This window comes from Vulpes lagopus, chromosome 1, assembly GCF_018345385.1.
Source record: "Vulpes lagopus strain Blue_001 chromosome 1, ASM1834538v1, whole genome shotgun sequence".
NCBI classification, from domain to species: domain Eukaryota; kingdom Metazoa; phylum Chordata; class Mammalia; order Carnivora; family Canidae; genus Vulpes; species Vulpes lagopus.
In genome coordinates, this window is record NC_054824.1 from 60,297,620 (window position 1) to 60,356,537 (window position 58,918).

Genomic DNA, 58,918 nt, shown 5'->3' on the forward strand with positions numbered 1-58,918 from the left:
GCCAAGCACGCACCCACGAGACTGAGACATGTGCTGAGGGGCACCTGGGTGGCTCAGTGGTTGAGTGTCTATCTTTGGCTCAGGGCATGTTCCCGGTCCCGGGATCGAGTCCCACATCGGGCCCCCTGCATGGAGCCTGCTTCTCCCTCTGCCTGTGTCTCTGCTTCTCTCTCTGTGTGTCTCTCGGTGTGTCTCATGAATAAATAAATAAAATCTTTAAAAAAAGAGAGAGAGAGAGAGAAGTGGGCTGAACCATGAATGCCCTTTAGCCCCTGTCTCTCACCCACGTCAGTACGGTTTAGTAAGCAAGGCTGTACCTAGGATCACACAGTGTCCATGTGATCTCAAATGGGTTTGAAATACACTAAAATACATTATCGAAGACCAACACACAGAGAGTGAATTCTAGACACTGTTTTACTTGTGTCCAAGGAGAACCAATCAACAGTGCTGACTAAACGAGTCAAAGGGAAAAAAGCTTCTTACGGTCAGAGGGAAAACCTGCAAAGACAAAGTGCTTTGGATTTTAGGTAGGAAATGTACAGACACATTTTATATGTGCAAACCTGTACATAAAACGTTGAGCTGTGGAAAATGTCACGTAGAAGAACGTGAGTATCTTTGTGTTTGAAAATACCATTTTGCCGAGCTGCCAGACTGAGGCTGTGTTATATAAAACAGCCCACATCAGGGTTAGTTTCGAACCTGTTAAAATTGAATCTCAAAAGCAACACTAAACTTGTATAACTTCATATTCCAATTCAGTTTAAAGAGTTCACTTCTGGGGGGTGCCCTGGTGGCTCAGCCGGCTAGGGGTCAGACTCTCAATTTAGGCCCAGGTCATGATCTCAGGGTGGTGAGATCAAGCCCCATGTCGGGCTCCACACTCAGTGCTCAGTGTGGGGTCTGCTTGTCCCTCCCCCTCCCCCTGCCCCTGCTTGTACTCTCTCTCAAATAAATACATAAATGGTTCACTTGTGTCATGCTCACCATGCCAGTTTTCTTCTAGAGAGGATACTACTCACATTATTGGAAGTGCAGGGTGACAAGAGTGTTTTTTTTGTTATTGTTGTCATTTGCTTTTGTTGTTGCCATTGCATTTAACTGAATGAGGATGCGTGAGTTTTCATCTTCAAAGCCCCGTGTGCAACTCCAACCCACTCCGTCTCTCTCCCTCTCTCTGGTCCCCAAGCACAGTCAGTGTGACACACACACACTCTCGTTACGGAATGAGACGGCCAGCATTCCCCATTGTTAGGTGTGACACAGGGCAGACAATGAAACCAGATCTTTGGCTTTGGGCTCAGGACATGGCCCACAGCAACTTAGCACTTGAACAAAATGAACACAGATGCTCTTGTTTTGTCTTCAAAGCCTCACAAAGTCTCAGGGCGCTCAGGACTCAGTCGGTTAAGCGTCTGCTTTCAGCTCAGGTCACGATCCCAGGATCCTGGCATGGAGCCCCACGAGTCCCCACGTTGGGCTCCCTGCTCAGCAGGGAGTCTGCTTCTCCCTCTACTCCTCCCCCTGCTCATGTTCTTGCTCTCAAATAAATAAAATCTTTAAAATAATAATAATTTAACTACTACATGCTAGCAGCCAATATGCCAACCTTATATGACTTTCTAGAATAGCATTGCCCAAAAGAACTTTCTTAAAGCTCTTAAAATGTGGCTAGAATGACTGAATATAATTTTATTAAATGTAATTACAATGTTCATTTTAACAGCTATATGTAGCTGAGGTCCGCATATTGGACAGTGTAGTTCTAGAACCAGCACCTTTCTGAACCTTTACTTTTCCTTGAATTTCTCTCTTTGACAAAAAGTACAAAAATGGTAACTTACAGATACAGCAAGAGTCCTTGTTTTCCCCATCCTCACCCTGTAACTCCCCCTGCCCTTTCTATCATTCCTCCCTCAACCCAAGTTCTCTAGAGTTTTCTTGGGCCAAATATTATTTCTAATAACAGAGTTTTCTCACTCCAGTTATAATCACAAATCCCTCTGGGGGAAAAGTCTTATACTGAAACAAATGGCCTATCAAAAGGTTTCAGAAAATTGCTTTTTAAAAACTCTTTGGAGTGGATTGTGCAGGGAAATGAAGTAAGTATCAGGTTGGTTTGAGTAAGTTATCACATAAGCCCCAGGAGCTTCAGGGCATGTTTTGAGAAGGCTTTTTTCACTGCTCCCAAATAACGGACAAATTGTTGATATAATGAGTGATCGAAGGAAGGGCTGGTCAGCAGCCTTCAGAGCAGGAAGGCCTCTGCAGGGAGTAGAATAGTAATCAAGGCTTCCCGAGAGCAGGGAGCAAGCAAGCAGGAGAAAAACAAGCTTCTCCTTCATGGATAAGGCAGCTCCTGGGTATGGTTCCAGCAGTTTCCCAAACTTTAATGTGCATGCACACCATGTGGGGAATCATGTTAAAATGCAGACTCCCATTCAGTGGCACCAGTGATGCTGAAGCCACTGGGACAGAGACCACACTTTGTATAGTGAGGCTTCAGGCCACAATGCTCCGGAAGTTCATGGAGACCATCCCTTGAGAACAGCCAGCAGTGGGTTCCAGTGCCTGGACTCCCAGCCCACTCCTGCCTGCTAGTTTCTCTTGAAATGATCATCCTGAAGCCTATCTTCTAGGAAATCAGTCCGGCTTCATAAATGAACCCACTGCAATCGGCAAGCAACAGAATGTTGTGAAGTTGCCAAAACCCAACCAAACGCAGAGGACCAAAACCCTGAGCAAGCATCTCTCCTAAGTCTAAGTGAATGCATCCGCTCCATAAATTCACCCTGGCTCCTAAGGGGGTTGTGCTAGGTGGGGGAAAGTACTAGGAAGCCTCTCTTAGCACAAATCTAAGCCCCATCTTCCAGTCTTGTTTTATCAGTAATAATGTTGATGTTTTCATTTATTTCTTCTTGTTTCCCGCTAATTCAGTCTTAACTGGGGATGGAATGGGTATAATTTGCCCTCTGAAACCACTTTACCTGCATCTATAAGATTGAGGATATGAGGGACACCTGTGTGGCTCAGTGGTTGAGCCTTTGGGTCAGGTGTCATGATCCTGTCAAAATCTTTAAAAAAAAAAAAAAAAGGAAAAAAAGAAAAACAGAGCTATAAGCTGTTGATCCTTTATACATCTAGTGTGTTGACTTTTGTCAATTTCTGAAAAGCAGTTAAATTCATAGTAAAAGAAGAAATCTTTGCTATTACAGAGAAAAACTTTGGATATTCATGTCCTTCAGACATCCTTAAGGAAGGAGGGATGCCTGAGTGGTTCAGTGGTTGAGCATCTGCCTTTGGCTCAGGTTATGATCCCAGGGTCCTTGGATCGAGTTCCACGTCGGGCTCCCTGCATGGAGCCTGCTTCTCCCTCTGCCTATGTCTCTGCCTCTCTAAGTCTCTCATGAATAAATAAAATCTTTTTTAAAAAATGAGGATATGAGCACTCCTACACTTCTTATTTTTGTGAGGATTAAGTTAATGCACAGGCATTTAGCACTGTCTGCATCTGACAGGTGCTTACTAAAACACAAATTGTTATTACAGACACATTACAATGTTTGTTTCGTAAATAAGTACAGATCGGTCTCCAGTAAGGACAGTCCTCTTGACCTCCAGACCCAATGCCTGCTTGATAGTTCCGCTAGAAGCAAATTTTCATCTTTTCTCCAAAATCAGTTTCTCCGCATCTTCTGTCAGAGACGACCAACCCAGAGCTATTTTTTCTGCCTCCATATCCAGGTACTGACACTTTTCAATTCTGCCTTCACAAAACCTCTTGAATTCTTCTGTCTTCATTGCCCCCACCCTTGTCATCTTGGGGTAACCCCACCTTGGGCTCCAGCAATAACTTCTCACCAGTCTTCCTGCCTCCCTCTCTCTTCTTCCCACCTCCACTATAGAAGTGGCCTCCAAGTTGGTCTTTCCTGAGCACCACTGAAGAAATTTGAAACAATTCCAATAAGCAGTTCCAAAGACTTTTTTTTAAAGCAGTGGCAGCATTGTTGGCAATAAGCGCATGTCTTCCTAAGGGGCTACTCGGGAAAAGTACACACACATGCACCCTGACCCTTACAAAATTGCTCCACGATCAATCATGGTAGTTTTTTTTATTTAAATTTGCCAACATATAGTAGAACACCCAGTGCTCATCACGTCATGTGCCCTCCTTAATGCCTGTAACCCAGTCACCCCATTCTCCCAACCTCCACCCCTTCTGCAAACCCCTTGTTTCCAGAGTTAGAGGAGTCTCTCATGGTTCGTCTGCCTCTCTAATTTTACCCCCACTCAGTTTCTCCTCCTTCCCTTATGGTCTCTTTCACTATTTCTTTCTATTGTCTTTTTCTGACTGACGTATATCACACAGCGTAATACCCTCCCATTCCATCTATGTCGATGTAAATGGTAGGTATCCATCCAATTATGGTACTTTAGAACCACTTCACAGGTACCATGTGAGAGAAATGCAGACAGACCTTCGTGGCCTCATCTGTACTCAGGGAGCCCCTATGAGGGCTAGATGGTGAGGCATTAACAGTTCAGTCTGTTGAGGGAGAGAGTTAAGATTCAGGTCAGATGAACCTGTTTCTCTGACAGCACTGGCTTTGTTTAGGTTTTTCCTTTACATATTTGCTGTTACTGTGTCATCAAGGAAAAACCATTGTTTCTATTTCTTCATTACCTGCTAGGGATTTTAGGGCCTAATATTATTTTGGAATTCATCTAGTTCAAAATAAAGACTACCAAAGAAGCAAGTTTGCTTGAACATAGCAGTGACACTTGAGATTGAACATGTTCTATTTCTGAGATTTGAAGGTCATGAAGTTTGAACCCAGTTGCTAGTTCCCTGGCTTAAAACAATTCCTCCACTCCACTAGGTGGCACTTGAGCCATGGTAATGCTGAGACAGCTGGGTGTTTAGGGTCACACCCCATCGGCCGAAAGAGACTACTGGAATTTGGGAGGTGTGCCATCACATCCCTACCCAATCATAACAAGCATGTCACTCCAGAACCGAGTATTAAAGGCAAGAATAGGGATCCCTGGGTGGCTCAGTGGTTTAGTGCCTGCCTGCCTTTGGCCCAGGGCGTGATCCTGGAGACCTGGGATGGAGTCCCACGTCAGGCTCCCTGCCTGGAGCCTGCTTCTCCCTCTGTCTGTGTCTCTCATGAATAAATAAAATCTTTAAAAAATAAAATAAAGGCAAGGACAAAATACTTGGTTATCATCAAAGCAATAGCAGAAAACCAAAGGTGACTTGGAAGTTAATTCCACCTAAGAATCTATGTCATGATTCTCCGTAGTTCCACTGTTTAGTTCCAGGCCCTCACCCCCTGAAAATGATCGCTCCTGCAGGGTGACTGCCCCCAAGTCCCCCTGGCTTAGCACCTGGTCCCTATCTGCAGGCTCATCACTGCTAAGATCCCCACCTTCCCTCTGAGCCCAATTCTCCAAGGGGCTATCTTGTGAGGATTCAGAAGCCATTCATTCATTCAGGCTCTTAACTCATCAAGCAGAAGTGGCTCACTGCCAAGCCTCAGTTCCCATAGCCAAATACCAAATTAAAACAAGGCTGCCATCCTCTTTCTTCTTCTTCTATCAGCTTATGAACCAATTCTGAACTTTGGAGGGCAGACACTGGACACTTCCACGGATGTTAAAAACTTCTAGATTTCCCAAGCAAACAAATCTTGAATCTGGGCAGGTTTTCTTGACGTCTCCTTCCTCAAATAAGGAATTTTTTTAAATTAATTTTTATTGGTGTTCAATTTACAACATACAGAATAACACCCAGTGCTCATCCCGTCAAGTGTCCGCCTCAGTGCCCGTCACCCATTCACCCCCACCCCCCGCCCTCCTCCCCTTCCACCACCCCTAGTTCGTTTCCCAGAGTTAGGAGTCTTTATGTTCTGTCTCCCTTCCTGATATTTCCCAACATTTCTTTTCCCTTCCTTTATATTCCCTTTTCACTATTACTCAAATGAGGAATTTTAAATAAAACTATAGTTGGCAGACTTGACCTTTTTCGCTGGGAGATTAGGGAGTTCTCCTTGGGAGTAATGAAGTATCCATCACCCACATAGTTTGAATTGTTCTACTCTCCACCAAATAGTAAGTTTCCCTGCAAGGGTTATTCTGGAAGCAGAGAGTAAACTATGTTTGATCTTCCAATTAATCCATAATGTGCCTCCTGGAGGCAAGCCATACAGATCACTTCTAAAACCTGGCCCAACTTCTGTTTTTTGGCCACTTCACTATAGCAGGACAATCTTCAGGTACATTCTGCCAAATGTTCTCTGCAAGGAGGGGCACAGAGGCAGAAGATCAAGTGATGGTGGTGGGAAAGGATCACAATTGCTCTTCCATGAAATCTGTTTTAAGGGCAATCAGTACAAGATACACTCCCAAGGTACAGAAAGAACCTCCATAATTATTTGTGATTATTTATGAAAGGTACATTATTAAAAAAGAGAATTTCTTTAAAACTTCAGTTTATGCCAGTGTTCAGGGTGATGAGCCCCTGAAGTTTATTAGATACAGTAATATAAGGGGTTATTTTATTTAAAAACTAACAAATGTCCTTGGATTCATTGTGTTTGAGATGTCTGATCTCACAGTGGCTGGCTACAGTAGAAACAGAAGGCCTAGAATCTGGACTTGGCTCGAACATCAATTTCACTATTTGGGCAAATCCCTTCCCCTCATGAGATTTTAGTCACCCCATATGCAAAGATTTGCATTGCACTAATTGCTATGGGTTCCCCTGTGACTGTATTTTGCTCACCTCTCTAATATCAAGATAGGAAAAAAAAAACAATAAAAGCAACAAAATCTAACTGGTCACTTCTGCTATTTAAGTTGAAAAGCCTCAGAATCGAAGAATGATAAAGAACAGGACAGTGACACACTGCACACACCGGACACAGCCACCACCAGCCTCTTTCTCAGCACCACACTTCTGATCAAAGACCAGAGAACTGTGGATTCTTAGCAGATGTTCCTTAATCTAAACTGGCAGTTCTCAATTTGTGAGGATCTCAAGATCTCTTTATACTTTTAAAACCTGAGGACCCCAAAAATCTTTTGTGCATCATACCTGTAAATTATTTACTGAAAGCACCATATACTCCCTGACTTCTAACTATACTGCAAAGCTATAGTAAGTAAAACAGTATGGTGTTGGCATAGAAACAAGACCTACAGATCAATGGATGACCTAAAGATCAATGGAACAGAATAAAGAACACAGAAATAAACCCATGAGTATATGGCCGACTGATTTACAACAAAAGAGCCAAGAGTATACACTGTGGAAAGAACAAGTCTCTTCAATAAATGGTGCTGGGAAAACTGGACAGCCACATGCAAAAGAATGAAAGTGGACTCCTATCTTATACCATATACAAAAACTAACTCAAAATGGATTAAATAAAAGCCCTGAAACCATGTAACTCCTAGAAGAAACATGGCCAGTATGCTCCCTGGCATAATAGGTCTTGGTGAGGATTTTTTTTAATCTGACACCAAAAGCAACAAAAGCAAAAAAATAAACAAGTGGGGCTACATCAAACTTAAAATAGCAAATGAAACCATCAACAAAATGAAAAGGGAAGCTACTGGATGGGAGAAAATATTTGCAAATCATCTATCTGGTAAGGGATTCATACCTAAAATATATAAAGAACTCAATACAACTCAATAGCAAAAAAACAAACGATTAAAAATGCGCAAAGGACCTAAATAGACCGATGGCCAAAGGGCACATGAAAAGATGCTCATCATCATTAATTATCAGGGAAATGCAAAACAACACCATAATGAGACATCACCTCACATCTGTCAGAATGGTTAGTAATCTAGAAGACAAGAAATAGTAAGTGCTGGCAAGGATGTGGAGAAAAAGGAACCCCCATGCACGGTTTGCAGGAATGCAAACTGGTGCAGCCACTATAAAAAAACAGTATGGAGTTGCATCAAAAAATTAAAAATAGAACCACCATATGATTCAGCAGTTCCACTTTAGGGTATTTACCCAAAGAAAATGAAAACACTAACCCCAAAAGGTATCTGCACCCCTATGTTCACTACACTATTATTTACAATACCCAAGATGTGGAAGTAAACCCAGATAATCAATGGATGAATAGATAACAATGTGATACACACACATGTCCACATGCACGCACAGAATATTATTTGCCCATAAACAAGAATGTTTCCTTCTTAAGTACTCTCAGTCTACAAGTAGTGGCTCCTCTCTACATCTGTTAGTCCTATATTCTTTAGAGTTGTCTTTGCCCCTCTTAGTAATTAATCTCCTGTTACTAGTTAATAATTCTTCATATTAAATTTCCTTGTTCAAATTACTGGTACAGTTTCTTTCTCTTGATTGGATCCTGAACCCTAAATGATACCATCATCATCTGTAAAACTTAAAAGAGAATGCCTATTTCCTAAATCACTAAGAAAATTAAAGCCCAGGACATTACAGTCCATTTAGGAAATGAGAGGAATCAGTGAGAAAGCATAAAACATGATCACAGAAGACCAAAGTCAGTAATTAACATAAAAGCAAATGGATTAGTCTCCCCTATTAAATTGCAAAAACTCTCCAAATGGGCTGAAATATAAAATCCAGCAAGACATGCTGTTTAGAAACAAACAAACAAAATTATATAAAAGTTAAAAAAAAAAAAACTTATCAAGCAAATATAAACAAAAAAAGAATATTTCAATCTCAAAGAGGTAAATTTCAAAGCAAAAGTATAAAGGAGAAAAAGAATAACTTTATAGACTAGTTAAGTCTTCTTATGACCCTTAAGAGACCTAAGGATTTACATACTAAAAACAGTATCAAAATATAGGAAGCAAAAGCTCTAGACAGACAAGATGAAATTGAGAAAAAGAACTATCTAGGAAACTTTAAGACAACACTATTAGTCTATGTAGTTTACACCCCAAAATAAGAAAATATAATTGAAGTGGTTGAGTGAATGTCCATCTCTGTCCCACACAAACAATAAAGCTTCACTTAAAACATCCAATTTTTTTTTTAATGCTGGGCCCCCAAAACCTCAATTCTAAAAAGCAGAAACTACAGAAGACATATTTCTTTGCTACAATGTAAAAATGCTACAAGTAGCAACAATTAAAAAAAAAAAAGCCAACCACACAGAAATTTTTAAATATTCTTATTTAACCAAAATTTTCAAACAGAATGATAAACTACTTAGAAAACAAGACTCAACAATGTAGCTGGGATGTGAACATATTTGAAATTAGAGATAATCAAAACCCTTCATTAGTATACAAATAAAAACAAAAATTAAACATCAGACTCAAAAAGTTACAAGGCAAAAAACTCTACAGAAAACAAAAGAAATACATATAAATGAGAAATTAATATATTTCAAAACAAATCACAAGTGATAAATCCAAACACCAGATTTTTCTGAAGGGAAAAAGATTACCTTTAACAAGTCAAATCAAGAAAAAAATAAGGAATGGTAAAACTAAGGTCAATTTCTTATAACTTAGAAGTAGCAAACTTAATATAGATTTCTTACTCTCTATTAAAATTCTCTGCAAATAAGTGAGTTAAATTTCAACAAAATTAAGTTTTCAGGAAAAAGTATAAATTAGTTAAATCTAGCAAATAGCACAAAAGGAGAAATACATTTTAAAACAAAATTTTAAAATCAAATTTAAAGATACTTGAATTTAAAAACAGATAACACAGTTGCAGAAGAAATTATCAAGAAATTACTTCCCAAAAGGGGGAGTAACTTTCAATTCAAAAGTTTCATGAAAGCCATCCTTCAATCTTTAATGGAACAAATCACTCCAATGATATAACTGCTCGATGCAAAGAAAAATATACACAGTTATCCTATCGACCTTATACAGCTAGCAAAATCTCTATGTCAAAAATTAGACTGGGACACCTAGGCAGCTCAGTAGGGTGAGCATCCGACTCTTGATCTCAGCTCAGGTCTTGATTTCAGGGTTGCAAGTTCAACCTCTGCATTTGGGCTTGACACTGGGTGCGGAGCCTACTTCAAAAAAAAAAAAAAAAAAAAAGACAACAGCCCAAAAGACTAAATTCACTTACATAAAAATGCAATTTTCCTGAATAACCTATTAGCAAATCAAATTTTATAGGGCCAATAGGCAGTCACATTTTAGGAGACATGCATCGCAGAACATCACATACTTCACAACTAATTTTCCCAGAAAAATAGATATAAAAATAGGGAGGATAAAATGGTTGGACAGCGTAAGTCTACACTTGCTGTTATGCTATTTTTTCTTTGGAGACTGTGTTTTCTTATCTCAGCATTATTTCTAATATTTCAAAGAGGAGATCTCACTCATGCTGGTGTTTTTATTGGCTCTATATCATATTTAATTTCTGTCCCAAAGTTGCTGAGACTTAAACATGCTTTTCAACACTAGTTTTAACATGACCACATAATGAATGCCTGTAGGAGAGTAAGATAAATGTGAATGTGGAAACAGTTACCAAAATCACACTCGAGAGTGCTGCTGGTAAGGAACCCTGCCTGGGTTTTATGGGGTACAAAGATGATGGCAGAGCTATTTACCAGTTATAGCTGCACTAGTATGTGCGTTACTTCAAATTTTGAAAACAAAGTGAATCTACATTATTAGGTCAACAATTCTAAATCCATATGATTCAAGTCTACAAAGATGCAAGTAAAATGTAAATCTTACCAAAAAAAAGTTTTTGTAATTATTCTACCTGACTCCAGGGTTTCAAATACGGTTTAACACTGGAAGATCTATTGATATGTCATCAACAAATTAAATGGGGGGGGGGAGGGGAGGTGACCTGTGATCATCATCTTAAGAGATATCCAAAAAGCATATGCAACAAAATTCCAGAGCCAATCCTGATTCAAATTCTTTAGAAACTAAAAAAGGGGGGATTATTTCCTTTCTAGATAAAGAACTCAAAACAGCCAGCCACAAAGTAAAATACTATGGACATTCCCATTAAAATCAGAAACAAAACATCCACCATCATCACTCTTATTTAACACTGTTCTAAACATTTCTGCCAACAAAACATGCAACAAAAATTAAACTAGAAGAAACACTATCATAATTCACAGATATCAAAATGTTTTCTAGAAAACTCATGCGAAATTACCAAAAAAGTACTAGAATTCAGTCACTAGATACTAGAAAAATATATAGTCTGATGAGACTACAGAATTACCACCACTCAAATCTTTGCACCTGTCCCCACCAGGACTGCCTCTGTCTTGGTTTGAGAGTATTACTGTTTGCCTGAATTCCCATTTCATGTTCCTCAACTAACTGCCTTCCCTGTCTTCAGCCTGATGAGACTTTATACAGTGTTTCTAAACCAACTCTAATCATGTCATTCCTTTGCTCAGAATCTTCTCATAGCTTCCCATAATAGAATAAAATCCCTATTTCTTACCAAGGCCTTATAAATATGCCCCTAATATATACCTAGGCCTTACTCAGATGCCATCCTTGACACTTTAGCTACATTGTCGTCCTTTCTATTCCTCAAATGCTCCAAAGGGGCTTTGTGCTAGTTCTTCTCTCTGCTGGCACTGCTCTTGAGTGGCACCAGAATGGCTCCTCCTAAGATGTTAATCACATCTTATCTTAAATGTTACCTCCTCAAAGAGCTCTTCTGACCATCCAGCCTAAAGTAGCTACCCAGTCGCTATCTCCCATCACCCTATTTTAATTCCCTCTTTAGAATCAAAGTTCATGATCTGATACCATTTTCCCAGTATACTGAGTATCTCCTCCCACTAATGTCACCTCCATGACAGCAAGAAGTTTTTAACTATTTATCTCCAACACTTAAATGCCTAGCACATAAGAAGGGTCACTCAACAAATACCTGAATTTTAATCGCCTAAAATTCCCAATAGACTATAAGCACCACAAAAAAAAGGAGTCCTATCACCACAACTCTGACACTGGGTATATAGTTAATAAATATCTGATGAATGAATGAATGAATGAATGAATCCTTCTTTCCCTCCTTTTAGTCCCTAGGATTCTTAAGATTGGGAAATTTGCCTGGAGAGTCCAACATATTGTTGTAGCCAACTAATAGATGTCCCAAATGATTTTATGTGAATTATAAAGTCAGGTCTTCTCACTCCTACCTATTCCCCAAATTCTACACTAGCCTAATTAAGATAAACACAAACCTTTAATAAAGCCCAACAGCCTTACTGAAATTAATCTTTAACATGCCTTTGTCAAAAAGACATTTACAAGAAAAGAATTGGTCAAAAAAAATTGAACCTTTTGAGTCCTAATCCATAAATTGTGTAAGTAGCTGGGCAGAGAAGAGATATTCCCTAAAGTTATACTGGAAAAAAACAACAACTGAGGTGTTAAAATGTTAAACTATCTTGTCAGTGTAATGAGAATGAGTACTCTATGCTACAACTAACAAAACCACAAAATGACTCCTCTTAAGGAATTAAGATACTGAATCGCCATTTTGATTACCCAAGAGTTACTCATTAAATATGACACAGAGGACATACTTGCTGTTTTGTGGGCACTCTAAGTATGTAATTACTTGAAACAAAAGGCTACACTCTCAATTTTTTATATTTTGTTTTTATTCAAGAGTTTACTCACAGGCAGCACTTTAAAATCAGGCTTTTAAAATTAAAGGCCAAAACTAAAAAAATTTTGCAAATATGACACTGCTAAAAGAATGATCGTCTTAATAATTTAAACCCTAAAATGTCCTGTGGAGTTAAAGTCTTTATACATAGACTGTGTAAGATCAATATCATTTAAAATAAACAACTGAAAAACCACAGATTTGGGCAAATTTGTCAATGAAGATAATCATCAGTTTCAGCCTTCCAGAGTATGAAAACCAGCAATTAATTCATCTTGTGACAGAATATAAACTATGCTTCAGAATTTGGACTTTAAAGTCTCTTTCTCCAGCAGCAAGTCAGCATATCTATGCTGAAGTTCTTTTTCTCTTTCCTGTTGTCGCTGAACATCTTCTTTCAGACACTTGAAGAGACAAAAATATTAAGTAATTAGCTCATATGAAAGCACAGTGAAAATTAAAAATACCTTATCATCTTACAAACAGCTAAGTCATGACTCTTAAGAGTCTAAGTATTCCGTCAGAGAAAGAAGTAACTACTTGTGCTATAAAAACTTGTACTGCAACCATTCTTTGGTCAAACGACTATCATCTTGATTTTAGCAGACTAAAATCTCTGCTGCCATCTCAAACAAACAGCCACTATTGTCCTATCAATACCCACAAGTGCACTTCAGTAAGCCCTGACTGCTCTTTATCTGATCAGTGACTATTATGCACACTTGGGAAATAAAGTTACATTAAATAGGGCCAAAGGAATTCCATGCTTTAGAATGACCAGCTATATTTCTAGCATCCTAAATTATAAAACAGACACTGGTTTAATGTACCTCAGAGAGCTATAAGAATGGGATGCAATTAAGTTTCAGGGGCACAAATCACAAGGGTTATTCTATTCCTCAGTGTATCGATATATAAACCAAAAATAAGTAAAGGAAAAGCCACTGTATCCACCATAGGCCTGGTCTATCCATTTATACACAGACAATTCTAGATAAGAAAGTCAAAAACTTCAGGCTCTCACTGAGAAAAGCCAGACAGTATCAACTTCAGAGGTAGACTGCACAGGAAAAAAAAAAAAAAACAGAAAGCCCTGGTAATTCTTTGCAGTTCTCTTTTTAAGCAATGCTACAAGGCAATAGTGTTACCTCTAGCCTCCGGGGAATAGCAGAATCTTCATGTTTCTTGAGTTCTTCAAAAGTGCGTAACTCCAGGTAAGCCTGCTCAATTTGGTCCCATAAGTCATTCAACTGTTTCATGAGCCCCATAGCACGAGATTGGTAACCCCCAAGCAAAATTTTCATCTTCTTCTCCATCTTTGCAGCTCTCTTGGCTTCCGTTGTCATGTGACCCCTGTTTATCTGGGGGTTGAGATAAGATCACATCAGTAGACGTGAGAAAAGCAGGTTAAATAACAACTTAAAAAGGCACTATTTACCTCCTCAAAGCAAAAGTACATTAGAATTTCGTGTATTTTAGCTACTGTACCACAAAATTTGGCCTAAGAAGTATTTGTCTTGCACTAGAAAGGTTTCATAGTTTAGTCCCACATTATCTGTAATAACTTGATATATCTATAATATATATATAACAGTATCTATAACTTGACCCATGATTCAAGTTCAAAGCAAGCTTGAATTTCATAGTATAAGAAAACTAATCTCTACTCCTGAAAATAACTTCTATCATTTTTTTTTAAGATTTATTTATTTACTCATGAAAGACAGAGAGAGAGAGAGAGAGAGGCAGAGACACAGGCAGAGGGAGAAGCAGGCTCCACACAGGGAGCCCGACATGGGAGGGATTCGATATCAGGTTTCCAGGATCAGGCCCTGGGCTGAAGGTGGCGCTAAACCGCTGAGCCACCGGGGCTGCCCACTTCTGCTATCATTAATCTGCATTGATCTGGGGACTGGCAGAGACTCATCTTCACCATCTTTATCCCAAAAATGCACTTCTATACAACATGATGACTACAACTAACACTACTGTATGATATAAAGAAATTTGTTAAGAGAATAAACCTTAAGATCACAAGAGGAAATTTTTTTCCTTTCTTTTTTTTTTCTTCTTTCTTCTCTTTATATTTTATCTATATGAGATGATGGATATTAACAGAATCTATCATGATAATCATTTATAATACATGTATATCAAACCATCATACTGAACATCCTATACAGTGATGTATATCAATTAATTTCTCAATAAAAGTAGGGAAAATGCACTTCTGTATTATACATCCAAGTACATTTTTAACAACTGAATAATGTCCAACTGATGAGTCATGCATCGTTGTAATCAAAATGTAACCCCCTTAAACAATAAAACTACTGGTTTATTTTGATAATGTTCTAATTCTAAATTTGGCATAAAACTCATAAAAGAAAAGGAATGTCACGTTTGGCAATGGAAAAAAAAAGCTTTTGTTTTTAAAAAGTGAAGACACCATAAAATTGAGAGATGACAGTTTTCCTATTAAATATGTATACTGAGCACAAATGGGCTGCCTACTCAACTCATTCTGAAATTAGGGGAAAAGAATTCAAACTCCACAAAAGAGAAGAAGGACATTAACAAAAGAAAGATATCAACAAAATTCTAGAGCTCATGCAGGGCAGAGAATGCCCCAGTTGAGAGAGTCCAAGGAGAGGGGGCCAAGAAGGGAACAGGTGTGTAATGTAGAATCACAGTCACATAACACCCACTCTAGATGTATATTCTGCATTCCACAATATAATCACTTTGTATTTTAAAGTAATCTGCAAATGCATGTTTTCAACATACAATACTTAAAAAATTACGTGGTCAGAGCCACAAAAAAATTAAATCTGCATTAATTTCTTAGGCGTGTCTGTTCTTTCCTCTCTCCCTCCCACAACTTACTTCCTCTCTCTCTCCATTCTCTCACCAACCCACCCCCATGCAAACTGATTCCATCAAGTGACTCCAACACTAGTTTGAAGATAATGTACACCCAAATGATAATCCATAATTCCTACTAGCATAACTATAAATGAGGAAGACAGCATGACAATACACATACCCTTTTTTTCTAAGATATTAAATGTAGAGGTACCAGAAATGGTACTATGGAAAAATACAGTCAAATGTAAAATAATTGATAGGAAAAACGTTACATAAGATTTTTTTTCTTTAATTTAGGAACGGGGGCACCTGGGTAGCTCAGGCAGTTGGGCATCTGTCTTTAGCTTAGGCCATAACCCTGGAGTCCTGGGATGGAGCCTCACATGGGGCTCCTTGCTCAGCAGGGAGTCTGCTTCACCCTTTCCCTCTGCCCCTCCCCCCTGCTCATTTTCTCTCTCTCTAATGGATACATTTTTAAAAATTTTTAAGATTTTATGTATTTATTCATGAGACACACAGAAAGAGAGGCAGAGACACAGGCAGAGGGAGACGCAGGCTCCATGCAAGGAGCCCGATGTGGTTCTCGAACCCAGTACCCCAGAATCACACCCTGAGCCTAAGGCAGACAGACGCTCAACCACTGAGCCACCTAGGCATCTCTGGCTAAATAAAATCTTTTAAAAAATTAAATTAAATAAAATAATTTAGGAATAATATAATCATGAAAACAAATAATACAGCTTTCCACAATAACAACTTTGAGGGCACATGAGTGGCTCAGATGACTGTCTGCCTTTGGCTCAGGTCATGTTCCTGAAGTCCTGGGATCGAGCCCTGAGTTGGACTCCCTGCTCAGCAGGGAGTCTGCTTCTCTCCCTCTCCTCTGTGACTCCCTCTACCTGTGCTTTCTTGCTCTCTCACATGAATTTTTTAAAAATTTAAAGTTTTTTTTTAATTTTTAAATCTTTCAAATAAGTAAAGAACTTTGAAACATCCACTTCAATGTATAACTTCTGATTTAAAATAAACGTCAATCACAATGCTTTATGGTTAAAATATGTTAAGAACACCAAAAAGGGCAGCCCAGGTGACTCAGTGGTTTAGCGCCACCTTCAGCCCAGGACCTGATCCTGGAGACCCGGGACTGAGTCCCACGTCAGTCTCCCTGCATGGAGCCTGCTTCTCCCTCTGCCTGTGTCTCTGCCTCTCTCTGTGTGTCTCTCATGAATAAATAAATCTAAAAAAAAAAAAAAAAAAAAAAAAAAATTTAATGTTCCTCAAAATATAAAGTATAGTTGACCCCTGACCCCTGTGTTGACCCAACACAGGTCTGAACTGCACAGGTCCACTTACACGGATTTTTTACAGTACAATACTGTAAATGTATTTTCTCTTCCTTATGCTTTAAAGAACATTTCTTTTTTCTAGCTTAATGTAAAAATATAGTATGTAATACATATACAACAGAGAATCTGTGTAAACTGAGTGTTCATGTTGTCAGCAAGGTTTCCCAGTCAATGGCCCAGTAGGCCATTAATAGGTAAGGTTTGGGGGAGCCAAGTCATACGCAAGTTTTTAACTGAATGCAGGGTCAGTGCATCTAACCCCTGTGATGTTCAAGGGTTAACTGCACACATCTACTGGAAAAGTAACACTTCATATATATATATATCCATCTCCAGCTTAGTTCATTAAAAGTCAAAGTCAAATAAGCCTGTGGAGGAGGGAAAGAAGGAACATGTTGCATGTATATGCCTTGCCTTAAAAATGTGAGATGGATCCAAAATTAATTTAAATAAAGCCCCTTTAAAATCATTTTATAAAAGTTAGTAAGCTTGTATTCATCTGAAATTCATTTGAAGAATAAATCCATGAATAAATAATATCGAGCCATTTTCCTCTAATAGATAACAAATCAAAGTAAGTTCTATGGCAATGATATGTCTTTGAAGGAGACACTGTGCGAAGTCCTGCAGCAATTAGAGTGGAGCAGTGAGTCACTCTTGCCACCCAGCACTGCCACCCTGCTGTTCTCAGTTGATACAAGTTATTTAACCTGCCTCCCTTTCCCCAATAGTAAAATGACAATCACTGCTAAAAGTTATTATGGGACTTAAATATGATAATAAATGTAAAAGCCCTTAGCCTCCCAGTGATTAGCACAGAGGAAGCATCTAACAAATGTCAGTTCTGATTACAATTATGTTATACATACTAACAGTTTAACCATTTTGTTCTCCCCTCTCTAATGGACCAAGGGGCTAATGATGTGGCTTTAAAACTTTTAATTCCAACTTTAATAAAAAATTACCCAGAATCTTTCCTGGAAATAAAGCAAGGAAAAACAGCTATTCCTTCTTTTATTTTATTTTATTTTTTTATTCCTTCTTTTAAAAGAGAGTTTTGCCTCTTGAGGACAACCATACCAAGTAATGAGTACTGGAACATGTCTTCTCAAGCCAGTGGTTTTCAACCCCAGCTAAACTTTAGAATTACCTGTAAAGCTTTTAGAATCTACCAGTACCAATAACCTAAACCCAAAGGCCCTTTAAATAGCGGACCTTGGTATTTTTTAAAGCCCCTAGATGATTCTACTAGGCAATCATGATGAAGAATCCAGTTTCAACCACTGTTATTACAGAAGCTAGGTATCAACTGTTTTCTCTGACCTAGACCCACCAAAAAGTCCTCACTCCCAATAATAAGTGAACTGAATCAATGAGCTGCACTCAGTTCCTTATAATCCAGCATGTGCTAAGTAAGACCTCTAATATGTGGATTCAAACAAACATTCCAAAACCCTGAACATTAACAGCACGGAATTTCAAATTAATATACATAGTACACTTTTTTTGAGAGAGAGCAAGCAAGTGTGAGAGGGGAGGGGACATGGAAGAGGGAGAGAATCTCAAGCAGACTCCCTTGCTGAGCACTCCCTCTCACCACCCTGAGATCATGACCTGACCTGAAATCAAGAGTCTGTACTTAACTGAATGAGCCACCTAGGTGCCCCTACACAGAGCACATTTTAAAAAACAGACATACTAATTTTCATTTTCATTGGTTAAGATAATTCAATTAGCTATATGCACTGTACTCCATGGATATTCAATTTCCAATTTGGTACAACAGCATTATACTTATGTTCTGAAAATGTTTATTACTCAGTCATCAAGGCACATTTAGAATGACTGGTACCTTGTAACTGGGGAGTACCTCATCTCATACAGTTGAGTCATTTATGCTTCTCAAACTATCAAAGATTTTAAAACTGCAAAGTTGCTAGCTACCATTTCATGCCAATAATTTTATTTAATTCAGCTCAAGCTTTATGCAAAATCTTCTGGCTCAAATATTATACTAAGATTCCAAGCAAATATGGAAATAAATTATACAAAAATAATTAGGCACAGGCAAAAAAATTAATTTAGTCAAATAACTATGTAAATTTAGTCACTAAAAGTATAAGGAATTTTAATGCAGCTTTTAACATTCAATTTAAGCTCAGTTACCTTACAACTGCCATCTGATCATTAAAAAATAAAAGACGATGATTTGTACACTATGTAAAATGTTCAACCTTCGCCTGCTCAATGCACTTGAGGGGGGAGAAATAAATGCTAATCTTTAAGGTCTGGCTTTTTTCTAGCCAAGAAACCTCAAACATGAAATGCACATGCATTCATGGAACAGAACTGCCTTAAATTAGTCCAACTTCACCACCTCACACTTATATACCACAGAAACATTAAAGTCCAACAGGGTATAAGACCTTATTATTTAAAATACAAAAAAAAAAAAAAAATCAAGAGAAAAGAGACTGTGACTTAACCAAATTCATATTTCTAAGACTTTTTTAAAAAAATTAAGTATTAGCAATTGCCCTTCCTGAAGGACAACTTATTTTGAACAAAACAATACTGGCTTAAGGAGCTTGGTTGGTATGTTAGTGCTGAGTTACAAAAAGTTCTCAAAAGTTTTTTTTTCAAATTCTTATCTGTACTCAGAAATGCACTTCAAATTCTTCTTAAATGCTTTGTTCATTTGTCACCAAACCTACCAAATATGGTTATAATGGAAACTTATGCTTTAAATTTACATCAGCACAAAATTTCTAATAATCTTGAATAAAACTCACTATTAGAAAACTATAAACAAGAGAAAATTCAAGTACAACACTTGATGTAAGGCTGACTACATCCAAAATGAAAGAGTAAAATTCAATTCAAAAGGGGAGATGAGGGGATCCCCTGGGTGGCTCAGTGGTTTGGCGCCTGCCTTCGGCCCAGGACATGATCCTAGAGTCCTGGGATCGAGTCCCGCATTGGGCTCCCTGCATGGAAGCCTGTGCCTGTGTTTCTGCCTATGTCTCTGCCTCTCTCTATCTCTCATGAATGAATGAATGAATAAAATTTAAAAAGGGGGGGTATAAATAAAAATAAAAATTTAAAAAAAAAAAAAGGGGGATCCCTGGGTGGCGCAGCGGTTTGGCGCCTGCCTTTGGCCCAGGGCGCAATCCTGGAGACCCGGGATCGAATCCCACGTCGGGCTCCCGGTGCATGGAGCCTGCTTCTCCCTCTGCCTGTGTCTCTGCCTCTCTCTCTCTCTCTCTGTGACTATCATAAATAAATAAAAATAAAAATTTAAAAAAAATAAAAATAAATAAAAAAATAAAAAGGGGGGGGGGGGAATTAATAAAATTGTATCCACATATAAATGCATAGGGACACCAAACTGACAAATTTCATGTACTGTACCATAACTCAGTCTTATAACACAATGTTTGGAATTTGCTTCAAAATAATGGGAAAGGGAGAATAACATGGGAAACAAAGTGGCTGTGAGCTGATACTCCTAGCTGGATGATAACACTTGAGGACTCATTAACACTAATCCATATTAGGGTATATTTGAAAACTCCCAGAATAAAAGGTTCTATAAAATTCAAATTCAGTATCTACTGGAGACGCTATTTTGTTAAGACTGTATACCACAAACCATGAAACAATACAATGAAATATAAGAGACATCAAAAGTTACAAGTATGTCAACAATTTCAACACACCAAGACGTATATATATCAAATGTTAAATTAAAATCCACAATTACATTAAAATTCTGAGCCGTAGCCACTCAACCTCTCTGCGAAAATCATCCCATGTCTCAAATTTCAGACAATCACCAAAATTTACAGAACAAAATCTCAGGCACCCTGTTGTGCAAGTTAACAGTTACTTCTTGATACCTGAAAGTATCAAACCAAGTTTAATCCAATTTAGGTAACACTAAGGGTGATAACACACCTGAAGAGACATGGGAGAATTTCCATTCACAAAACCTTGCTAATTGCTAGGCACACCATATCTCATTTAATCTTAACAGTATCTCAAACTCTCACTTCCGGGAGATAAAAACAATTACCTGCCCAAATATCACAGGTAAGCAACTTAGAGGCTCAGCGAGGTTAAGTAACTGGCCCTGGGCCACACAGCCACTAAGTGAAGAAGCTCCGGAGTGTGTCCTAATTGAAAGTTCAACACATTAGGCCACACCACTACTAATAAACCACTACTGAACATCTGTCTTGCCTCAGCCCCTGCAATGCAAACATGCCTGAAGAAATTCAAGCTGTGGGTCTAAATGGCTTAATGCCATCAGACAGTTCCCTGAAAAACAAGTTATTCTAGACACCCATAAACAAGATCTTAATTAATGGATCTGCCCATCATTCTTTCCTTGATTGAGACATTAGCCTACAAGAATTTGATACTTGAGAAAAGCTTTGACTTTCCCCAGCTTATACTTTTAAATTCCTAATTCTTTTATTCTTAATAAGCTATAAAATTATAAGAAAACAAACATCTCTCAGAAAAATTTTACAGGGAAGAAAAGGTTATTTAACAACTTTTTAAGAAGCTGAGCAGAATATAACTAGTATATAATTACCTGAGGATTTCACCAAAGCTGTTCTTTGCCACAACTTTATAGAAGAGAGCAAGTGATCAGGCTTTTTTAAAAATGTTATTTGTAATAATATACCATTAAGTTAACAAAGTAGTATACGGTGATTCCAATCCAGTTCTAAATACCTTCCTCCTTTCCTCCACGCGTGGATGCATCTGGTAATTTTTTCTATATGTAGTGATATATATACAAATACACACACACACACATATATATAAATATATACATATATACATACACACCCCTCAAAATGTTTAAGGCAATTATGTCTGGATGGTAGGCTTCTTTTTAAATTGTTTTTTAATATCTTCTTAAATTTTCTACAAAGTACAGGTATTATTTTTAGAAAAACGCCTACAAATGTTATTTCTTAAATGCATAGAAGAGAAACTGTCTAAAAAAGACTGGCCAGAGACCAATGGAAAACTGATGGTCCCCAGGAGATGAATCAGTGGAACCATAAGTGTTTCCTCGGGTCATTACAAAAGGGGGCTGTATGGGACTTATAAAAGTGTAATTGTTACTTTCAAACTCACTAAGTTTGTTAAGGTTACTAAGCTTAAGTAATTCCAAAATAAACACATTATCCTGGGTCTCCAATACTGTCTTCAGTTAAAGCCTGTTACAGTGAGGTTCAGAAACATTAAGAGCATCCCTCAGTGAAACTCTTGCTTGGGGGCCCAGAATATAACTTTATACTACTGGAAAAACAGGTTTAAGGATACCCAAAATAAATACAGAGTTGATGGCAGCTCCACTTCCTAGTCCATCATTTAGCAATATGATCCTATAGTAGTAACGATGTGGTTCAACCACCGAAATGTTTGCAAACAACAAGAGTCCATGAGTGCCCTTCCTTTAATCTCTATGCTACTCACTGGTATTAAGTTCTATCAGTGAACCTTCTCCATACTGATGAGCTGCAGGTCCAAGTAAGTGATTATTGCTACCAGCATCAACCCAAGTTAGCAACTACCAAGCTGCATCCCGATAAAGAAAGCTAAGCAGTGAAGCAAAACCTCACCAAAATCCTTTTCAAGAACAGTAATGGACCAACAAAGCAGAATACCAAGAGCACTTGACAACTGCATGAGTTAGGAAATGTCACATGAGACAAAGTCAACTCAATGTTGAGGCCTAACAGAAGCAACACAACTGTACCAAGGAAATCTCTGATCCAGCTCTAGAGTTCTTGAAAGAACCAAGAGCTCTGTCGATGCCTTTAAGGGTCAAAGGAAAGAGCAGAACTTGAGAAAGGGAGCATTTCAGAGTATTAGAAACTTCTCTCCTATGCCCTGTGCTGCCCCTCCCCCACACACCTCTGATGAGGTAGCATGAAACCTGCCGAGTGACTACAACACACAGGCCGTCACCCCAGGTTAGCCCAACAACTCAATCTGCACCGGAAGCTTTCACTCTTCCAAGTATTAAGAGGAATTTTTTCCTATGTAAAAATATCTGACTTTTTAACGAAAATAACTGAGAAAATATGATCCACCGTGCCAATTTTGCTGAAATATAACCATTCAGTCAGGAGTCCTCATAAGAGTTCTAGAAATACACTGAGAAAGATTTTAAATGTGTTATCTGTGTTCTTTAAGTTACTTTATTTCCAAGAAGCTGATGGTTACATAATATTTCTTGACTAAGTTGACTGTGCCAGTAAAATACAGGGAGAAGTATTACCTCTGGACCTAGTTTCCACCTCTAAGGAAAGCCTTTCCATTTTTATAGCTAACATGACAAAATCTACTTTTCAGCCAAACTTCCTCAACACGGCAGTTTAGATACTATTTCAAATACTATTAAATTTAATAGCAGGCCTAAATTCAGACTTCTTATTTCACTTTTGCACCTACTGGAAATTATTTCACTCAAAATAATTATGTCTTCAGACAATTTCCTATTTCCACTTAAAGTGGAAACAAATTAGAACACTTCAAATTCTATTTGCACTTCCCAAATACAGTAATGACTCATTTATCTGGCATCATCAAAAAATGAGGTTCTCCGCATGAAGCATTTTCCAGATAACTGAAGTCCACAAGAGCACAGAGCTTGTCTGCTTTGTTCCTACTATATTCCCAGGGGCTTGGAGCAAGGGCTGGCACATAGCAGATGCTCACTAATACTCACTAAACATATGATTACATCAAATACTAAAACCGTTTTATTTTTTACCATCTAATAAAAATTTTCCTACTGTTTTAGCCATCGCTCTTTAAAACAAACAAAAGGAAAGAGATGACACTAAACAGAAATTAAATGTTTTATTTTTTAAATCTGGGGCATCACTACAAATAGCAATCATTCTACTCTCCTACCATACACCTACAATACACTCAGAAGCTATTTAAATACCATATTTAAATGGCCTCAATATGCTATGCTTTCTAAAAACTTTTCCTTTCCTGATATTAGCTATCATTTCTGTTTGCTGCTGCTGCCGCCTTTACACAAAAAAATCTGACAGGATTCTAAAATTAATTCTGCCTCCAAAGCAGAATAAAATACATGACCTTGGTTACAATTCTGAAGTCTTTCCTGCTTACTTCTAACCTGTGACTACATTCTGATTCAATGCATTTAACAGACTCCTTATACCATGCACCACATTCTACATAAAATCTGAGATGGTTCTATTAGTTTTAAATGAATATCTTAAGGGTTTTCATTTAAGTTCTACGTTTCAAATACTAATGAGTAATGGCTCAAAGACCAGCTCCAATATAAACCTCAGGGCATATTTTTTAATCCATTTAGGAGACACCAACCACGACAAAGCTGGATTTCATCTTGCTTGATACACTGTGATAGGGCCATAATTTAGATTCACTGTTCCAAAGTTCATGACAGCAAAAATCAAACACACTGGCAGCCATGGTGTATTGTGCTTGCACAGAAAAGCATATCTCCCTGAACCTAAGAGTGGAAAGAATAATTTAAGTATAGCATTCAGTTTATATAATACGACTGGAGTTCCTTCCCCACAACAAACTTTGAATAATGTTTATAATTTAGCAATCAACTGAAATGATGAAAGAATTACCACAATTGAAATAAAATATTTATGTATTTCAAACCAGTAGAATTGTGTCTTCAAAAACTAAAATAAGCTAACACAAATCTAGTTCTGAATTAGGGATGGATACAAATAAAATGGGGGATTTGTTTATTTGGGTTTTTGAGTCTCTTTTCTTCTTTTTAAAGATTTAATGAACTTTCATTTGAAATAAGTGTAGTTTACTAAATTAAAGGATTTGATTACATATTCTTTAAAAGTAACTAGCTGGGTAAACAATAAAGTAAGTTATCCAGAAGTCAAGAAAAGAAAAATTACTTCAGACTGTTTTATGAATATTCTTCCAAAATCACCAATCCTTCAACAAAAATAGTTCAACGGAAGATTTCAGTTCTTGGTACTGAACTGAACAAAGAGAACCACATGTTTTTAATGGTTGCTCATAAATGACCCAAATAAATCTCCAAAAGAACAGCAGCGGTTCTTTCTGTATTTTTCCCTTCAAAACTCACAAGACCAATTCAACATAAAAATAAAAATTACTGTACTTTATGGCACCACTCACTTTGTGACACATTTATTTGCTGTCATGAAAGTTAGTGCCTCAACAAAGTAAATGAGATTTAGGGAAAAAAAACTTTTTTTAGATCTTAAAGAGCACAAAATGTCCTTACCACTTGAGGCAGAAAAAGTTTACCCACCTCAAATGAGAAGCTTTTCAAACTGAGTGAGAGACCAAAGTATTTGTATATAAATGTTACAAGGAAGCTTTCCAAACAGCTTTCTAATCAATTATGATGTGACTTTAGATCAGGATTACACTGCTAACTACCATTTATAAATAAGAAACAAAGCCTATACAACAGAAAATATAACTTTAAATGTGACCACTGATGTTCTCCTTTCCCAGACTTTAAATCGTGAATTAAAAACACAGCACAACAGCACACCCTGCTGGAAGCTAGTAATACAACTGAGTAACTAGCATTACTTGGATTGCAAAGATTTCAACCAAGATGAGAATTACTTCAAAGAGAAACTCATTACCACTAAATGAACAAAGAGGCTCACAAGTGTTCACCATTAGGTGCCTATACATGTGGTCTTAAGGGTAAAATTAAGAATTAGAATAATTTCATATTAAAAGAATGCTTTTATTTTTTGTTCATTTTCCTAGCCCCCACAACAACACCAACCACCCCAAGTGATATTATCATTTTTTTATTTTAACTCTAAGTAAAAATATTTTCCAACGCTTTCTGTAAAAAGAAATTAGGAACTACTTAGGAGGAAATTGAGGCCATTTCTGCATGTGATTGCCTATAGCATCCCTTGCTTCCCCATCCCATCCTGGCCTCAGAAACATCCCTGAAGGCCACCATTAAGAATCCACAAGGCAGCCTAGTGGTCCATGAACCACAATTTACATGCCATTGGAAAATTGCCTACACAAATTCTGGAATTCAAAACACAAAGACCATATTACGAAACCATACACTAAGAAACTCCCATCTCGTACATTTCAACATTTCCTAGAATGTGAAAAAAATCACAGAAGCCACTGTCTAAGATAATCCAGCTTGGTGCTCTCTCTGCAACAAACTCGAAAGAATCAGAGGATGAACAGAGAGTAAAACAAAGTTTTATAAATGGGCTCCCTTGGCTATAAAATTTTCTTGGTACCACTGAGCTCCCTCCTTAGAGAAAACAAGCTACTTCAGCATTGATAAACATTGTTCTGTATGACTAGTGTTAACTTCTTGTCTCCTGCTCGCACATTTAAAAGGTTCTGTTTGACCTGTGATCACCTGGAGGGCACTCTTTATCGTAAATTGCCCATTTATCAGCAATTCTGAAAAAGTCAAAAGAAGATAAAACACTTCAGTGCAGTTTTCTCTCAAGAATTGCAAAAGCAAGGAGCACCTGGCTGGCTCAGTCAGAAGAGCATGCAACTCTTGGTCTCAAGGTGGTGAGTTCAAGCTCCACATTGAGTGTAGATTACTAAAACAAACAAACAGACTTTTAAAAAAAGGAAAAAAAAAAGAATTGCAAAAGCAATAATCACCTCAGGTCTACTCTTCTGAAATTGTCTCCAATGGTATTATTCGGTTCATTATTTCAATCAAGGTACACTTTAAATTAGAATTTTAAAAGGATACCAACCTCCAGCCTCTTTTCCAGTGACTCGATCCTGTCCTTTTTGCTAGCTAGGTTGGCCCGTGTGTAGCGGCTCTGCCCAGGAAGATACAAAACTTGGCTGTAGCATTCTTCCCATACCTGGTTATAAGCTTCACTTGAGAGTTCTCCGTGGCTCATACCTTGTTTTACCACTTCCATCTCCTGTACCAGAACATCCTGGGCCTGTGTACAGTAATAATTTCAGTAAGTTTAGGTACTAGAATAACTTGCCATCAAGAGAGAAGTTTAAAAAACTAGTTTTTCCTTTCTTTGGGTAAAGAGAAGGAGTTTGGGTTAACTGGTTGTTTTCTTGGAAAGGGAGAAAATATCTAAGTTAAAATGAATTAAGAAGCCAATAAGCTGGGGCAGATTGATCTGAAAAGTCAAGCATCCATGTATCCCGAACAATATAAATATCCTTTGCCTTCAATCACTGTATTAAGTAGCAACCATTTCTCAGATATCTACTATACGCCAGAAACATTTCAACCTACATTATCTCCAAACACCACAACCATCTTACAAAGTAGTTGGTATTAATCTCATTTTAAAGTTGATGAAACTAAGGTTCAGAGAGATTAATCAACTTGTTCAAAAACACATCACTAGGAAAGGCAAGGCAGGATCAGGGCCAAGCCAAATGGTACCTGTGCTTGGCTAATTCCTTCCACTCTACCAATTGCCTCCCTCCACTTTAGACTTCACAAGATTGTGAAGGGGAACTAGGCATTTCTTTTGATACATGCCTGTTTTCTCATTTGAAATGCCCCCAACATTGCCAGAGAATGAGATGGGGCACAGATCGGAAAATAATGGATCACAGACCAGCTTTTACTTACTACTAAGAAAGTTTAAGATGAAAGAATGAGGGGGATAGAATTGATAGACCTGAGTACAAATCACAGTTTTACCATTTAGGCAGCTGTCTGAATTTGCTGAACATCTCTGAGCCCATTTCTCATCTGTAAAATGAGGATAATACCAACCTCTTTGTTACTGGGATTAAGTGATACAAAATACATACAGAGGCTACCCCAACATCAGACACAATGACTCCATGAGTAGAACACATAAACTTTTTCCAGCCCTTTGCTTCATGGCTAAAAACTGACAACTATCTTTTCATGCTTTAAAGAAAACTTTCAATCATTCTAGTACATCAGAAAATAAAACAGACCAAAGTATATTAAAATCAAATACAAAAGACTTAATGGAAAATCGTGTCTCTAGAAGATAAAGAATACACTTTAAAACTATCTCTGAGGGGTAATAATGAAAACAAATCAATTGTAACATCTTTAATAAAAATCTGACACTTCATAAGAGAAATGGTATTTCATTCCCAAACTGTACATAATAAAAATTTATAAAATCAGCTCCTATAATTATAAGAAGAGAGCATGACTAAGTTATCTTTAAACTCTCCATAAAGAATCTAAGTAAAGGGGATCCCTGGGTGGCGCAGCGGTTTAGCGCCTGCCTTTGGCCCAGGGCGCAATCCTGGAGACCTGGGATCTAATCCCACATCGGGCTCCCAGTGCATGGAGCCTGCTTCTCCCTCTGCCTGTGTCTCTGACTCTCTCTTTCTCTCTCTCTGTGTGACCAGCATAAATAAATAAAAATTAAAAAAAAAAAAAAAAGAATCTAAGTAAATAGCTGCTTCAAATCCTTTTTGGAATGGAGAGGAATATAAATACATACATAAAATATAAAAGAATATTTAAACTAGCCTGTAATGGTTTCAAATAATTCCAAAGCACTACGTATTTTTCAAAAATTTTATTAGAATCTATCCCCTACAGAATCTTCTATTAAGCAACAACAGATCATAATGTGATCCTTATTTTGGTTTCCATAAATACAGTAAACCCCTTGATCCCATCTTCCCCTATTTTCCCTCCGAAAAAAGAACACTGTTCAAGTACAGAATTCAGAGTGTAATTCTTAACCCCAGTCCAATGATTAAATGTGCTTGCCACAAGAGGCCCTCAACAGATGTCAGTTTCCCGTCACACTTATTAAAATGAGTAACTCAGAGCCTCAGAAATCACAGGCAAACTGTTTAAATATAAATCTAAATCCTCTTTCCTTTCTCTATTTTCTCAAAATCTTTTAATAAACATGTATTACTTCTCAACAAGGAAAATGGAAAGAATAAGACAGAAGAAAAGCACAAGAGAAGACAGAAAAAGGTATCTTATGGATTTCCTCCCAAGTATGTAATAGCAGATTCCAACAACGGGTCTGTCTGTCCCTCAAGGCTAAGCACTACAGAAAAAAAGACTAATGGCTAATGACCACTCTGCTTCCAACCATGGCACCCACTGTATTTCCTCATACCATGGAAGAAATGATTTCTATTCACAATCATAGCTGTTTGCTCTGTCAAAGCAGAAATAATCAAATGCATATGGAGACGAGGCAGGAGAGACTTTCTACAGGAAAACGTTTCTCTATTTCCTTATCCAAAAGAATAGTGGGAAATCAAGTAAGAGGAATAAATTCAGTAAATGGTATTTCCTTTCTTTGACTAGGTGAAAGAAACATTTTGAATATGTGCTTGCTTTCCCATATTAATCTAAGTGAGGTTTAAGGTTTCTTTTTGTTGTTTTTTTTTTAAGGTTTTATTTATTTATTGAGACAGAGAGAGAGAGAGAGAGAAAGCAAGAGAGAGAGAGAGGCAGAGACACAGGCAGAGGGAGAAGCAGGCTCCACGCAGGGAGCCCGACGTAGGACTCAATCCCGGGTCTCCAGGATCACATCCCGGGCTGCAGGCGCCATTAAACTGCTGCGCCACGGGACTGCCCGAGGTTTAAGTATTAAAGGTATTCAATTCTACTCAGAAATAGCAGTTGAACACAGGAAGTGGCAATTGTAGCAACTGTCCATCAGGCACATACCCATAAAACAAAAACACCTTGCCACCTAAGCTAGTGTTCACCTGAAGAAGCTCTATCAAGAAAGGGGAAAGGAGCATGGTCAAGTATGTCTTCCTCCTAACACTTCATATGACCAGCTATCTCCTAATTACAAATTCATTTGTTTATAAATATCAGCCTCAGAAAATAAGCTACTGTTCGTCTATGATACACAGTACTGAACCAATACTTTAATCAAGACCAAAATATTTCTGTTTAATCATACCTTTTTCAGCTCTTCTTTGGAGAATTTTTCATAAGGGTTATGTTCCAGATAGGCAATGTGTTCTGAGTTATTAGTACCAAATCCTACAGTTTTCCCTTTTTTATTTCCAGATGGTTCATAAGGATGATGTAGAAGGTCATAATGAAGCATTGTAATCATTTCTTTTTTGATTAGTTCTTCACTTTTTTGTAAATCTGTTAGAGGTGGTTCTACATTTAGGGGTCTTAGAATAGTTTCATTTACCTAAAATTTTAAAACAAGTACCATTAACAAACAGATCACTGCAACACTGATGCCATTACTTACTTGCCCTAGCATGAATTAAATAGCAGTTTTACATTTTCAAAAAAAATTCTTTTTTTCCTTCTAAAGTCTTATTTGTACCAGTGAAACATTTTAAAGATTAGATCTGCAACTGCTTTACTACATTCCAGAAAGTAGATAAAATTTTGTTTTACAGACTTTATGAATGACATAAAAACAGCAATCACAAAGAAGAAACTTAAAACTTCCAAAGCCAGAAGTTCTAACACTTACTTCTGATGGTCTTGGCAGATCTTTCTGGACAGCTTTGTGCATTCGTTTCATTTCCTTTACACGTTCTGCCTCTCGTATAGCCTTAAAGAATTATTTTTATATCCATTATTACAGATATGCAATATTTGCCGCATTTCAATAAAGTTGAAAACTTTAGTCTATAAGAACATGCATGCTCAAGAGCTAAAGCTGTAGAAATCTGTGTAAGTTTGTAGAAAGACAATAAAGCAACAGAAATCAGTCTATTCACTCTCTCATTACAATACAAACTAAGAACTGCCAACAGCTACTAAAGCATTCTCCAAGTTTACATGGCTTCATCCATCAGATAATCATTTTTTTCTGTTTAAACTGGAATCCTAATAAAAATCCTCGAAAAGAACACAAGCAGTAATGTCCCTGACATCAGCTGTAGCAACATTTTTCTAGGTAAGTCTGAGGCAAGGGAAATAAAAATAAACTATGGGAATTAACATCAAAGTTAGAAGCTTTTGCACACTGAAGGAAATGATCAACAAAACTAAAAGGCAACCTACTGTATGGTAAAAGATATCTGCAAGTGACATATCTGATAAAATATATAAAGAACTCAACACCAAAAAACAAATGATCCAATTAAAAAATGGAAAGAAAGAAAAATGGGCAGAAGATGTTAACAGACAAAATTCTCCATGAGGACATTCATGGGGAAATTCAAGGACATTCCCCATGTCCTTGGACACATAAAAAGACGGACACATAAAAAGAAGCACAACATCGCTCATCATCAGGGCAATGCAAATCAAAACTACAATGAGATAAGGGCACCTGGCTGGCTCAGTTGGTAGGGCATCTGACTCTTGATCTCAAGGCTGGGAGCTCAAGCTCCACATTAGGAGTGGAGCTTAGTCAAAAAAAAAAATTTTTAAGACCTATCATGAGGTATCACCTCACACCTGTCAGAATGATTAAACTCAAAAACACAAGAAACCAGTGTTGGTGAAGGTGTGGAGAAAAAGGAGCCCTCTGAACTGTTAGTAAGAATGCAAACTGGTACAGCCACTGTGGAAAACAGTATGAATAGAACTGCCCTACAATCCAGCAATCACACTACGAGACATTTACACAAAAAAATACAAATATAACTCAAAGGACACATGCACCCGTATGTTTAGAGCAGCATTATTTAAAATAGCCAAATTATGAAAGCAGCCCAAGTGTCCACGGATAGATGAATGGATAAAGATGTGGCATATGTATGTTTCTATGTATATATGTATGTATGTGTGCATATGGATAAAGAAGATGCAATACACACACACACACACACACACACACACACACACACACACACACACATCCACTCTACAGTGGAATATTATTCAGTCTTTAGCCATAAAAAGGAATGAAATCTTGCCATTTGCAACAGACATGGATGGAGCTAGCGTGTAACGCTAAGTAAAATAAGTCACAGAAAGACAAATGCCGTATGATTTCACTCATATGTAGAATTTAAGAAAAACAAAACAAACCAGCAAGGAAAAAAGAAAAAAAAGGAAAGGGAGGGAGAGAGAGAGAGAGAGAGACAAACCAAGAAACAGACTCTTAACTATAGAGAACTAACCAACTGATGGTTACCAGAAGGCAGGTGGGTGAGGAGATGGGTGAAAAATAGGTGATGGGGATTAAAGAGTGCACTTGCTGTGATGAGCAATGGGTGATGCAAGTGTTGAATCACTACACTACACACTTGAAACTAGTATTACACTGTATGTTAACTATATTAGAATTAAAATAAAATTTAAAAATCAAAGCTAATAATAAATTTGAATCCTAAACTTAGAGGGGACTCTTTAATTGTTCACCCTGCAACACAACCCTCACTTCCACCCCAAAAGTTACTGATTTTTCATTTAAAAAGCCAGCCAATGAAGGTGTTGTTTCCTGATTCTTAAATCATGAATAATATGGGTTAATATATTAGATTTCATAGCATTTCTTAGAGTAAATGTAGAACAAAACTACTAAGAAAACTCAACACAAGTATTATCCTGTATTACACATCAAAAAGCACATTCATATGGTTTCTAACATATTTTGTATTGATGCTATTCATGCTCCAGTTCCATGAAAATTACTCAATTTCTAAAATCATCCTGAAATGGACTGTAGCCAAGAATACCTAAAAGGGGTCACATGATCTCAGTTTTAGATCAAGATTCACCACTTTCCAAATATGAAAGCTAGAAAAGTGTCTGAGCTTCTTTCCTTATTTCTAAAATGAAGCTAAGACCATCTCTCTTTACATCACCAGGATGGTACGTGCAAACTAGTAACTATAATATATCAGTACAAGGTGTTACTAATATTACTTCCGATACATTCTAAATTTCCAAATCCACTTAATTATTACTTTATACTGACCTAAAGTCATTTACTCAAGCAATTCAAGATGTACTTGTTTTTAAGACCAATCAATAACATCTTTTCTTGGCTAAAGTGAAAAGCAATGTCTAAAAGACTATATATGGGGCGCTTTGGTGGTTCAGATGGTTAAGTATCTGACTCTTGATTTTGGCTCAGTCATGATCCTGGAGTTGTGAAACCGAACCCTGCCATTGGGCTCCACAATCAGTGCAGATTCTGCTTGAGATGCTCTCTCCCCTTCTCCCTTTGACACCCACCACTTGCACGCTCCCAATCAATCAATCTTCTTTTTAAAAAATAAAAGTCTATGTGTATTTTAAACAGGTATAACAAATCTGAAGGAGGGGGACGCCTAGGCGGCTCAGCGGTTGAGCACCTGCCTGCCTTTGGCCCAGAGCATAGTCCTGGAGTCCTGGGATCGAGTCCCACATCAGGCTCCCTGCATGGAGCCTGTTTCTCTCTCTGCCTCTCTCTCCGTCTCTCATGAATAAATAATCTTCAAAAAAATAATAAAATAAAATACATCTGAAGGAGGTATTTAAATATTATATATACACATGTATATATACATATACATATACACATTTTAAGAATATCAAGATATTCTGAGTATATTCTTAGTTATGTGACTCTATGTTATTAATGATGTTATTCACTTTAGAGCAATCTTTTCGAATAGTGATAAAACTCTGAAGTAGAAATCTTGACACATTTAATGACCATTCATTCTTTCAGCCTACTGACACACAGCAACTTCACACTTCCTTTCTAGCACAATTATGCACCTGCTTTCGAGCATCCACATCAGCAGCATCTTCAATGTAAGTATCATCTATTTCACGGTCTTCCAGCTCCTTCTCAGCATTTTCTGGCAGAACAATTTCAAAGTCATTCTTAGGGGCAGGAAGACCCAACAACCCTAAGCGGAGATGTTCACGAGATTCTCTTTCCTGTAGAAAAAAATTGGTCCTTCTCAATTCATATACATTAAGAATTCAACCAAAATTCTTTAAGAGTTTCTAAAAAATAATCAGCCTAATTTTAATTCTAGGAAAATGATCCCTAACTTCAGAGCTGAAACAAGTTTTTTGTTTAATTTCTATCTCACTTTCTTTTCTAAATTAAGATCAAAAACTCTGATTTGTGATCAATACACTTACTCTGGGATATTCTAATAGAAGGTTTGGGAATTACCTCTGTAGGGACAGAAAAAATCCTTTAGGATTTCCATTTAAGGCAAACATTTCTGACACTGAAATTTAACAGCAAATAAGAACAAGTTCAAGTAAATTTGTTCTTGGACGAATAAAACCTAATCTGAAAAGATGCTTGAATTTTTCTGTATTTATTTTTAATAGAAATTACTAGGTCATGGGGCATCTGGCTGGTTCAGTCAGTAGAGCATACGACTCTTGACTTCGGGGCTGTGAGTTCAAACCCCGTGTGGGGCACACAGTTACTTAAAAACAAATAATTTAAAAAAAAAAAAAAGTGAAGAAAAAGAAAAAATTACTGGATCATATGATGGCCAAAGAAAATAGTCTACACTTCCCAAAAGAAACTGCCTGGTACCCAAAATTTTCCCCAATACATCCTTGGCTTACCTTTCCAGTCTCATTCCCCACAGCTCCCATTACATGTATGGTAGCTGTGAGGACCCAATAAGCTGCTATGTCCAAAACATGCTCCATGATTACTCATATCGTGGTCTCCTACTGAGACAGCCCCCAATCTCCTTCTGGGCATATCTCCTCAATGAAGGCTTTCCAAGTGCCCACTCAACAAATGTGATTACTCCTTTCTTTGGTCACCCTAAGCATGTTGGTTTTACCCAGAGAGCTTATTCTGTTCTTATATTACAATTATTTTCAGACTTGGTTTAAGAAGTACACCAATCTCTCCAGAGTATAAACTTCCTTAAGACAAAGGATTATCTTTAACTCAACTTCAGATTCTTTCAAGTGTCCAGATCAGTGCTTTGCACACATTAGATTCTTCATTTGTTTAGATAGTTGTCATATAGCCTTTTACAGTTGACATTAGTTGATATCAATTTGGGCATCAAAAAAATTCTAAACTAACCAAATCTATACATGAAGTTAGAATTAACTTAGAAACTGAGAATAGGCCAATATCATTGGAACTCATTAAAAAAAAAAAAACTCACGATTATTTTCTGTAGTATCACATAAGATTCAATAGCGACTTAATAAAAGCAGCAATAAAGGTAGAAATAAAACTGTGACTTTTATAATTAGCTGTCTACATCAGCCTGCAAAATACACAAAGGAAAACTTCACTAAGATAAACAATAAACATCAACTTGGCTTTGAGATCTAGACTATTCTTCTAAAAGTATAGAGCAAACAGAGGAATCAAGGCTCAAAACCTAATTTATGAGGCATTCCAAACTCAAATTTTATTTTAGAGAACTAGAAAAAAAAGTATCATTCAAGAAAGTAACCTATTAGTTAGTAAATGGTAAAAAATGAAATAATAGGAGATACAAGGAGCATTACTATCAGCATAATCAATATTCACAAACATACTAAGTAAGCTTATGAGACCAAAAGGTTCCCCTTCTCACGTCCTCCAAATCATTCTCCTTTTCTGTCATCCACAGGTGTATAGTTTCTTAAGGTGTATGTAATATGCACCAACAAGGGGAAATATTTTAATATAGCACCCATGAGACAGAACAGTTTTTTTTAAAGAGTTATTAAAAGGGAATTGACATATACCATCTGCTTCACATAAGAGGGGTCACTGTAGTCTGCCATTCCATCCTCAGGATTAATGTTTAACTTGTCTCGAAGAGGAGTTCTACCCGGGGTGGAGTTAATAACTGGTTTGGGAGTTGTCCCACTGCGGGGAGTCAACCCTTCAGATCCATGAGAAGGGGTCCTACAAAGACAGAAATTCTAATTAATAAAAGTGCCATTTTTATCTGGATTATACTTTCAAAAGTTTTTCACATAAACTATTTTATGTGAAAATCATTTCCACAATATTTTGTCAAAGCATAAAAGAAAGAAAGATTGCAGAAATTCTGTCTCCCTATCTGGTTTTTAAGTTAGCTCTCTAGGTTCAAATATGGGTTTAGTCAAAATAGCTTAGTATTTACACATAGTATTTTTATTTTAATGACTTTAAGTGATTACATTTGACATTTCCTGGTCTTGCTAAACTAGGCCCACCACACATTACTGCAAGCTTTCCTTTATGCACTGCAAGGTGGCTAAGAACACGGTGGTCAGCCACTATGCTCAAAGACCCCCAGGAAACTCTTTTTTGAGTTCAATGTCTTCATCTTATCATTTGCTCCTCCCCGCCAGGATCTGTTGGCTAGAGCACCACTATCACTAGCACTCAATTCCCTAGTTCCTCCCTTAACATTTTGTTTGGAAACCAAACACCAGGCCTACATATGAACAGTACTGAGTGACAGCTGAGACTCCCTTAGGAATAAAGTCCACAGACTCTGCAACTTGTATTTTAATTGATCAAAGCCTTTGTTGTTGTTATTATTATTTACTGTATCTTGGCTCTGCTGCAAACAAGTGGTGCTGCCAGACAGGTGTTCCCAAAGGTGAGGCGAAGTGTTATTTTAAGACATGGTCCCTGCCCCTCAAGAGCTTACAATCTGGTTGAGAGACAAGACATACAGGAAAAAGAGCAATTAGGCTCTCTTACAAGCCTTGCAAAAGTATTAAACATTATATAAGGATTTGGCCGCCAATGCTTCTTGATCCTGCTGTTGGGTACAGTTGTAACAGTCTGAGATGCTTCCCATACTAAACAACAAGTAGGAGGACATGTCCTAACACTGAAAATTAAAGTAAACCCCAAAGATTTTTCAACCTTAACAGCTCAAATTTCATTTCAATATGACTTGTTCCTACAGCATTTTACAAACTCTTCTTTAAAAACTGACTTAAAACAAAAAAATTGCAACACTGAACTATGACCTCTAGTTAATGATATGTACAAGACCACCTGTGTTAGATGTGAAATGAATGGAAACCTGCAACTTACTTTGAAGTGCATTAAAAAATTTGATGGACCATTGGAAAGATATGTAATAAAGCAAATACAGGGGGCAACCTCAGTGGCTTAGCAACTTAGGGCCCCTTTCAGCCCAGGGCGTGATCCTGGAGACCCAGGATCAAGTCGCAGGTTGGGCTCCCCATGTGGATCCTGCTTCTCCCTCTGCCTCTTTCTCTCTCTGTGCTTCTCGTGAATGAATGAATGAATGAATGAATGAATGAATGAATGAATAAATAAAATTTAAAAAAATAAAGCAAATACAGTAAGATGTTAACAGCTATAGGATCTAGGTGATGATTTTCCATTCTTTTAACCTGATTAGAAATTTTCATAATAAAATACTGGGAGAAAAGCAATAGTAATTCATACAGATAAAGGACTACAATTCTCATAAAATTCAACAAATGATCATTAACCACGGACTTATTTGTCCTTTTAAATCAGGTAAAATGGGACGCCTGGGTGGCTCAGCAGTTGAGCATCTGCCTTTAGCTCAGGGCATGGTCCCAGAGTACCAGGATCAAGTCTCACACCGGGCTCCCCTCGAGGAGCCCGCTTCTCCCTCTGCCTATGTCTGTGCCTCTCTCTCTGTCTCTCATGAATTTAAAAAAAAAAAAAAAAATCAGATAAAATATACTCAGAAACAAGGTGACAGCATCAGAAACTCTGAAAAAGAAGAAAGTTCCATGTAGCTTTAACCAATTCCTGGATATTATTATGCTATGTACTACTATGAATGAGAAAAAATCAAAAAGGCAAGTTAAACACTTTTTCCATTCTTTATCAACATTACTAAAGCAAACATGTCCAACCCTAGATTCAAGTTTTTCAAAAAGATTTATTTACCTGAATGGGGTAGAAAGAACTGTGTTTGGAGTCTGTACAACCTGCCGCTGAGGAGTCACACCTGAGAAGTCACTCTCGTGCAAAGGGGTATTAAGACCACCTTTTAATGGGGTGTCCACATTGGTCAGGGCCATGAGGTTCTGAGCTTCCTGATAAACAAGAAGGTAAAGAAATGTGTTTTAACAGTTCAGCCAGGATAGCAGAATCCTCTCTCCTGGTCCTACTATACAAATCTCAAAAGGGACAGAACTCATACATTTTCTTAATAACAAGAGAGAAAATGAACTCTGCGCCATGGTAGAATTTAGTACTTCCATTTCCAGTTACCAAAAAGACCTGATGAAGGGGTACTTGGCTGGCACAATCAGTAGAGTATGCAACTCTTGATCTTAGGATGATGAGCTAAAGCCCCACAGTGGGTGTAGAGCTTACTTAAAAAGGGGGAGAAAAAAAAGAAGATTTCAATCCAGAATTCTATACCCAGTTATACTAGCAACCAGTTAAAAGGATGCAACGTCTTAAAAATTCCATCTGCCATGAACCCATCCTCAGAAAGTTACTAAAGTGAAGATATGCTTCACTATCAAGGGTGTAAACCAAGAAAACCAAAGGCATGGAAGCCAGGAAAGAGGCAATCCAAGGGACTTTCTGGGGTACCAGTAAATCAAGAGAACAAGCTGTAAACAACAGTAAAGAGTAATCAGTACAGAACATTCAGAAATTCTGGGAAACATTTCTTCAAAAAGCTAAGAATATCTAAAGTTCGATCAAATTACAGGAGATTTATACAGACAGTATCAAGTCCAGAGTTGAATCCATGCTAAGTAATCAGAAAATTTAGCATCTGAATAAAATAAGCATTAACTCAAAGAAAAATATAATAATGTGCAGTATAGTACATATAAGGCACTTTGTAGGCTCAGCAATGAATATGGTTTACACAGTCATATGGCAAACCATGAATACAGAGCTAACCAAAATTATCATATAACTATAATGGAATGCAAAGTGTGTGTACACATGGTAAAGGAAGAGGGTGGGAGAGCCAAATGTTCAAATTCCCAAGTGGAAAATGGCTAAAACTAAAAATAAATAAATAACAAACGTCCTAGCAATAAGGTAGTAAAAACAAAGAGCTGTAATTGGTGCCTAGCAATAAGGTAGTAAAAACAAAGAGCTGTAATTGGTGCCTCTTGAGAGCAAGCAATGAGGAACACAAGTGTCTCCCTTACTAAGTTTATAGGAACTTCTTGATTCCAAATCAAGACCTTAAAATTATATTTCTGGGGGCGCGTGGATGACACAGTCAGTTAGGCATCCAACTCTTGATTTTAGCTCAGGTCATGATCTTAGGGTCATGGGATGGAGTCCCCCTTCAGATTCTCTCTCTCTCCACCCCCCTTCTCCCTCTGTTCCTCCACAACCCACATGTATGTGTGCTCACTCTCTAAAAAATAAAAATAAAAGATAAAAAATAAAATAAAATAAAATTCTATTTCTAACTATTAAAGAAGAGGAAATGAGATGAAAGGGTGCTCTATAGTGTTTTGTTAGGTGTGGCTATTCTCTGGAATAAATGCCCTAAGAACACACAGAGCTGTACACCTCATGTATTTAGGAAAGAGAGGGAAATAATACTAATGGCAGGCTGTCCCAAGCTAAGTATAGAAATGCAAGGAAGTTTTAAAAATCACTACTACAACTTCTGAAACCAATACTGACTGTATGTTAACTAAAATTTAAGTTAAAAAAATAATAACTGACTACATACATCTGCTTTCTAGGACTGCTAAGCAATGTGAAATTTTAAAATGTTGCACTTTTTTCAACTGGTGCAGATAAATGAAGGAGGCAGGGCTGGCTTCAAAAGAAAAAAAAAATAACCTATGAATTAATAAATGTAAAAATGAAACCACCTAATTACTTAATCTGCTAATTTAGCTTCCCTAATACAGAAATCTCTAGATCTATGAATTCTAGGCTCAGTTTCAACTGAGTTTGTCAGAAACAAAATAAATCACTTACCATTCTCTTTGTCAGAAACAAACTAAATCACTTACCATTCTTCATAACACTTTCAAGGACAACAGGTGTCATAAGACTGAGGCTACTATGACAGCTTACCTGCAGAATTCTATCCTGGGAAGCTGGTGTGCGAGGTGTTCTAAGAGCAATACTGTTGTTGGTGACATTGTACTCAGACAAAAGAGTACTGGAGGCAGAGTTTGTTATACCAGATTCCTCAGCAGTCTGACGTGCAATTTCACTTGCTTGGCCTACTTTCACCACCTCTTGGAGTTCAGCATCTGAAATCTAAAAAGACAAATGTGTGCACATGCTCTCTCTCTCAAATAAATAAATAAAATCTTTTAAAAAGAAGGCAGCCTGGAGTTCACAAAGCCAAATACCACCTTCATGCTAGTCAGCTACAGTAAGAGGCCAGGAGGCCTAACCTGCTCATAAATTGTTCATAGCTGACAAAATTACTTAGTAAACCATTACAAGGTGTAAGTCCTAATCTAATTTATACAGAGAAGTTGTTACTTATTTATCATACTATATTACAATGACTTATTTTTATGTGGCTCACCTATTAACACTGAACTTAAGGGCACCCAATATCTAAAAACCTGGCACATATATCCCCAAACATTTGCTAAATAAATGATAAGCATAGGAGTTCACACAATAAAAAAACTTTTATCAGATTACCTGAGGGGCAGGAAGTACTAGTTTGCTTCTCTTTTTAGTAAATTCAGAAACACCACTAGTCTGAAGAATAGCTGATGGTAAATCAGATTCTTTTTTCCTTTTCAAATGCTGCTTATCTTTTTTTCTGTCTCTTCCTTCTTTTTCACTATCGTGAATCAAAACAGATAAGAGAATTTGTAAAATTATATATAATCAATAACAGTAAAAGCCACATGCTCATATACTTTGAACAAAATAATCCCATTTCTAAGAAAATTATTGATAAAAAGACAAAATCCAAATGTTAAGTTGTGCCCTACACCATCACTTACCCATTATATTCAAGAGAAATTGAAATTAAATAATTCTATTGCTATTCAAAATAGTTTGATCAGATTACTGGAGATTTACACAGACGGTATCAAGTCTAGAGCTGAATTCAGGTTACCAAACTGCTATTTAAAATAGCAATAGATTTATTAAGAAAATAAGATATAGTACTAACTAACTTATGTACCAAATATTAAGCCTACTTAAAGACTATGATGATAAGCAAAATATTATAATTTCAAAAGGAAAGCAAAACTACTCACATCATAATTATATTCTTACAAAAGTATATATGTGACATATGAAAGTGAAGAAGACAAGCATACAAAGTAGAAAATAATTATATGAAAAGGATGAAATTAAAACACTGCATTTAAAAATTTCTCTTTAAAATTGTTCTTCCGAACGTGCCTGGGTAGTGCAGTTGGTTGAGTGTCTAACTCTTGATTTCAGTTCAGGTCATGATCTCGGGGTCATGGGATTAAGCCCTGTGTAGGACTCCACCCTCAACGGGGAGTCTGCTTATCCCTCTCTGTTTCTTTTCCTGCTTCCTCTCTCTCTCTCTCTCTCTCTCAAATAAACAAAATCTTTAAAAATCTGTTCAATGGTTCATTATGATTCTTTTTTTTTCACTAGGATTCTTCTTAATTCACAATGTTTTTTAAAGGATATTTAAGGCCTGACAAATGGTTACAAAGTCTAACACCAGGCTTGAGGCCACCGAAGAAAACTCCAAGAATGCCTCCTCCCAATCTGCATGTCAGCAGCCTCTTCCCCATCTAGCCTGCCCATTCCAGATGATCTGCTCCCATTTCAACCTCTTCATTTACAAAGGCTACTAAAATAAGGCCTTAATTTGAGAAATAAATACAGTGAAGTACAGCCAAGAAAATCCTGTTTCACAGTGCCTGACATCTGTTGTTTAGTACCAATTCAACAGAAATGGAAGGTCAGTGAGGGAGTGGAAAACTGAAACTCTTTGACAATCAGAAAAGGTTCTCCCCACAATATTCAGATCCAAGAATAGAGAAACCCTAAAGATCCCTAGAAATAGGCAAAATCCTCTACCCTTAGACAAACATTTTATAAATACTTATTTATCTCCATTAGGTAAAACGATTTAACTATGTATGCAAAGACAACTTTTTTCTTTTAATTTCATTCTAAGAAAAACAAGATAAAATTTTCACTAGAAAAGATAAAAAGAACCAGATCATTATTTTGACAGATTTTTCAGGCAATTAGTAAAATAACTAACCCATTCACAAATGTACATAAACGTTAAGATGGTGACTCAGTGAGCAGACAGTACAGTAAAAGCCAAGAGCTGACATTTCAAGAGAAGCAAACAGACATCTGCGCCAAAAACATGACAGCAAGGGTCACTGGTTTTCTCAGAAAGGTGATTCCAGTAAATAAATAAAAACAACTATGTAGGCCACATTGTCCTAAATAATAAAAATCTGGCTCTGACAAGGATAATGCATGACCCTCTACAAAATTCCTACTATACTTTTTCATTTTCAAAATCAGAAAGGCAACTTACGATCTTAGTTCCCCATCAAGATCCTGTTGTCTTAATTTTCTGAAATCTGCATCAAGAGCCTGGTAGTTTTCCTCAGAAGTATCGTAGAAACCAAGTGCAGGCTTTTTTTCAAATGGGATTTCGGCATTATAATCAACTCCTCTCTTCTTTTTTCTCTTCTTCTGAATTTCTATGCCAGCTGCTCGAAGTTCTCTTCTCTTCTGGAGGGCCGCAAGACGCCTCAAGAAAAAGAACACAAGATCACTTTGAAAATCACATACCATGGGAAAGGGATAGATCATCCAATAGAGCTAAGAAAACTACCTGGTTATTTGGGGAAGAAATATTTATATAAATCCTCACCTCACACTATTCACCAAGATCAATTCCCCTTTCGAATTAAAGGTACACACATAAGCAAAAAGAAAAGCCAGAAGGAACTACAAGTAAAAACATATCCTATCTCTGGATAGGAATGCATTCACTTAATGGAAGTTAAATAAAGGGCAAAGGAAAGATTAACAGCTTTGAATTTTTTTTTTTTTTAAAGATTTTATTTTAGGGCAGCAAGGGTGGCTCAGCGGTTTAGCACCACCTTCAGCTGGGGCCTGATCCTGGGGATCCAGAATCAAGTCCCACGTTGGGCTCCCTGCATGGAGCCTGCTTCTCCCTCTGCCTGTGTCTCTGCCTCTCTCTCTGTCTCTGTGTCTCTCATGAGTAAATAAATGAAATCTTTAAAAAATAAGTAAATAAATAAATTAATTAAATAAAAATATTTTATTTTAAATAATTCCTATATGGGGCTTGAACTCACAATCCTGAGATCGAGTCACATGCTCCACTGACTGAGGCAGGCAGCTGCCCCAACAGCTTTGAATTTTAAATGTTATATCTCCACAATTCTATTTTTTTTTCAGTCATGAAGCAAAATTAACAGGCAAGTAACAGGAAAAAACATTTGCAATTAATATTAATATTGGCAATGGTTAGATACAAGGACTCTGTGCAGATTTTTTGTTTTGTTTTGTTTTGTTTTGTTTTTTAATGTATCCTAAGGGGGAGGGAACAGAAGGAAATAAATAGTTCACTAAGGAAAAAAATGCAAATAGCCAAAATGATAAAAGGTGTACTTAGCTAATAAATAATCAGATTAAATTAAATACCATTTCTTCATATCTCAGTAAGTGTTCAGGGTTTTTTGTTTTGTTTTGTTTTGGTTTAATGGCAAATATCCAAGAAGTGGACATTTACACTGATAATGGAAAGCAAACTGGTATAGCTTTCCCCGAAGAGAATTTGGAAATACACATTAAAACTCTAAAGTTTCTCACATTTTTTAACCCAACAATTTCACTCCTCAGACTTTAGCCTAAAGAAATAAATAACATGAACAAGGCCTTAGCTACAAGACTGCACCGAGCATTGTTCATTAGCTGATAACTTGACACAATCTAGACATCCAACAATAAGAAATTAGTTAAGAGCATTTACAGCACAGCTACAAGATAGGATATTATACAGCCATCTGTATAACTTTAGAAAATCTGTAAATCTACTTTGCCATGGAAAGATGCTCAAGACACACCAATGTGTAAAAAATGCTGCCAAGTTCACATTACACAGCAACATGTAAAAATTACATGCCCATCTACCAGCGAACATATATGCATGTAAGATGTAAAACAAGTCCACCAAAATATCAACAGTAATAATCGCTGGAGGTTGGAAATTCATTTCATCTTTACTTTTTTGTACTTTCCCATGATGCTACAATTTTAAGGATTTAATAATGAAAAAAGTTATTTACAATATTAATGAGGGAAAATCAGTATGCAGAGCCTTATACTAGAAGTTGCTCCTCTATACTGACGAAAATTAGAAAAAAGAAGTTTAAGTCTCTGGAAATAAAAAGTGTTTAAGTCTCTGGAAAGGATCCCAAGGAGATACAGTATATGAAGAAACATTTATTCAAGTAAATCAAGTAATAGAGGATTTCAACTACCCACCCCTATGGTGATATCAGTCTGTACCTTCTGATTAAGTTCTTCTTTCCAGCTTATCTCTTAACTCAGGCAAAAGAAAACAGCCCCCTCAAGCAAATAAGGGCTGCCCTGAGCCAGCAAGACTCTGCATGACTGACTCCAAGACAGTGATCCACTTGCCCCTTCCTGCCCACCTGCACGTACCCACTGAACTTTGTCGCACATTTTCCTTATATAAACCTGGAAATATTTTTGGTACATTGGGAACAGTCCTTGAGATGCTAGTCCGTGGTCTCCCTGATGGTGGCCTCACCAAAATACATTCCTTTCTTGTTTTACCACCCCTCATATCTCTGCCTTTGGATTTTGTCAGGACCGAGTGGTCAAACCTGGTCTGTTTAGAGCCAGGTGCTCTTTGCACCACAGCACCCCAGATACAAATCTAGTAAAATTTGGTTAAAAGAAGTGAGAGGCTATGGTGTCTGAATTAAGACCCACTTTCGGGGATGCCTGGGCGGCTCAGAGGTTTAGCGCACGCCTTCGGCCCAGGGCGTGGCCCTGGAGTCTCGGGATCAAGTCTCACGTCAGCGCTCCCTGCATGGAGCCTGCTTCTCCCTCTGCCTGTGTTTCTGTCTCTGTCTCTCATGAATAAATAAATAAAATCTTTAAAAAATAAAAAAAAGATGTATAGACTCTACAAGAAATCTGAGATAGTACAGAGTAAATTTAAATCTGCCAAACAGTATTTAAAGCAAACAATACAAGTTATACTCAGAGAGAAGCATCCTTGGTCCAATCCACATGGTGAAAAGGCTCAAAATATTTGGTCTCCAAACATGAATGGAAAAGTGAATTTTTTTCAACCCTACTCACATTACTTAACCTTAAGTAGTATACAAGAGAGAAAAATGACTAAAACTGGGCAGAAAATCGAGCAACTCCTCTTGGTTTGTTTACTGTTCCAGGCCATTTATACCACCCCCCTCCCCCTTAAGTAACTATTTTGGCCTACAGACTGGCCAATTATGCCAACAAGCATCCTCAAGCATGAAAGAGTCCTCCATCCCAGGATCTGGCACTTCAAAGTCATTAGTGGGGAAACCAACAACACACTAGTCATCAGGTCAGGAAGCACTTCCCCATGTGGGGAGCAAAAAGGGCAGCTGTGTAGGCTGAGGAGGTTATCCCAATGCCTGAACTCCGAAAGCTAATAAGAAGCTCTTATACAATTGAGATTATCCTTTTACCTGCTTTACCTTGGTTTCTGGGCCATTAGAAATTATGTCAATCATAGATCTAACCAAAACAATAATGGAAGGGAAAAGTAGAGAAAACCTGGAGCAGGCAGCAATACTTAATTCCACTCACTTTTGAAATGAAAATTTCTAGGAGAGTCTAAAATTTGGTTCAAGGCTCACAAACTCCTCCATCAGCCAAGCTTCCTATTTCACAGCCAGTGCCTGCATAACAGTAATTGAGAAGATGAAGTGGCAGTCATGCAAAAGTCACATAGCCTTGTGTGTCCTCTAGCCATGTGATTCCAAGACGGCTAGAACAAATGAAGCTCTCGTATGTTAGTTAATAGAACAAATCTAATATATCAAATGACTATCTGAGCGTTACCTCTGCCTACATCTTTTACTTCTTACAACATCTTTTTAAACGCGTTATTTTTTCCTGTATCTATTCTACAACAGTTAGGGGTAAAAAAAAGACTTTTCCAAAGTATAGAGGTGCCTAACTGACTCAGTCGGAGAAGCATGCAACTCTTCATCTTGGGGTTATGGGTTCAAGCCCCATGCTGTGTATAGAGATTACTAAAAAAATAAACTTCAAGAAAATTTTCCAAAGCATAAAGGAACTAAAGAATATTAGCAGAATTGGAATTGGACAACTAATTATTACTCACCCAATAGAGTTGATAAGTCAAGTTTACTGGGCCTAAGGATACACAGACTAATTGTTCAACTATGGATGGAAACAACCATACCTTGCTTCTTCCAATTGTTTCTCTCTTGCTTTCCTCTTGGCTTTCTTTCCCTGAGTATTTGCCAGGCGGGCTCTAGCTTCAGAAAGCATCTCAAGTTCATCTGCAAGAATATAGAGAAAAAAAAAAAACTAAGTTCTCCAACAGAAACAAGGTATGTGAGAGACAAACTGTACTGCTTAAGAAGAGAAAAACCATAAATGTAACCATTATATGGTGTTATATAATGGAAATAGCCTGAGTTTTGAAGTCAGAAAAACCAAAGTTAAAAACGAGGCCCAGTACTTGCTAGCTATGTGACCCTGGTTAATTTACTCTCCCTGACCATGTTTATCATCTATAAAAATAAAAGAAGTACTATTTCACAAGAATATGGAGAAGAACCAAGTAAAACATAATAGGTAAAGCATATTTATCATATAATTATATTCTTCATTATCATCAACTGGCACAGCACCAATCATGAAAAACTATCATAAAAACTACTATTTGGGGTACCTGCATTGCTTAGTCAGTTAAGCGTCTGCCTTTGGCTCAGGTCATGATCCCAGGGTCCTGGGATTGAGCCCTGCATCCGGCTCTCTGCTCAGTGGGGAGTCTGCTTCTCCTCTCCCTCTGCCTCTCCCCACTGCTCATGCATGGGTTCTTTCTCTCAAATAAATTCTTTTAGAAGAAAAAAACCTACTATTTAATTACAAAGAAATTTATAATCTCTATTAGTTATACTTTTTCCCTCCGAACTATTTCTCTCTTCTAATACATTTCCATGGCTCCTAGAGTAAAACAGATTTAATTACTGATGCCTTAAAGCAACTCCTACATAAGGCTGTCCAGTGGAATCACAAGAGAACTTTAAAAAAAAATACTCAAAATTCCAGAATTACCCCCTCCCGACTCCAGCTTACTGACTCTGAACTCCTGGGGAGGCCCTGGTACCTATGTTTTTAAAAGTTCACCAAATGGGGGTACCTGGGTGGCTCAGTCAGTTAAGCATCCGGCCTCAGCCTGGGTCATAATCTCAGGGTCCTGGGATCGAGCCCCACATCGGGCTCCCTATTCAGCAGGGAGTCTGCTTCTCCCTCTCTGCCTCGCTCCTAATCTCTGTCACTCTCTCTCAAATAAAGTCAATCTTAAAAATAAATAAAAATAATAATAAAAAAATAAGAGTTCACCAAATGATCATTATGCAGGTGGAAATCACTACCTTTAAACTTTAAAATTTTTAAATCTCAACAAATATCCACTGAATGCATCACAACAACCCTGTAGGGTAAGATAACTTATTATTCTCTATCTGGCAAGAAAGAGAATCAAATCTCAGAAAGATTATATGACTTGCCTAAGGTCAAAGAGGTAGTAAGAGGCAGACATAAGACTAAAATCCAATTCCTTTGATTCTTGATTCAGTATCTGAAAAAGGGATCATGAGTCTCCCTCATAATACTGCAGTGCTGTCTTTCCACAAAGATTAAATTACCCGCCTGAAGTCGAAAAAGTTAATTGGACTGGAACCCCAAATCCTGTCTTGCCGCCACCACCTCTCCCCATCGAACAGGAAAGAGAAAACAGACTCCCTCAATGGCTTACCACTAGCCTTTACGAAATCTACCCAGAAAAAAAAAGAAAGAAAGAAAAAAAAAAGGAAATCTGTCCAGTAGCATTACACTGCTTAATTTATTACATGAATTGAAAAATAAAAATAAAAAATAAATTCTTCAGGAGCATACACTCACTCACCCTCATCCATATCAATTGGATCAGGCCGTGCTGGTTTTGTTTCTGGATTTGGATCTATTTCTCCAGGTTTAAGTTTTCGTGGATCATCTGTTGTTTCCTCTTCGTTGTCTCTCTGTGCAGCTTTATCCCTAGAAAAAGGCCCAGAAAAGTTAGTCACACTATCCTATCATTCAGTCTTAGCTATACCAGGTTTTCTAGCGCTGGCACTCTCTTCTTTCAAAAACCCAACAGATGGGCATTCACAAAATAAAGTGATTCTACTATTGCTTCACCTGAAAGAGATGGTATTAAAATTCTCATTTCAATGAGTGTTTCCTTTCACTATAAAATACAATCCAAGTAGCTCCTTAATCGCAAATACAGGAAAGATTTACAAATAAAGACTTTTAGTAAAGACTCAGGATATCCCAGTTACCTCTCTTTTGAGTATGGGTGATTATTTGCTTTTTTTTACAATTTTTTCCTCGATTTTCCAGAATAAATCTATATAATTTATATCTTTATTCTTTTATTTTTTTTTAATTATTTATTTATTTATGATAGTCACACACAGAGAGAGAGAGAGAGGCAGAGACAAAGGCAGAGGGAGAAGCAGGCTCCATGCACCGGGAGCCCAATGTGGGATTCGATCCCGGGTCTCCAGGATCGCACCCTGGGCCAAAGGCAGGGGCTAAACCGCTGCGCCACCCAGGGATCCCATCTTTACTCTTTTAAAAAGCATATAAGAAGTATTTAATTTCAATCAACCACATGAGACTTAAGAGTATATAATTCAATAGCTTTAGTTCCTTTGCCTTTACTCAGATCTGCAACTGTATGTTTAAAGACAGAACAGTGCTAAAAGTTTATTGGCCTCCTTCAGGAAATATACACACATTTTAATACTACTTTTGGAAACTGACTTACAAAAGAAACTCATAGTGTTCCAAGCACTGGGCAGCTGTTCTTCCAATGATTGGCGCAATAGTCCTCCACTGAGTTGGCATCAACTTGGCCAAATGCAAGAGTTTTTCTTCTTCTTCTCTGGACCATTCTGTTTTCTTAATGCTTGGATCCAGCCACTCATACCTATTAAAAAGGTACCATTTTACACACTATTCGGTCATCTAGCATGAATATCCTATTTACACATTAGATATGCTAACCTCTAGTGTCTGAAAAACACAAGCTAACTCTCAGCTTTTGATTATGAAAGCTGTTCTTCTTTCACAACCGATTATTCATTATTTGGTTAACTTTATCCCATTCAATATTCCCTAAGTCACTAAATTCTACTATACTTTAATTATGCAAGACTAGTAATGCTTGAAAAAGGTAACCTAAACGAAACATGATCATATGCCTTCTTTCTCAACTATCAAATGTTTTTATTTTATACTTTATTAGAGGTTTTAAAATTATATGAATTAAGACAATAACACCTCACATTTTTTGTGTTTCTAGTTTTCATAGCACTGTCTCATACTTTGATACAGTTTCCACAACACCTTGGCTTACTTCAAACATATGACTTACACTCATTAACTGCTTTCCAACATCACATGCTTTATTTGGAGTTTTTAAATTTAAGTAGAACTACTATGCCATCCCCTCCTATCACGCCACCCAACCCACCTTTTCTATCCAGTCTATTCAGCTGGCAAATAAGATCTAAGCCTTACTAAATACTGGGGCAGGAGCTTAGCTCCACTAAGAGAAGCAGAAATCAAAACTTCAGGCTGACAACCATCTTCCTCTTTGGGATTCAATCTCTACATTCTGATCCTTTCTCTCACCCAGGTGCCTAGGAAATTAAGTCACTCTCATACAATCCAAAATATGATCCTAGCACCACATGGGTCAAGGCTGGCACCAGATCATTCATGCCATAAGCTTAATGTTTACACTATCCTGTCTGTGACTTAAAAGGGGACACCACAGATGCAGTGTTCGGTTAAGTTATATTCTGAGGTAGCAAACATACAGTATTTCAACTGCATTAATAAGGAAACTCAAGTAACTGTGAGCTAGCCTAAAAAATTAACCATTATTTATCGTTAATTTCTTTGGGAAAGTAAGTTCTAAATCAACTTATAAATTTCTGGAACATGATCCATTTATAAACTGGGGTCCATCAGTACTAAAAGTAAATTTATTTTAAGCCTCCCAAAACACTCTCAAGCACATTAACTCTTTTGAATCTCATATCTCTGTAAGTTAGGGCCAAGTATTACTATCCCCAATTGGGGACAGGAAAGAGGAGATAGAAAAATCGCTTGTCTAAGATCACACAGGAAGCAAGTGACAGCTAAGGCTTAAATCTAAATTCCCATCTCCCACACCATACTTTCTGTTATATCACATTGCCTGCTTTCTTTGGCAAGGTTCAAAGAACTGACATTTTCCTCATCATAATTAAGGTCGCTTTCTGTTTTCCACTCATTAAGTGGTACATACCATCTGGCTTTGCACTGCTTTGCTGATTTTCTATGCAGCAATGAGGCAATCCTAGACCACTGGTTTTTTCCATATTTCATTACTGCTGCTTTGAGAATTTCATCCTAAAAAAAATTGTCAAAGAAAAACAATATATTCAATCATAAAATTCCAAGTGAGAAAAGACAAAATTTAAATTAACTCTGACAGTATTGCTAGGGAGAAAAAGAAAGTCATAAAACATACACACACACACACCCCCCCTAGGTTTGGGGGGGGGGGGTACAAAACTTCATTTATTATAATAAACAAGCTAGAATTGGCAAAATGCAAAAACTTCAGAAGAAATCCCTCAGAAGGACATCCTACCCCTCTTTATACACAACCCCATCCCCACCCCAATAAACTAGGAGTACAGCCCAATGTGAGAAACCCCACTTGGCAGTGATTAACAAAAAGTACACTCCTGTGTTTGGATATCATCATCCTCAAAAGGATACAGCTCAATCATTTATTCATTCATTCAAAAAAACATTTTTTGAACACCTACCTTGCACCAGGACTTGTATACTGAGGAAAAGAGAATGAAATAGACTTTATCCAGCCCTCAAGAAGCAGGTGAATCCATTCTCCACTCCAATTTACAAAGGTCATTTTCTCTCCAGTCCCATAACCCCTGCTTCGACCCAAAAGTCCACATTTCAGGTCTAACCTAAGAATTAAGTATTTCTTCCCTGCTGCACCAGTCAGCTCTTCCTCCAGGCTCTAGTTACTGTTTCGGCAGGGCACCCATTCTGATATGGAATTCACCAATTCCAGGGGAGTCCAAAAAGGTAAGCCACAGACACCAAGAATAGTGTGCACTTGGGGCATTTTCCTTGAGGCTTTTTTTTTCCACACTGAACTTTAGATACATGCCTCATACAGGAGCCATTCCATTCCACCCCATTCCACACACACCCCACACTACCCCCCAACCCCCATCATCAGAGATTTTTAAAGACTGCAGGGCTTTGGCCACTCTACAGGAATCCTGCTGTTATTTGATTTTGTACATCTGTCTCTCCCCCAGAAGTCATCTCTCTTCCAATTTAAACAGCCTGGTTCCCTCCGTGCAAGCTGTGAGACAAGGTTGTCACTATGTGTAACTTTGTTACAATACTGCTAGACTTAAACACATCTTCAACGGAGTACATACAGCAGTTACCCACCCTACTAGATTCATCTCTTGCCAAACAATCTATTTCATGTTGGTTACTATCTTAGGTTCTAGGGGTCCTCTTGCAGTGCCGTTTCCTGGGGGAAAGCAGTATCAGCTAGCAGTTATCAACTAGCACCTAACTGAAAGACTACTGTGTGCCAGATGGCTCTATATGTTGACTCGTTTCATCTTCAAAATAATTCTTATTCCCATCAGAAAACTGAGGCTCTGAGAGCTTAAGAAATTTATCAGCATCACACAGAAGACTGTGATGCTTGCAAAAAGGCAAACCATTCTACACCAAGTGGATGAATGAGGTGCCATGGGACGACGGGGGGGGGGGGGGGGGTGTAACTCATTTTTACAGAGTGATCGGGCAAAAATTCCAACAGTTTCTGAACTGGTTCTGAAGGATAGTTAGAAACACGTCAAGCAGTAGGAGGACATTTCAAGAAGGCACGAGAAGTAAAAAGACACGATGCCTAAAAAGACACGATGTGCTCAGGAAACTGACAAATCCAGCGCACTCTGGACACAACTGCACCAAAATCCTGTTCGTTATTTCACTCCTTCGCTACCGCCCTTCGGCTCGCCATCGGCATCATCCGTTGCAGTCCTGGAAGCAAGTAACTACTGCGGGCAGTTTGTCCTCTCTGGCTTCTTATCCTAGCTGAGGCGGAGCGACAGGAAGGCACAGGCCTGGGGATCCGTCGTGAGCACGCACAAGTCATGCCTTGGGAACAGGTAACAAGAGAGCTGCGGGCGCAAACGGGCTCTGAACTTGGCACTCAAGCTGCCAACCCCCTGCAGGGAAGTCCATGAAGTTGCGGCCACAGCACTTCCCTTCATGTGAGCTGTCAGAGAGGCACCGTGCCGGGCTGCGCCGGAGAACGGAGGACCAGCCCTCGCGGAGGTCCTACCCCGCCCCCTGCACACGGCGAGTTCCTCCAGGACTGGGGCGCGTCCTCAATTCAACAAAAACATTCACTAAGGGCCTAACAAGTGCCTCGCACGTCAAGTGGTTAAATCACAGTCCCCGTCCTCGGGGCGCTCAGGCGGCGCGGGGCCGGACACCCGACTAGGACCCCGAGGGCCGGCCCCGCGCGCCCCCTCCCCACGCAGACCCCGCAGGGCATCCTTCTCGCCTCCTGGACCTCCGCGCGCCTGCGCACAAACTGCCGAAAGGGGGCGGAGGGCAGCGGACGGCGGGAAAAGGGGACTTACCTCGGTATTCCTCCACACGCCCCCCTTGATCATAATTCGAGGCATCTTGGCTGCGGGGTGTCTCGGCAGGCGGCCGAGAGGAGCTTCACAGAAGTAGTAACGGCGCTGCGGCCACGGGACCTAAAGCCGCCACTTCCTCCAAGCGCGACCTTCTGGTTTGAAGAGATGTGCGCAGGCGCAAGGCGGGGTGGGGGGGGGGGTGCGGATAGGGGGAGCGGTGTAGCAAGTCTCGCGAGAATGCGGTCACTGAAAGGAATAAGTGCCTTGTTAAAGCTCCAGCTTGAAAGACCGACAGAACGCCGTCAAACCCCTCTGACTAAAGCGCCCCTCCGCCGCGCGCATGTCCGAAACAGGTTGGAGGAAAGCACGGCTCTCGCGAGATATCGCGGGTGGCTCTTCGCAGGGAAGGTGGCGGCGGGATTGAGCGTGACGTCACCTAGTGGCGAAGAGAGGGAACGTCACGGGTGCAGAAACAGCCCAGATGTTCTAGGAAGAGCTTTGTTCGTTTATTATTTTTTTTTTCATTTATTAATTTAGCGCTTTATGAGGCATTTAACTAATAGGACTTTATTCGCAGAATACTCGGGAAAAGGAACTAGCTTAAGCCTAAACTTTTTTTTTTTTTTTTTTTAATTTTTTTATTTATGATAGTCACAGAGAGAGAGAGAGGCAGAGACACAGGCGGAGGGAGAAACAGGCTCCATGCACCGGGAGCCCGATGTGGGATTCGATCCCGGGTCTCCAGGATCGCGCCCTGGGCCAAAGGCAGGCGCCAAACCGCTGCGCCACCCAGGGATCCCTAAACCTAAACTTTTAATCTGTAAAATAGAGATACTAGTATAGCAACCTCATAGGGCTGTCCTAAGGACTAAATGAGATCATAAACCTCGCCAGCCCAGTGTCTGAGACATTACTGCGCCCCAAAAGTGGCAGCTGTTGCTATAAGAAGGACAACCCCAGATGATCGGTGATTATCCCAGAAACCTGCAAAACTGTCTTGTCAGTGTTTTTCGTACATCGCTATTCAGTCTATGTGGATTAATAATGAAGAGGTACCGTTGATAGGCACTGGATTGGATTGAAATCTTGGCTCTCTCATCAGCTTGGGTAATAACCTTGCTGAATCTCAGTATCCTCATCTGAAAAGTTAGCCATTTTGGAGTTGGTTTTTTTTTTTATTATTTGTAAGCAAGATGCCTAACAAATCAGAATTAGACCGGTCCTCTCTCAAGAGCCATTTCTAGATCTAACATTACAAGGGTGCATGATGATGGCTTCTCCTTCCCTCTCAGGACCACCTTTTACCCTCTAGGTAAACCTCTGTACCAACGGGAAAACGGTGCTTCTCCAAGGAGCTTTATGAACACTTGCTGGGAAATTGTCACAAAATACTGATGTTTTGAAAACAAGAGATACACTACAAGAAAGTGAGATCCACCATGTCTAGGATGTAAATCGCGCCCCCTTGGAGCATGCATTGTGCGACCTGCCTCACCAGGACAGGGCAGTCCTGTCAAATGTCCTCCACCGCACCCTTGAACATGTAGACATGCAGACTGCATGTCTCACTTAAGGATTCAGAAAATGCAACATCACGCCAGGTCCAGGATGTCTAAAACCAGATGGAGTAGCCATGAACACAAGAGGCTGTCCTCCTTTTCAGCCGAGAGGATAAATTTCTCTTATTGTTAGTCCCACAGTTTGTTATTTTGTTACAGCAGCCCTAGGAAATGAATACACTCCTTTTTAACATAGGATTTCCAAACGAATTTGACCCTGGAAATCTTTGTTCTTATAATATCTATTGATATTTAGGAAACATAGAGAAATTCTGGCCCAGGAAAAAAGAAGCTGGAGGTCCATCCAGCTTACAGAGGAGTGACAAGAAATGTTAGCAAGAGGGTTTGTAAGTTGCATGTTTCTCTACCTTTCGCTTCTTCCTGAGGCGCCAGCTTTGACTGGGCCGACTTTGCTTAGCCAAGAAAACAATCAAAATTCTAGTTCCCTTCTTGTTTTTACCATCAAAGTGTGCAGGAAAGGGATGAATTAGGGTTAGAAGCCTGTGACAGGACCAGCCGGTGAAGCCCGCAGGATGAATGTGGGGGTGGCACACAGTGAAGTAAACCCCAACACTCAAGTGATGAATAGCCAGGGCATCTGGCTGGCCTACATCATCTTGGTGGGACTGCTGCATGTGGTTCTACTCAGCATCCCCTTCTTCAGCATGCCTGTTGTCTGGACCCTGACCAACGTCATCCATAACTTGGCTATGTATGTCTTCTTACATTCGGTGAAAGGGACACCCTTTGAGACCCCTGGCCAAGGAAAGTCTCAGCTACTGACACACTGGGAACAGATGGACTACGGGCTCCAATTTACCTCTTCCCGCAAATTCCTCAGCATCTCTCCTATTGTACTTTACCTCCTGGCCAGCTTCTACACCAAGTATGATGCTGCTCACTTCAACACAGCCTCATTGCTTAGCGTACTGCTGCCTAAGTTACCCCAATTCCACAGGGTTCATCTCTTTGGCATCAACAAATACTGAGGGATAGGGCTGGGGATAACACTGGACCAAAGGGCTAGAACATCCTTTCCTTCTCTGTATTGTCTTCTGTATCTTGAAAGCCTGAGAACTATATAACCTTTCCCAAACTCCAGAAAGAGAACAGATTGGAAAATGGGGCTACCGGGGCCCAGCCCTAAGAGCAGATTTTTTTTGAATCAGGAAAGGTAGGAAAGATAAGGGCTAAATCACTCTCCCTCACAGCAGGAAGCCATGTTTAAACAGCTTGTTTGGTAACTGAGCAGCTTGTTTTGTGATTTTTTCTAGGTCTTCTACCCACACCACTTTCCAGCTCTGTTTTGCTATGTATTTTCCTTATAATATACTTTTTTTTTTTCAAAAAGAAGGAGGAAAAATAAATAAATAAAAATAAAAAATAAAAAAAATTAAAAAAAAACAAAAAGAAGGAGGAGGAGGAGGAGGAGAAGAAGAAACCTGTGACACCGCTAAGGCATTAGGGGCTGGGGATAGCCACTCTCATAATCTTCATCATCTCCCCAAATAAACAGATACAATTTCAGTAGAAACACTGCTATCTTGCAAATATATTTTATTTTTTTTTAATTTTTATTTATTTATGATAGTCACAGAGAGAGAGAGAGAGGCAGAGACACAGGCAGAGGGAGAAGCAGGCTCCATGCACCGGGAGCCCGACGTGGGATTCGATCCCGGGTCTCCAGGATCGCGCCCCGGGCCAAAGGCAAGCGCCAAACCACTGCGCCACCCAGGGATCCCTATTTTGCAAATATAATTTCAAGACAAAACCTCTAGCCCTGCCCTGTTTACCAGATTGCTACCCCTAAGCCTCTCCCTTCCATTTAGAAATCCTCAGCTAATGTAGGAAGAAGCTAATGTCTGAGTAGAAATGGAATTCCACACACCCTAAACACTAGCAATTCATACCGTAATGCTAAATTGGCTTGGGTTTCACCTACTGACACTTTGTGATGGATCCAGTTGTAGTTTGTAATTTTTTTCCCACAGGTGTCCATATTCACTATTTCTAGGGAGTCCTCTGTGTCCTGAGGTGGCAAATTTTTCCCGAAGAGATTTTGTTTTCTCTCAGGCCACAGAGGTTCATCTTTTTTAGCTTATTTCTTGGTTTGGAATCAATATTCTGATCAGGTCATTTATAGCTAGGCCCTGCATCCACATGGCACAGACTAGGGATTTATTTCTCACAAAACACTTTTCTACGTTCATGTACCACACCCCTGACCCATATACCCAACTACATCCCAAAGAGTTCCGCTTGTGTCACAGCTTCCTCAAATTCAATTTCCAAAAATTAAGCCTCTCCATAAAGCCTATACTTCTCCAGCATTCCTTATTTCAGTCAACAGTGCCAGGCTGTCATAGATGATGGTATAAGTAGTTCACTGCCCAAGGAACAAAAGGGAGCTGAAATCTAGCTTGCACGCTGCTTACCAGGCACTGCATCTGCACACTGTGTCCACCATGAGGGCATCTTTCTCTAAGTGTCTAAAGAGATCACATGTTGCCCTGGGAAAAGCACCACCATCCACCTTGTGGCCACTTGTCCTTTTCCCATAGCATCTCCCACCCATATCCAAGTCATTTCAGAGCCCTGCACTTCTACCTCCTAGTTAGACCTCAAAACCATCTCCTCTGTGCCACTTCTGTAAGTTGCCAGATTTTGCAAATAAAAATGCAAACTCCCAGCTAAATTTGAATTTCAAACAAAAAAAAAACACAGTTTTTTGACTCGTGTGTCCATTCTGTCCCTTTTCTAAAAGGACCCCAATTTTGACTCCAGCCCACACTGCACCCAAAAAAAGAACACATTTCTAACCAGATGATCAGAGCCACGTGCAAACCATCACCACTGAAAGCTGCCCCAATAGAGTTCCCATATTTGGTGGAGACAAACACATTTCCTTAGAAATCAAGTCATTGGGATATTCGGCTTCTCATACGCTAGGAGGCTGGGTCCTTCCATGCACATTAAGAAATGTTTACTTTTTACATACGTATTTCTTACAAAGTCCAGGTTGGGGAGGCTCAGTGTTTACTCTTCAAGTCATCAGGGGCCCCCCACCCCCAGGGTAACCCTTCCTAGAGTTCCCCAGCATTGGAAGGACACCACACAGGTTCCCACATCCTTTCCCAGAGCCCACTGGGAGGCTGGCCAGTAGACCATCCTACATCAAGCCCATGGCTCAGTTTCAGGTCAAGGCATCACTCTGTCCTGATTTTCAGCCTCTCAGTCACTGGCATAATCTGGAGGAGCTCTGGCTCTAACATACTTCAGCAAGTCAAATCCTATAAACAAGGCTTTTTATCTGCTCAGCTTCTGAGGGCCAAATGCCTCAGAGCAAAAGGAAACAGTCCAATCAAACTGGACACCTCATACTGGAATTGTAGACAATGAATGGAATGATACAGACTATTTGTAAATCGTGCATGGAATGTAAATTATTAGCATCCTAATATCTTAATATTTGATAACTGAGAGTGCTGAGACTATACTAACAGGATTGGAATTGTCTTCATTTAGTTTATTTGGACTTCAGAGCCCCTAGCACTAAACAGAATACTCCCTCCACCATAGGAGCCCATTGTCATTTTTCTCAGAATCTGAAATTAGAATACCTTGCGTACAATGCCAAGTTGTTACCCTAATTTTTTTTAAGATTTTATTTATTTGAAAGAGAGAGAAATAGCATCAGAGCATGAGCGGGGGGAGGGGCAGAGGGAAAAGCAGACTCTCCACTGAGCAGAGAGCCCGACATGGGGCTCCATCACAGGACCTGAGCCAAAGGCAGACACTTAACTGACTGAGCCACCCAGGCATCCCAAGTTGTGACTCTAATGAATTTATTTGGAAATGTCATGTACAATCTGTTTCTATTAAGCCTGTGAGCTGCAGTTATTTAAAGAAATGAACATATGCACACACCCACATGCACACCTGCACACCCATGCTATTTACCATGGAACCTAAAGTGAGGTGAAGGTAATTTTCACATCTTAAAAGATCCAATATTTTTGTGCCTAGAAAGAAGGACTGGAATGACAGTCCTTCTATGTCATCCACATATTTTTCCCATTTGGCCATTTGGTCTATGCATTACTCTCCCCAAGAGATGCATGCACATGCCTTTATGTCCTGCCCAAAGTTAGCAGTGGAACTCCTCACCTGCCAGCTTTTGTCAATGCCATGGAGTAAGTCCTGGCCACTGAGATGTGCCCACAGAGAACCCCAAATCCAATAAAAAATTACCCTGACTTCCAGGAGACGGAATGTGGCCCTGCAACTCCAGGAGGTCAATTATTCAATAGCTTTCTTTTTTAATCATACCTAGTTCAGTTTAGAGCAGCATGTAGGAATTATATAGACCTCCTTGAAATTTTGAGACTGCTATGCATCTTCTAAAACTGTACTTCAGTTGCTTAATACATTTACTGGGACTCTGGAGGGACTTCTTCCTCCAACACACCAGAATCCCCTCTGAGAGCAGTTTCCTGTTCCACCTAGATAATCCCATCTGGAAATTCCTGCAGAACCATTTTTTGCATATACACTGTGTTCTCCATTACCCATCCACACGGGTGGTTGCAATTGA

General features: G+C 38.7%; 2 protein-coding genes across 2 annotated transcripts; one reads left to right on the forward strand and one right to left on the reverse strand.

The window, feature by feature from the left end:
* Positions 1 to 9,201: 9,201 nt before the first annotated feature.
* Positions 9,202 to 53,096, reverse strand: CDC5L (cell division cycle 5 like). The gene is made up of 16 exons (XM_041771185.1): positions 52,766 to 53,096; positions 50,362 to 50,465; positions 48,832 to 48,993; positions 47,926 to 48,053; positions 46,192 to 46,291; positions 42,241 to 42,459; positions 40,386 to 40,530; positions 39,798 to 39,986; positions 37,674 to 37,822; positions 35,522 to 35,684; positions 33,566 to 33,730; positions 30,375 to 30,455; positions 29,838 to 30,080; positions 26,679 to 26,876; positions 13,810 to 14,022; positions 9,202 to 13,065 (listed from the first exon to the last, which is right to left on the reverse strand). Exons 1-16 carry the CDS (start codon positions 52,808 to 52,810, stop codon positions 12,961 to 12,963), a joined length of 2,409 nt encoding a protein of 802 aa, XP_041627119.1. The 5' UTR covers positions 52,811 to 53,096; the 3' UTR covers positions 9,202 to 12,960.
* A 1,761-nt stretch (positions 53,097 to 54,857) lies between these two features.
* LOC121474456 (ORM1-like protein 2) lies at positions 54,858 to 55,316 on the forward strand. Its single transcript, XM_041727315.1, has one exon. The coding sequence runs from the start codon at positions 54,858 to 54,860 to the stop codon at positions 55,311 to 55,313; it is 456 nt and encodes a 151-aa protein (XP_041583249.1). The 3' UTR covers positions 55,314 to 55,316.
* The last annotated feature ends 3,602 nt before the right edge of the window (positions 55,317 to 58,918 follow it).

Coding starts and splice junctions, on each gene's coding strand:
- CDC5L (XM_041771185.1), bottom strand. CDS start 52,810: ATGCCTCGAATTATGATCAAGGGGGGCGTGTGGAGGAATACCGAG. Junction 50,466..52,765: donor GCGTGTGGAGGAATACCGAG/GTAAGTCCCCTT, acceptor AATTTTTTTTAG/GATGAAATTCTCAAAGCAGC. Junction 48,054..48,831: donor GAACACTATGAGTTTCTTTT/GTAAGTCAGTTT, acceptor GCCTTTTTCTAG/GGATAAAGCTGCACAGAGAG.
- LOC121474456 (XM_041727315.1), top strand. CDS start 54,858: ATGAATGTGGGGGTGGCACACAGTGAAGTAAACCCCAACACTCAAGTG.